The sequence below is a fragment of the Octopus sinensis genome, linkage group LG25 (genome assembly GCF_006345805.1).
Source record: "Octopus sinensis linkage group LG25, ASM634580v1, whole genome shotgun sequence".
In the NCBI taxonomy this organism is placed as follows: Eukaryota; Metazoa; Mollusca; class Cephalopoda; order Octopoda; family Octopodidae; genus Octopus; species Octopus sinensis.
The window spans coordinates 3383204-3455292 of record NC_043021.1 but is presented as its reverse complement, the minus strand read 5'-3'; the positions used below and the strand labels follow the sequence as shown (position 1 = coordinate 3455292).

Here is a 72089-nt window from a genome sequence, read left to right as displayed (position 1 = left end):
ATATATATGTGTGTGTGTATATATATATATATATAAATAGATGAGTGTATTTTTCCCTTGTTAACAATTAACACGGAAAAAATAGATATTTGTATGTATATATATATGTATATGTATATTTGTCTGTATATATGTATGTATATATATATGTATATTTGTCTGTATATATGTATGTATATGTATATATATGTTTATATGTATGTATGTATATGTGGATTTATATGTGTGTGTATGTATGTATATATATATATCTCACCGTGATCACTGTGACCGACCAGGCTAACAGATGTTGCTACACATCGCTGGTCACAATGCGCTTCGCATTGTTTTAGCCTTCAAATGACGCCACACCGCTGGCTAAGCGAGCAGGCTAACAGAAGAGTGAGAGAAAGTTGTGGTGAAAGAGTACAGCAGGGATCGCCACCCCCCACCCCCTGCCGGAGCCTCGTGGAGCTTTAGGTGTTTTCGCTCAATAAACACTCACAACGCCCAGTTTGTGAATCAAAACCCCGAGTCTGCTGTCCTAACCACTGGGCCATTGCACCTCCACCATATATATATTTATATATTATACTGTGTTATATTTAAGTATCAAGTATGAGGGATTTCACATTAAGCAAAATGAAATCACACTTTGAATTAAGCTTCAATTTTGCGATGAGTTGTGAAAATTTGAATTTCCTGTACTCTTAATCTTGTCTTGAGTTTTTTCATTTTAAACCAAAACTTCCATGTGTCCAGTCTTCTCTACATTATGCTTGAACCAATAGCCCATACAACTAGCACAATTTTATAATATTATAAATCATAACATAAATAGTATACTAGCAATGTTTTTATCATTTTGCTAAGATTAGTAATTTGCAATCAATTACTTTCTTTTAGAATTAGTTATTTAATTAGTGTATAGGCGCAGGAGTGGCTGTGTGGTAAGTAGCTTGTTAACCAGCCACATGGTTCTGGGTTCAGTCCCACTGCGTGGCATCTTGGGCAAGTGTCTTCTGCTATAGCCTCGGGCCGACCAAAGCATTGTGAGTGGATTTGGTAGACGGAAACTGAAAGAAGCCTGTCGTATATATGTATATATATATATATATGTATATGTGTGTGTGTGTGTGTTTGTCCCTCTAGCATTGCTTGACAACCGATGCTGGTGTGTTTACGTCCCCGTCACTTAGCGGTTCGGCAAAAGAGAACTGATAGAATAAGTACTGGGCTTACAAAGAATAAGTCCCGGGGTCGATTTGCTCGACTAAAGGTGGTGCTCCAGCATGGCCGCAGTCAAATGACTGAAACAAGTAAAAGAGTATGGGAACTAGTAATCGGTAGTATTGTTAGTAACAGATGTTAGATTGGTAAGTAGCAAGTTTTTTAAACTTGATATAAGAGATCAAACTATCTTGAAGTTCATGTGTAAAGTACTAGTTTTATTTTTAATTTTCTTTCATTGGAATGTTTATATCCTTCATCGGTGTACATTGGTGAAAGATCCACACACACACATATTAATTATGTATTATACAAAATATAAAACACATCACAGTCCTTATAAAAACCAAACATACAGGATCAGTGTTTAATTGTAGAAAAAAGTTTTTATAAGGTTGTCCCAAAAGTTCGTAGAAAGTCTTGGAAAATAATGGTCTTTATTTTGAGGAATAATTTTTGTTGTTTTTGTTAGTACTTGGCGAGGAAAAATTCAATTTTCGCAAGTGTTTACGAACTTTTGGGACAACCTAATAATATATGTTTTATATATACACCCAGAAATTTTGAATACCTTATTCAAAATTTGATTTATTGACTCATCATTATCATTTTAACATTTAATGTTCTATGTCTGCATGATTCAGATGAAACTTTTTGAGGCAGATTTTCATATGCCTAGCTGCTCTTTGCATTTTATTTTCTTTTGAGAATGTTTTCTTGCAATCGCTGGACTGACTCCTGTGCAGGTGGCAAGTAAAGAAACACCGTTTCGACCCTGTGCTTGAGGAGATCCACTGAGTCAAGTACACCAACATCAAAAATCAATGGAAACTGCAGTTGTGATCACTGAGCCGGTGGCACATAAAAAGCACCGCCTGAACGTGGCCGATGCCAGTGCCGCCTTGACTGTGTCCGTGCTGGTGGCACGTAAAAAGCACCAATCCAATCATGGATGTTGCCAGTCCCCCCTGGCACCTGTGCCAGCGGCACGTAAAAAGCACCCACTACACCCACGGAGTGGTTGGCGTTAGGAAGGGCATCCAGCTGTAGAAATACTGCCAGATCAGACTGGAGCCTGGTGCAGCCTTCTGGCTTCCCAGATCCCCGGTCGAACCGTCCAACCCATGCTAGCATGGAGAACGGACATTAAACTATGATGATGATGATGATGAAGATTAAATGGTTTATCAGATGCAAAACCAAATTTCCTAAATAGAATCATATAAAAGATCTAATTACAGTGAATTTTTTCAGAAACTGTTAAGTGGGTGTATATAGGCTGAAGGACAACGACTATGAGTTAAGGTGACAGGCATAAGATTGCATGGTTGTAAGTTCAAACCATTACAACTATAGCTGGTGTGTCCATGGGACAACATACTTGTTTCATTTTCGCCTGATTTACAAAGCAATTGGTTCCACTCTTGAGTACTTAGCACCTGAGTGGTTGTCAGTAGGAAGCTTATCAAGTATTTAACCCTTTAGCTCCCAGATTATTCTATCAAATGAAATGCTTATTTATTCACATTGTTTTGAATTAATTATCTTGTAGCATTGAGATTTCAATGAGGTGGCTGTTAAATTTTTACATTGACATTGAGAGGCTGAATCTGACCAGTTTGAACATAAAACGAGTAGAATATTTGGGCCTGATTTGGCCAGTTTCAATGCTTTATAAAAACTGTTCCATCGTCCCCCAATTTTTTTTAACTCACCTATTTTCTTCACAACCTTCTTCTGCCACATGTACCTAACATTTTTTAAACCAAACAGATATTGTCCATTCACATTACATGTCCATACTTTACAAAGCTCAAGTGAGACTCTCAATACTGCACTGATCTACACCTGAAACAATGCTACTACTTATCACACACACATCCTAGAACACTTCCAGGAAAGGGTCACTCGACTGATTGGCATTAAATCACTAACAATCATGCTCCAGCCTCCCTCTGGCTCACAGGTCTGCTGTCCTCAACCTCTGTATATTCTATCACCTGTAATTGAGCACTGATCTCATTTCTGGAACAATGCTTATTGCTAATCACACACACACACACATTCTGGACCCCATCCAGTGAAGGACCACTCAACTGATTGGCATTAAATCACTAACACATACTCCAGCCTCCCTCTGGCCCACAGGTCTGCTGTCATCTATTTGTATTTTCCATCACTATTATAATGGCCTCTGTTCCTCAGAGAGGGTTGGTCTTGCATCTAGTCCTGATCTACTTGCCACCACTCTTGTTAGCATCCAAACCCCAGGCCCACCACAGTAACCACTGTTCCCAATCCTTTCTCACCAGAACACTAGCCTTCTGGAACCTTATCTTGACCATGTTTTTCCAGCAACAGGAAATGGCACACAAACGACATCAGGTTCACCGGTCTTAAAGGGCCTGCAAAGATCATGGGCACTGCCTTTTCCTGAGCCAACAATTAATTAAAAAAAAAAAAGGAAAACATTTGGCCATCAGATGCATATAACACTCTGCTTATTTTGCAGTTTCGCATGCACCCCTACCTTTCATGCAAATAAACACAGCACATGCACAGCCATTAGACCTTATTTTGTTTCATTCCACTCTCATGAGATCTTTCACATTAAATACCTGCATTTTATTATCCATTACTGGCCTTGGACTACCTTCACACACATCATTTGCTCTGCATGCATCACAGAGTTTACAGCTCTCCAAATATCTTCAACTCCTTTTACCTTAATCACTGTACTTTTACTACCATTTCCAAAATAGATAAGGGCTCCATATCATCATCATCATTTTAATGCCCACTTTTCCATATTTGCATGGGTATGTAATTACCTAAAATTCTGTTAACCCTTTTGTTACCAACCCGGCTGAAACCGTCTCTGGCTCTGGGGTACAAATGTCTTGTTTTCACAACTTTTAAATTAAAATCTTCCACCAGACTTTAATCACAATTTATGTTCCTTAATGATAACTAAGTTATTTTACTAAATTCTTCGTTATATTTAAAGTAATTGAAAGAAACACGGAGCATCTCAAAATAAATACAGTAACGAAAGGGTTAAATCACAATATAATTTGGAGGAAGGAATCTTAGAAATTAATGAGACATAAAAAAAAAATAAAAAGGAGTTGTGGGACATGTGGGTACTGGAAAAAGGAGTTGTGGGACATTGGTTTAAGGTTTCATAACTAATAACACATGCCTCTCGTTTAAAAAGGAAGCTGGTCCTTAATTGTAAAACATTAAAAAAATGCTTGGATAAAACTGATCTTTAACGATAGGCGCAGGAGTGGCTGTGTGTCAAGTAGCTTGCTTACCAACCACATGGTTCCGGGTTCAGTCCCACTGCGTAGCACCTTGGGCAAGTGTCTTCTACTATAGCCTCGGGCCGACCAAAGCCTTGTGAGTGGATTTGGTAGACGGAAACTCAAAGAAGCCTGTCGTATATATGTATATATATATATATATATATGTGTGTGTGTGTGTGTGTGTGTGTCCCCACAACTGCTTGATAACCGATGCTGGTGTGTTTACATCCCCGTAACTTAGCAGTTCGGCAAAAGAGAGCCGATAGAATAAGTACCAGGCTTACAAAGAATAAGTTCTGGGGGTCGATGTGCTTGACTAAAGGCGGTGCTCCAGCATGGCCGCAGTCAAATGACTGAAACAAGTGAAAGAGTAAAAGAGTAATATGCAAAATTGAACGAGGATGGAAATGAAGATCTTTTTAGAATATTTTATAAAAATTTAATATTTCTCTGTCTTATATGTTTATATGTGATCTGGTGCTGGCAATGCATTCTGTTTCAACTGTCTGTCTTTCTTCTTGAAGTCTTTCAAAATCCTCATCATTTCAAATTTAGCTTCATCTTTTAAATCTTCATTGGAAATAGATTTTAGTTCTATAGCCATCATATCACAATAAAAATCTTCAGCATCCCTCCTCTCATTCAACTGAACTGTTCTACTGTCCATTCTGTTTCGCAGCTGATCTACCATAAGAGTGCAATGATTGAATGCAGTTTTTTTCGCACGGTTTTCCAAACTGTTTGATACCTCTTCGCTTAAACTAAAACGCTCCCCACCAGATGCTAAACCGTCATTTCTCACCAAACTATAATCTCGCCATCCATTTGTTTGGCTTTCTTGTTTTATACTTCGATTCCTTACCTCCTGAGGTTCAGTCAGGAGAGTTTGGATGTTTTCAGGTTCCATATAAATATTTTGTATCACCTCTGGTTCAATACAGATTGTCTGCATGTCTTCAGGTTTCATGCAGCTACTTCTAGCACTCTCGGTCCTCATGAACCTTTCTTTTGCTTCCCCACACTCCATAGATCCATCATGGCTGTCGTCAATTCTTTCAAAGGATGGACCAGGTGACCCATCTTCAATGCTATGGGACTCTACAGCACGCTATCGAAAAAAGAAAAAAAAAGGCAAGATAATATTAGTAAGAAGTATTAAAATCATATAATAATATTTACAAGGGTGACTGAAAAGTTCATTGACTGACACAAATATATACATAGGCGCAGGAGTGGCTGTGTGGTAAGTAGCTTGCTAATCAACCACATGGTTCCGGGTTTAGTCCCACTGCGTGGCATCTTGGGCAAGTGTCTTCTGCTATAGCCCCGGGCCGACCAATGCCTTGTGAGTGGATTTGGTAGATGGAAACTGAAAGAAGCCTGTCGTATATGTGTATATATATATGTATGTGTATGTGTTTGTGTGCCTGTGTTTGTCCCCCTAGCATTGCTTGACAACCGATGCTGGTGTGTTTACGTCCCCGTTACTTATCGGTTCGGCAAAAGAGACCGATAGAATAAGTACTGGCTTACAAAGAATAAGTCCCGGGGTCGAGTTGCTCGATTAAGGCGGTGCTCCAGCATGGCCGCAGTCAAATGACTGAAACAAGTAAAAGAATAAAAGAATGGGATTCAAGCACTGCAACACCAATGGAAGAAGTGTGCGAACTGCAATGGGGAACTATGTTGAAAAATAAATGTTATTTGGCCACATTCCATAGGAGTATGTTGCTCAGACCATGAACTTTTCAGCCAACCTTCATACATCATACAAATATAGAAACACCAAGAGACATGAAATAAATTGGAGGGTGGTGATTCTGTCTTGAATAAATAAAGATGCAATCATTAATGATACAAGCACTGGTGCCTTAGTGGATGCAAACATCAATCTTGTAACATTATAAGAATTTTAAAATTTTGGAAGAATTGAAGTATGCTATTTTTTTACAGTGGAACTTGAAGTAGACTAAACTATAAATAATAGCATGTAGAGTATTGGGTCAAGGGTCCCCATGGCTTCCATCCAAGTTTAAACAAAATTGGAAGTAGTTGTAACAAAGCCATAGTTAATTGTGTAAGGAAGAACTTGAAGATTTTAAATGTTAAGAGCAAATAGTAGGGTAGGTGTGAGGGGCTGGACCTGGCCAGTTTGAACACAAAACAGGTAAAATATTTGGACTGGATATGGCCAGTTTAAATACTAAAGGGTTAACCCCAATGATAACTTTCTCTAAAACACCATGCCGGCGGCACGTAAGAAGCACCATCCGATTGTGGCCGTTGCCAGCCTCGCCTGGCACCCGTGCCGGTGGCACGTAAAAAGCACCATCCGCCTGTGGCCGTTTGCCAGCTCCGTCTGGCACCTGTGCGGGTGGCACGTAAAAAGCACCCACTACATTCACGGAGTGGTTGGCGTTAGGAAGGGCATCCAGCCGTAGAAACACTGCCAGATCAGACTGGGCCTGATGCAGCTTTCTGGCTTCCCAGACCCCAGTTGAACCATCCAACCCATGCTAGCATAGAAAGCGGACGCGAAATGATGATGATGATGATGACCGCTAAAAGTAGAATGCAAAATAGTTTGTACCTTCCGTGAGAGGGCATGTGGTCTGAGGAACCGGTCCAAGTTCTGGAAAAGCCACCATTGTGGGGCATAAACATCTGAGCTAATTCTAGATAATTCAATCAGTCTCTTTAGTTCTCGGTTGTATGCAGACTTCAGGACATTCCATTTCTTTTTCACCAGGTCCTCTGCAAAATAGAAGTTGTAAGCTCAACATTACAGGCCGCCAACGAGAATACGTCAGATAAAGAAAAAGAATAAGAAATCCAAAAGTAAAGTAATACATTAAATATGTGAGATGATAGAAATGATAGAATGTAAGGAAAAAATGGATTATTTGTTATTGATAATAATAAAACATTGTGTACAGTGCACTACAACTCATCTAAAGTGTATGTATAATCAGGTGTAGTTTCGGCGGATTTCGGAAAGCATGAGGGCCTTAAAGAATGCAGTGTCATGGCAGTCAACAACTGACGCAGGCAGTTTGTTCCATGCTTCAGCAACTCTGAGCGTGAAAAAATGTTTCTGAAAGTCATGGGAGCTGTGCTGTTTTCTGACTTTGTAGGCATGTCCACGTGTGTTGGACACATGGAGATCAAAAAGGTGTTCAGTGTTGTTGTTGTTGTTGGTGAGGTGGTTGATAACTTTGTGGGTGTTTACCAAGTCCATCGCCAGACTCCGGAGCTTCAGTGAATCCATGCCCAGGGAAACAAGGTGCTCAGAGTATGGTAGGTGTCTGATGGAGAGTATGCATTTGGTTGCATGTCTCTGAACAGATTCCAGGAGGTCAATGTTCTGAGCAAGATAGGGGTTCCAAACTGATGATGCGAATTCCAAGTGTGGTTGTACCATAGCTTATTGTTGCTTGCTTGGGACAAATCTGAGGTTTAATATTTGAAGTGACATGGGTTTGGAATATTTAATATTTCTTCTTTGTAAAAAGCTGTTTTCACATTCTGACCCGACATAACTTTTATTTTTACAATACAAAACTTTCAAGAGAGTTTTATCTCTTATAGTCGTTTCAGTCATTGGACCACGGCCATGTTGGAGCACTGCCTTGGAGAGTTTAGTTGAATAAACCAACCCCAGTTGTCAAACAGTGGTGGTGGTGGTGGTGGGAAATACAAAGACTCACTCATATACATGCATGCACACACACACACAGAGTGGGCTTCATTCAGTTTCTGTCTACCAAATCCATTCATTAGGCTTATATCAGCATGAAGCTCTAGGAGAAGACACCTGCCCAAGGTACCATGCAGTGGGATTGAACCTTCTTAACCACACAGCCATACCTGTGCCAATCAGTTTTATCTATTTACTGCTAAGTCAAGAAAGAGCAGCACCCAAGGCCCTCAGTTTTTTTTCTCAAAATGTCAAAGACTGATGGGAAGGTGAGGAGGAAAGAATTTAATCCTCAAATCAGTGACTTGGCTCAAATGCTTGGTAACAATGTAAACTCCACTCAAGGCACATATCCATGTGTTTCGGGTCCAGTTCCATTGCAGAGCACATCAAGAAAGTGCCTTCTAATATAGTTCCAGGCTGGACAGTACATTGTAAGTGAATTTGAGAGACAGAATCTGGAGGCTCATCATGTGTGTGTGAGTGTGTATATATCATCATCATCATCATCATTTAACGTCCGGTTTAACGTCCAATGGGTTGGACGGTTTAACTGGGGTCTGGGAAGCCAGAAGGCTGCACCAGGCCCAGTCTGATCTGGCAGTGTTTCTACAGCTGGATGCCCTTCCTAATGCCAACCACTCCGTGAGTGTAGTGGGTGCTTTTTACGTGCCACCGGCACGGAGACCAGACAAAGCTGGCAAAGACCACGATCGGATGGTGCTTTTTACGTGCCACCGGCACGGAGGCCAGTCAGGGTGGCGCTGGCTACGGCCACGATCGGATGGTTCTCTTACGTGCCACCTGCACTGGTATCACAACTACAAATTCCATTATATATATATACAGAGAGAGAGATACACATACATACATTAACATACACGTGTGTGTAAATGTATATCTGTCATTGCTTGACAGCTGGCTTTAAACATCCTAGGTTGGATCTGTATTTGCTCCCTCTAAGCAAATTTCGTTTCCGCACTTAAAGTAGATTATGTACCTAAGCAATGATCTCCAGTACAGAACAGAAGGGACTGCATAGAAATGGCATGCTACAATCATCCAATTTACAAATAAATCATAATTTACATGAGTGACAATTAAGATTAATTAAACTGAGTTTATGGTATATTTTATAGACATAAAACATCATACGTTAGAATTTTTGCTTAATATTAAGTTTAACACCCAGGGCCACCAAAACAAAAAAGTCTGATAGGGGTAAAAAAAAATGTGGTTAATGTGTGTAGGCGCAGGAGTGGCTGTGTGGTAAGTAGCTTGCTAACCAGCCACATAGTTCCGGGTTCAGTACCACTGCATGGCATCTTGGGCAAGTGTCTTCTGCTATAGCCCCAGACCGACCAATGCCTTGTGAGTGGATTTGGTAGACGGAAACTGAAAGAAGCCTGTCGTATATATGTATATATATATGTGTGTCTGTGTTTGTCCCCCTAGCATTGCTTGACAACCGGTGCTGGTGTGTTTACGTCCCCGTCACTTAGCGGTTCGGCAAAAGAGACCGATAGAATAAGTACTGGGCTTACAAAGAATAAGTCCCGGGGTCGATTTGCTCAACTAAAGGCGGTGCTCCAGCATGGCCACAGTCAAATGACTGAAACAAGTAAAAGAGTAAAGAGAGTGTATTAAAGGAATTTGGAAACCAAAATTTGCGCCAACTAACCGATTGATTATTCGGCAGAGGAAAAGTCATCTTGGATGAGGATAAAGTGTTGCAGTCTCCAATAGAGATGCGGGTGGAGTTAGTAGTTTTTGGATACATATTTCCTTATAATATTCGTACCACTGGACGGTTGTGTCTCCACTAATATTGTTAATGAACTTTGTTATTGGATAAAGGTATTAATTCCATTGTGAAGAGCAAGATTTTTTTTTTAATAGAAAAACAGTGGAAAGTTTGGAAATTGGGGGGGGGGGGTATTTCTAAAAAAAAAAAACATTTTTTATTTTTTGGATAATCGTATCAATTCCGTTATGCAGAAGACGGAATCGAAACACTTTTGTGAAAATTTGTAGAAATGAAAAAGTTATGAGCGGTTTTAGTACATAGGCGCAGGAGTGGCTGTGTGGTAAGTAGCTTGCTAACCAACCACATGGTTCCGGGTTCAGTCCCACTGCGTGGCATCTTGGGCAAGTGTCTTCTGCTTTAGCCCCGGGCCGACCAATGCCTTGTGAGTGGATTTGGTAGACGGAAACTGAAAGAAGCCTGTCGTATATATGTATATGTATATATATATGTATGTATGTGTGTGTTTGTGTGCCTGTGTTTGTCCCTCTAGCATTGCTTGACAACCGATGCTGGTGTGTTTACGTCCCCGTCACTTAGCGGTTCGGCAAAAAGAGACCGATAGAATAAGTACTGGGCTTACAAAAAGAATAAGTCCCGGGGTCGATATGCTCGATTAAAAAAGGCGGTGCTCCAGCATGGCCGCAGTCAAATGACTGAAACAAGTAAAAGAGTAAAAGAGAGTATGCTTCGATCAGAACTCTGCCCGCATTTGTCTTTGGAAGCTGCGACACTTTATCCGGGTCCAGGATGATTCTTCCTCTGCCGAGTAATCGGTTCCTTGGCGCAAATTTTGGTTTTCATATTCCTCTAATACACATTTTTTTTTGGTACCCCTAATAGACGTTGTGTTTTGTTTTGGTGGCCGGGTGTAAAACTTAATATTAACCGAATTTTTGTATACATTCCAGGACTATAATATCTACAGTAGAAATCATTTCATGAACTGTGTTTACGAAGACTAATCAAATTGACTTATACCGTTTTATAATATATTTTTATAAACAATGAAACAAATATACCTTAAAATTTTAGTAGATATTCAGGGATTCCAGCATGATACTTCATTGTAGTCCCTTCTGTTTTGTAGAGGAGGTCGTCGTTCGCGTCGACCGTATCGATCCCCCAGGACTTATTCCATCCAGCCTGGTACTTATTTCATCGTTTTCTAGTTGTTGTTAATGTGCTAGGTTACAGGACACAACATAAGCAACACACGAGTATTACACATACACACTATTAATCTAATTGAAAACAACTGATTACCAATTATAAAAATCTCTCGCTATTTTAACACTCTGAACGTGTTAACATCTATTGTTTTGGAAACGTATTTATGTAATTATTTTCCTGTTTTTTTTTTTTAATGTAACGTAACGTATATATATACATTCCTAAAATATTCACAATACAAAGCTCAGCTACAACTGACCTGTCCATCCAACACCCATTTTTTCTGCAATTTCGCGTAGAGCCATTGCTCGGGCGGGTCTGTATGTGTAGTTTTCGTGGTCAGGGTTCCAAAGCAGTTCCCGTTCTCTGTACAACTCAATTAATAATTCGATCTGACTCGATGTCATCGTCAGGTCCACCCTTTCCATCGACGCCATTTTTCTGTTGTCGAGACAAATTTGCAAATCAATGATCGAACGAATTACATTCGATCGCAGTTTAGGACACACAACGTCGATTGGCAAAACACTGGGTCTCGCTTTATATATGAACTAGAACAACCAATAAGGGAACGTCTTACATCGTTTCGACAGCTTGTTGCTAGTTTATTAGCCAATCAAAACAGATCTTACTGAAGGCACACATGTGTACGACATGGCAAACGACAAAAGCACAACATGGTCTCTCGTCTAAGGAACGGGTTTTGTGATTAAATAAAACAACGTTTTATGGTCTATTTAATTTTAAATAATTGGTTTGAGAATCGTTACTAGTTTTCTTCAACTTGAAATAAAATAAATAAAGATTCGCGTTTATATAAACAAATACAGTTATGAATTATGATTGATAATCTCTTCCACTCTTTGCATTTGGCAATTCACTTTCAATTTGATGGTAACATTCACCACCCGTAAGCTTCGATCAACGTCAGTCAGTCTATCCATAGAAATGTGTGTGGTCTCGTTCCGACTCTCGCTTATTGTATCGGTTGTAAGCAGAAGAGGAAAATATTTCACGTTTTACTAATTCCTTATGTGGCGGTTCTCGGAGAGTTTGCTCCCCTATACTGGTTATTTCACCCTGTACACATTAACAGTTGGTTTCATTAAGGAGCCTTAACTTCATGTCATATGCAATTATATACTAATATCAGATGAATTATATATATATATATATATATATATATATATATATATTTATTTAAAGGGCTAAAAACCACTATGTGGACAGCCATATGCTAGAAGTAGATCACCTACGATCAAACTACAATGAAAGAATGTTCTCTAGAGAAAAATTCAGTGGACACCAGAACAATATGCAGGCATATTGTTTTATATATATATATATATATATATATATATATATATATATATATATATAAGATAATATATATATATGTGTGTGTGTATTTTTTCAATGTGTACAAATAACACGGAAAAAATAAATAAATAAAAAGTTACCAGGGTAGCAAATATACACGAAAGTGCCAAGGATATTACAGCCTACTTATAAAGGTAGAAGTTCCAGGGTTTAGCGAAATGTTTTTTTATAACATAGATAAAGAAATATGTTAACACACCAGGCAAAATGCTTTGTGGCATTTCATCTGTCTTTACGTTCTGAGTTTAAATTCCACTGAGGTTGACTTTACCTTTCATCATTTCAGGTTGATAAATTAAGTACCAGTGGAACACTGGGGTTGATATAATCGACTAGTCCCCTCTCCCAAAATTTCAGGCCTTGTGCCTTTAGTAGAAAGAGTTATTATTATTATTATTATTACTATTACTACGTATGTGTAGAGAGATATGGCCAAATATTTAAGTTCACTTCATAATTAGGGGGCTTCTGGATTAAAATTCCACTATCATGCATCTTTTCCAACTTCCTTAACCCTTTAGCATTTAAACCGGCCATATCCGGCCAAAAGTATTCTGCCTGTTCTATGTTCAAAATGGCCAGATCTGGTCCCTCACACCAACCCTACAATATCGTTTTAAAAATTAACAGCTACCTTATCAAAATCTCAAAGCTACAAGATAATGCCTGATTAGTTCAAGGCAATGTGGATGAAGAAGCATCAATTTGGGTAGAATAATGTGAACACTAAAGGGTTAGTAGTCTATATCACAGAATCTTGGCATCAATCATATTAACTGATGTTGTTATACATTGCTGATCACAATGTACTTCCTCACATTGTTGTAGCTTTTGAATGAGGCCACCCCACTGGCGAGGTGGGCAGGCTAACATTACCCCCTGAATGAAACCCCAATATGTTGCAGAGATACCCATTTACAGCTAAGTGAACTGGAGCTATGTGTAATGAAGTGTTTTGCTCAAGAACCCAACACATCACCAGCCTGGGATTTGAAACCGTAATTTCAACGTTTGAGCATCATCATCACCATTGTTTCAAGTTTGTTTCCGCTGTTAGCATGGGTTGACTGGTCATTATGGATTGACACAGCAACCCGAGACAAACAGTGTTGTTTAGCTTGTCCATGTAGCATGTGCACGAAAATGAATGTAATAAACTTTAACCTCAAGACCTACATCTGTTTCTTTATTACCCACAAGGGACTAAACATAGAGGGGACAAACAAGGACAGACAAATGGATAAAGTCGATTACATCGACCCCTGTGCATAACTGGTACTTAATTTATCGACCCCGAAAGGATGAAAGGCAAAGTCAACCTCGACAGAATTTGAACTCAGAACGTAACCGCAGACGAAATACCTATTTCTTTACTACCCACAAGGGGCTAAACATAGAGGGGACAAACAAGAACAGACAAACAGATAAAGTCGATTACATCGACCCCAGTGCGTAACTGGTACTTAATTTATCGACCCCGAAAGGATGAAAGGCAAAGTCGACCTCGGCGGAATTTGAACTCAGAACGTAATGGCAGACGAAATATGGCGACGCATTTCGCCCGGCGTGCTAACATTTCTACCAGCTCGCTCGCCTCAAGACCTACATCACGTAGTTATGTCTCTTAACTTCACACCTCGTCAGTATGCATCATCATCATCATCATCATCATCATTTAGCGTCCACTTTCCATGCTAGCATGGGTTGGACGGTTCAACTGGGTCTGGAAAGCCAGAAGGCTGCACCAGGCTTCAGTCTGATCTGGCAGTGTTTCTACGGTTGGATGCCCTTCCTAACGCCAACCACTCTGTGAGTGTAGTGGGTGCTTTTTATGTGCCACCCGCACAGGTGCCAGACAGAGCTGGCAAACGGCCACGGACGGATGATGCTTTTTACGTGCCAGGTGAGGCTGGCAACGGCCACGAACGGATGGTGCTTTTTATGTGCCACCGGCACACGGCCAGTCGGGGCGGCGCTGGCAACAGCCACGAACGGATGGTGCCTTTTATGTGCCACCGGCACGAGGCCAGTCGGGGCGGCGCTGGCAACGGCCACGAACGGATGGTGCTTTTTATGCGCCACCAGCACAAGGCCTGTCGGGGCGGCTTGACCTTTTATGATCAAAGGTATCCATTAATAAAGGATAAGTACAATTGAGGATTTGGTGAGTACAGGGAAGTTATTTTATAACAGAAAAGATGAATTAGCAATCAAACTGGAACCAAAACTAGGTTAGTTTGTTTCGTTTAATATCTGTTAAAAGCACAGGTGTGCTTCCCAACAAGTGTATGTGTGTGTGTATATAACACTGACTTTTCTTTTAAGTAATACTAGCAGTATCGCCCGGCGTTGCTCGGGTTTGTAAGGGAAATAACTATATAAGCATTTTTAGAGAGTTATAGCCAAAAAGTAGCAAAAAAATGCATTAAAAATGGAAAAAAAATTATGGTAAATTTTTTTTTAAATCGTTGACTCATCGTAGACATTTTTAGAGAGTTACTTCCCTTATATAATAGCGAAAAAATGCATTAAAATGGAAAAAAAATGATGGTAAATTTTTTTTTAAATCGTTGACTCATCGTAGACATTTTTAGAGTTACTTCCCTTATATAATAGCGAAAAAATGCATTAAAATGGAAAAAAATGATGGTAAATTTTTTTTTAAATCGTAGACTCATGCTAATACCCAGAAGGGCTCAATATGAATCACGACTATAAGATACCCGGTTTTGGTTAAACTACACCGCAAAATGTGGGAGTAGTTAGGAATCTAAATCGTAGGAGACAGACACACAACTTCACTTTTATATATAAAGATTTGGTTTGTTCTTCCTTCCTTCACCCCAACTATTTATACTAATCCTAATTAGTAACTAAATGTAGTGTGATGGATGAAGAGGACAACAGAAGGAGAAGCAACGAGAGAAAGAAAATACAAAAAGGCCTTACCTCGGCGAAGATCAGAAGTCACTTACGAATTCGACATGTCCTGTCGCTTCCTCATCTATGCTCGAACTGCCTGCTTCCTCGATGACCACACGTGCGTCCCGCTTGACCGCTTCCGCTTCCTGCCGCACATGCGCCCTCCAGTCTTCTGCCGGCCCCTGCAAGCCCTACTTCCACCCACCTCATCTGTCATCCTCTCCACCGGCACCACAAGCTCATCACATCCCATAACACCGACTGCCAACACCACACTAAATATAAATGATTCAGTGAAAGCACATGGCTCAGTGGTTAGAGCATCAAGCTTACAATCATGTGGTAGTGAGTTCGATTCCTGGACCAGGCTGTGTGTTGTGTTCTTGAGCAAGACACTTTATTTCACTTTGCTCTGATGTCACTGGTGCCAAGCTGTATCAGCCTTTACCTTTCCCTTGGATAACATTAGTGGTGTGGAGAGAGGAGTCTGGTATGCATGCGTGACTGCAGGTTTTCCATAAACCTTGCCTGGATTTGTGCCTCGGAGGGTAACTTTCTAGGTACAAATCCCATGGTCATGAATGACCAAAGGGGATCTTAGCCCCTTTTATAAATGATTCATCCAAATGTAAAAGGTGTTTAATTTAATTTCTCTGTCTGAAGAATTTCTAATAGGAAATTTCTTACATGTAAAATTCTGTAATTCCTATAAGCAAATGAAACAAGTGTAATGAGGAATAAAAAATACCAATAATTTTCCAAACTTCCTGTTTTGTTTTATATATATATATATCATCATCATCATCATTTAGCGTCTGCTTTCCATGCTGGCATGGGTTGGACAGTTCAACTGGGGTCTGGGAAGCCAGAAGGTTGCACCAGGCCCAGTCTGATCTGACAATGTTTCTATGGCTGGATGCCCTTCCTAACACCAACACCAACTACTCTGTGAGTGTAGTGGGTGCTTTTTACGTGCCACCAGCACAGGTGCCAGACGAGGCTGGCAAACGGCCACGGTCGGATGGTGCTTGTTACATGCCACCGGCACGGGGGCCAGGCGAGCCTGGCAATGGCCACGTTCGGATGGTTCGCTTATATATATATATATATATATATATATTGATAGATAGATATATATAGATAGGTAGGTATTTTATTTGTTTCAGTCATTTGACTGTAGCCATGCTGGAGCACTACTTTGAAGGATCTATAGTCAAACAAATCAACTCCAGGACTTATTTTTTAAGCCTCTTACTTATTCTATCAGTCTCTTTTGTGAAACTGCCAAGTTACGGGGACATAAACATACCAACACCAGTTGTGATGGAGGAGGGGACAAATACACACACACAGGTATATATATGTATACACAGACATAACAGAAGTAAATAGACACCCCATAAAACATCATTTTATGTTTATTCTAACTTGTAAAAGTTTCTATTCTTTATTAATTGATATTTTTATGTTTCAGGTTCTATATGTGACTGTTTAATTATGCCATGTACAAAAGAAGCCTTGGAACTATTTAAATTTCAAAGAGGCTGTATTGTGGGTCATTCTGAAGGTGGGCATAGTGTAAAATTGCAGAAAACCTTGGGATCCGGCTTTCTACAGTTAATAGAGTGACTGTACAAGTCACAAGAGAGGGGAAGGAGCCCACATCACCTTGCCCAGATCGACAAAGATCCTCTGACAGGACCCTTCGCTTTGTTAAGAGAAGTGTAGAGGTTAATCCTCAGACAAAGCAGAGCAAGTTGATGTCAGTCCCAGCTGTCAGATGTCTCCACAAACTTGGTTAATATGGCAGAGCAGCAGGAAGGAGACCACTTCTTCGACCAGCCAACATCAAGTGGAGAAAAGATTGGGCCAGTGAAATGGTGGAGAGACCGCTAGCATTTTGGGACGCTGTCATATTCTCTGATGAGTTCACAGTTGCCGTATTATCTGACAGTGGAGGCGCAATGGCCCAGTGGTTAGGGCAGCGGACTCGCGGTCATAGGATCGCGGTTTCGATTCCCAGACCGGGCGTTGTGAGTGTTTATTGAGCGAAAACACCTAAAGCACCACGAGGCTCCGGCAGGGGATGGTGGTGATCCCTGCTGTACCCTTTCACCACAACTTACTCTTACTTCCTGTTTCTGTTGTACCTGTATTTCAAAGGGCCGGCCTTGTCACTCTCTGTGTCACGCTGAATATCCCCGAGAACTACATTAAGGGTAAACGTGTCTGTGGAGTGCTCAGCCACTTACACGTTAATTTCACGAGCAGGCTGTTCCGTTGATTCGGATCAACCAGAACCCTCGTCGTCGTAACCGACGGAGTGCTCCCACCATTATCTGACAGTGGTCGAGTGTAGGTCTCTGATCAAGAATTTGATATGAAAAGATTGCAGCTATTCTGTGATGGTCTGGAGATCAATTTGGAGCAATGATCGATCAGAGCTAGTGGAGTGAGAGGAAACGATAAACTCAAATAAATGTGTCCATATTGCAGAAAGGACTCTTTCCAATCTTATCCAGTGGTGAAATGATTAAAGAAGACTTTTTATATTTGAAAGATGGAGTTCTTTGTCACACGGCTAAAATGACCCAAGATTTGTTGGATGAAAATGGCATTAAAAAGCTTTCATGGCCAAGCCAGTCACCAGATATGAACTCTATTGGACACCTCTGGGACATAATGGACAGGACACTTCCTAAAAAGAACAAGAAAGCATCTTCGAAGCCAGATCTTTTGAGATTACTTGCATGAAACTTGGCAAGAAATTCCACAAGAGAATATTCATCTGATCGGTAACATGCCTAATGGGGTCCTTGCATTGAAAAATGCAAAGGGCATGTCAACTAAATATTCACATTATAATTTTGAATGTATAATTCCAGATTTAAAGAAATTTTAATGATTATAAGAGTGTCTGTTTACTTCTGTCGTGTCTGTGTATATATAAGTGATGGGTTTCTTTCAGTTTCCGTCTACCAAATCTACTCACAAGGCTTTGGTCGGCCCGAGGCTATAGTAGCAGACACTTGCCCAAGGTGTTACACAGTGGGACTGAACCCGGAACCATGTGGTTGGTAAGCAAGCTACTTACCACACAGCCTATTTAATTTTAAATACATAAAACATATATTTTTTTTTAGAATTCTACAAAATGCTTTCTAGGTATAAAAAAGAATCTAACTGTAAAAAAAAAAAAAAAAAATTAAATAAAATTGAAAATCAACATGAAAAAAAACTATAAAAAAATCAGCCTTAATAAAACCCTCTTTACTGAATTTTGGATAAGTAAGGTTCATATTGATTTGCCTTTCCCCATATGATTTTAATTTTTGTGATGAAAATATTTTGTCAATGCCAAATTTCAGCATAAAAAAAAAAAAAAAAAAAAAAATGGAATTGACATATTTCTTTCAGTTGAAATTGAATATCAACAAATAACAGCAGTGGAATGGTAACAGTAAATAACAACCCCCTGCTTTGTTTGTTCTGCGAGCAGCTTCAGTGAGCAGCTTCCGCTCTTTGTTTTATATGAAATTTGTGGCATATACTCATGATTTCCAGTTTAAGTTCAGACTTCAGAATGTCACTTCTGATTTTTTTAAGCTCAAAGCCTATTAGCTTAGCGAATATGTCATCGGGGTCCTCTTCAATAGCCGGTGTGAGTGATCCTTGCAGTTCTTGAAGCAATCTGTTGCTGTTTGTAATTGTCTCTAGGCTGTTGTGTTCCATACGATGCAGGTTTTTTAACTTGTTGCGCCGAATGGGCAACGTTGACTTGTGACTGGTTGTAGCAGCTGTTTGAGCATTTTGCTCCACTGTAAACATGGTGTGAGTGTCTTGTGCAAGGCAATCGGCATTGCCAGTGTTGTAGGAAAGTTTGTCAGCATTTAGATTTATTATGAAGTTTTTTGTGTCCTCTTCCTGAGACCAGTTGTATTCATTTTCCGCCATGATATTTTGGTTTGATACTTGTTGGATGGTATTCTAGGAGTAGAGAGAACAAAGCGTTAACAACTTGATCTAAATACATTACAAAGGCTTTTATTTATATTTCACTAGCAGTATCGCCCGGCGTTGCTCGGGTTTGTAAGGGAAATAACTATATAAGCATTTTTAGAGAGTTATAGCCAAAAAATAGCAAAAAATGCATTAAAAATGGAAAACAAATGATGGTAAATTTTTTTTTAAATCGTTGACTCATCGTAGACATTTTTAGAGAGTTACTTCCCTTATATAATAGCGAAAAAATGCATTAAAATGGAAAAAAATGATGGTAAATTTTTTTTTAAATTGTAGACTCATCGTAGACGCACGCTAATACCCAGAAGGGCTCGATATGAATCACGACTATAAGATACCCGGTTTTGGTTAAACTGCACCGCAAAATGTGGGAGTAGTTAGGAATCTAAATCGCAGGAGACAGACACACAACTTCTTTTATATATAAAGATTACTGTTAAGTGAATGTCACAAATACAGCTGTATCACTGACTACAAATTCTTCTTTTTATCTTCTCAAGTCATACCGACTCATAAGGGCTGGATTCTTGGTTTTCATGGCATAAAAATTCCCCACCTGGACAGGACACTGGTCCATCACAGAATTACTCATTTTTGCGAGCTGAGTGAACTGGAGCAACAAGAAATGAAGTGTATTGCTCAAGAACACAATGCGTCACCCAGTCCAGGAATTGAAACCACAATGTTATGATCAAGAGTCCAACACCCAAACCACTAAGCCATATGGCCTCCACTAGCTACAACTATGGGTCATGAACCTGAATTAATGAGAGTCTCTTTGTGTTTACACAATCTGTGGAAAATAGCAACCAAATCTCCCTCTAATTACTTTCATGGCCAAGCCAGTCACCAGATATGTTTGGAGGACTTTGTTATACAATCTGTCCAATCATGCCTCTCCAAGACAAAAGGGTGTGGTTTGAGGGAGATTTGGCTACTATTTCTAGCAGGCTGAGTAACCACAAGGAAGCAAGAGGAAGGACCTTCTTAATGTATCATCAACAACCACAACATTCACAGCTGCTTTCCATGCTGGTACAGACTGGACAGATCAACATGGTTCACATCAGTTCATGTTTGAATTACTGCAGACCTAGAAGGATCAAGGGATCACACGAAAGCTATCTTGGAGCTACTACAGCAATCATCAAGTTCTAGAGGATCCATAAAGCTCATGTACATTAATCAAATTTTCGGAGACAAATGCACTGGTGTAGATTCCCTGGCCAATTCTCCAGGTCCATAGCAGCGTGTTAACTCAGCTCTGTAAGCTAAAAAAACTAATCCTTAATTATAGTGATTTGCTTCTTAAAGTGACCAAGTGAACTTATCCTATAAAACCCATTTACAATTTAAGTGTCTTAGAGATGTACTTAGTGTTGTACTTGTGATTAGATATAGATTACTAGCAGTATCGCCCGGCGTTGCTCGGGTTTGTAAGGGAAATAACTATATAAGCATTTTTAGAGAGTTATAGCCAAAAAATAGCAAAAAAATGCATTAAAAATGGAAAAAAATTATGGTAAATTTTTTTTTTAATCATTGACTCAGCGTAGACATTTTTAGAGAGTTACTTCCCTCATATAATAGCGAAAAAAAAACGCATTAAAAATGGAAAAAAATGATGGTAAATTTTTTTTTTTAAATCGTTGACTCGATATGAATCATGACTATAAGATACCCGGTTTTGGTTAAACTGCACCGCAAAATGTGGGAGTAGTTAGGAATCTAAATCGTAGGAGACAGACACACAACTTCACTTTTATATATAAAGATTAACCCTGATAGTCCAGCAGCAGCAGCAGATAGATATCGTCATCTTGGCTATCGTAACCTTTGCCTCCAACTGGGATGCAGGCAATCAACAATAAGTGCATATAAGCAATAACTGCCGTATTCTGACTGAGTCTATCTTGCCCATCTCCATAGTTACGGCTATCAGAATCTACAAATGTACAGAGCCAATGAAGGAATATAGCCTGCTCAACCTGTTAGACATAGCGACAAAAAAATCTCTCTCAAATAGCACCTGGCCATCTTAACCCTTTCATTACTGTATTTATTTATTTTGAGATTCTCTGTTTTTCTCTCAATTATTTTAAATATAACAAAGAATTTAGTAAAATAACTTGGTTGTCATTCAGCTAGTTTTAGGAACATTAATTGTGACTAAGGTTTGGTGAAAGATTTTAATTCAAAACTTATGAAAACAAGACATTTGTACTACAGAGCCAGAGCCGGTTTCAGCCGGGTTAGTAACGAAAGGGTTAAAAAAGAAGAGGATACACGTCCATCTATCATATCTGAAGTCTTAATTCAGTCAATCTTCCTGAGATTCCACCACACCATTTGTGCATCCACTGCTTTCACTGAATATGCAGAATTGAGTTCCTGTGCCTACACATTGAATAAGACCATTTCTCAGATGGCCCTGCGATAAAATAGAACTTTCTTCTTTGACATGTTGACATCTAACTCTTTGTTCTACGTTAATGTAATCCTACAGATCCTTAATAACACGAGTGGCTGTGTGGTAAGTAGCTTGCTAACCAACCACATGGTACCGGGTTCAGTCCCACTGTGTGGCATCTTGGACAAGTGTCTTCTACTATAGCCCCGGGCCGACCAATGCCTTGTGAGTGGATTTGGTAGACAGAAATGAAAGAAGCCTGTCGTGTATATATATATATATATATATAATATATATATATATATATATATAATATATATATATATATATCATCATCATCATCATCATCATTTAGCGTCCGTTTTCCATGCTAGCATGGGTTGGACGGTTCAACTGGGGTCTGGGGAGCCCGAAGGCTGCACCAGGCCAGTCAGATCTGGCAGTGTTTCTACAGCTGGATGCCCTTCCTAACGCCAACCACTCCGAGAGTGTAGTGGGTGATTTTATGTGCCACCGACACAGGTGCCAGACGAGGCTGGCGAACGGCCACGCTCGGATGTGTTTTTTATGTGCCACCGACACAGGTGCAGACGAGGCTGGCAGACGGCCACGCTCGGATGGTGTTTTATGTGCCACCGACACAGGTGCCAGACGAGGCTGGCAGACGGCCACGCTCGGATGGTGTTTTTATGTGCCACCGACACAGGTGCCAGATGAGGCTGGCAGGTGCCAGACGAGGCTGGCAGACGGCCACGCTCGGATGGTGTTTTTATGTGCCACCGACACAGGTGCCAGATGAGGCTGGCGGACGGCCACGATCGGATGGTGTTTGTTACGTCCCCAAAGCACGGAGGCCAGTCTATGCGGTACTGGCTACGGCCACGTTCGGATGATTTTCTTGTGTGCCACCGGCACTGGTACCACAAAGATACAAATTCCATTTATGCTCATCTATTTTGATTTGTTTTGATTTGATTTGATTTTCACTTGCCTCAACAGGTCTTCACAAGTGTCACAAGAAGGAAGGTATGCACAGGTGGACTGTCTACGTCGCCGGGTCTTCGGATGGTGTCTTTATGTGCCACCGACACAGGTGCCAGATGTGGCTGGCGAACGGCCACGATCGGATGGTTTTCTTGTGTGCCACCGGTACTGGAACCACAAAGATACAAATTCCATTGATGTTCATCTATTTTGATTTGGTTTGATTTTCACTTGCCTCAACAGGTCTTCACAAGTGTCACGCGTGTCACACACTTGCCTCAACAGGTCTCCACAAGTGTCACACACTTGCCTCTGCCTCAACAGGTCTTCACAAAGTGTCACACACTTGCCTCTGCCTCAACAGGTCTTCACAAGTGTCATAAGAGGGAAGGTATGCACAGGTGGACTGACTACGTCGCCGGGTCTTGGATGGTGTGTTTTTATGTGCCACCGACACAGGTGCCAGGTGAGGCTGGCGAACGGCCACGATCAGATGGTGTTTGTTGTGCCCACAGCACGGAGGCCAGTCGATGCGGTACCAGCTACGGCCACTTCGGATGGTTTTCTTGTGTGCCACCGGTACTGGAACCACAAAGATACAAATTCCATTGATATTCATCTATTTTGATTTGGTTTGATTTTCACTTGCCTCAACAGGTCTTCACAAGTGTCACACACTTGCCTCAACAGGTCTTCACAAGTGTCATAAGAGGGAAGGTATGCACAGGTGGACTGACTACGTCGCCGGGTCTTCGGATGGTGTCTTTATGTGCCACCGGCACAGGTGCCAGATGAGGCTGGCGAACGGCCACGATCGGATGGTGTTTGTTGTGCCCACAGCACGGAGGCCAGTCGATGCGGTACTGGTTACGGCCACGTTTGGGTGGTTTTCTTGTGTGCCACCGGCACTGGTACCACAAAGAATACAATTCCACTGATGTTCATCTATTTTGATTTGTTTTGATTTGATTTGATTTTCACTTGCCTCAACAGGTCTTCATAAGTGTCACAAGAAGGAAGGTATGCACAGGACTGACTACGTCCCAGGTCGGGGCACGGGTTATGGCCTGACTAGTCTTGCCGGGTCTTCTCATGCACAGCATACTTCCATAGGTCTCGGTCTCTAGACATTTCCTTAGTGAGACCTAAAGTTCGAAGGTCGTGCTTCACCACCTCGTCCCAGGTTTTCCTGGGTCTACCTCTTCCACAGGTTCCCTCCACTGCTAGGGTGTAGCACTTTTGCACACAACTATCTTCAGCCTTTCTTGTCACATGACCATACCAGCGCAGCCGTCTCTCTTGCACGCCACAACTGACGCTTCTTAGGTTCAGCTTTTCTCTCAAGGAACTTACACTCTGACGATTATGAACACTGACATTACACATCCATCGGAGCATACTGGCTTCATTTCTTGCGAGCTTACGCATATCCTCAGCAGTCACGGCCCATGTTTCACTACCATGTAGCATGGCTGTACGTACACATGCATCATACAGTCTGCCTTTTACTCTGAGCGAGAGGCCTTTTGTCACCAGCAGGGGTAAGAGCTCTCTAAACTTTGCCCAGGCTATTCTTACTCTAGCAGTTACACTTTCAGCACACCCACCCCCGCTACTGACTTGGTCTCCTAGGTAGCGGAAGCTATCAACTACTTCTAGTTTGTCTCCCTGGAACGTGGCAGAAGTTGGTCTCTGCATATTTCCAGTGTTTATTGCTCCTGAGCATTTGCCACAGACAAAAACTATTTTCCTAGTTAGCCTTCCTTTGACATTGCTGCACCTCTTATGTGTCCATAGCTTACACTTGGTGCATCTTATAGAGTTTCTACCTACACCTTTTTTACAGATCGAGCAGGGCCATCTACCTGAAGGCGTTTGTGATTGATCTACCTTCCTACTTATTAGAACTTTGGTTTTGGCTAGGTTGATTCTAAGGCCCTTCGATTCTAATCCTTGTTTCCACACCTGGAACTTCTCCTCCAGTTCTGATAGTGACTCAGCAATTAGAGCAAGGTCATCAGCATAGAGGAGCTCCCAGGGGCAACCTGTCTTGAATTCCTCCGTTATTGCCTGGAGGACTATGATAAATAGGAGGGGACTGAGGACTGAACCTTGGTGGACCCCAACCTCTACCCGGAATTCTTCACTGTACTCGTTGCCCACCCTCACCTTACTAGCAGCGTCTCTGTACATGGCTTGCACAGCTCTCACCAACCATTCTTCTATCCCTAGTTTCCTCATTGACCACCAGATAAGGGACCGGGGGACCCTGTCAAAGGCTTTCTCCAAGTCAACAAAAGCCAGGTACAAGGGCTTATCTTTGGCTAGGTATTTCTCCTGCAGCTGTCTTACCAGGAATATAGCATCAGTAGTACTTTTCCCTGGCACGAACCCAAACTGCATATCATCTAAGGTAACTCTCTCTCTAATTAGTTCGGCTACAACCCTCTCCGTAACCTTCATTACCTGATCCAGCAGCTTGATGCCCCTGTAGTTATTTGTCTCTAGGGCGTCGCCTTTACCTTTGTAGCAGTTGACTATTATGCTGCTACACCAGTCATTGGGTATGACCCCCTCGTGTATCACCTGGTTAACTATACGGGTGACTAAGCTATAGCCGACACCACCAGATATTTTGAGCATCTCTGCAGTAATTCCTGATGGGCCTGGGGCTTTCCCTGTTTTCATGCTTCTAATTGCCTTATCTACTAAGGAACTGTTAACTCGGATTGCTGGTCCCTCTGTTGGGTCGACATTCGGCAGACTCTCTTTATCCCATTCATTTTCTTCATTCAGCAACCTATCATAGTGGCGTCTCCAAGTCTCTCTCTTTGCACCCTCATTAAGTGCAAGTGAACCGTCCTCCTTGCGAACACATTTCTCTCCTACCACGTCACGATTCTCTCTCACACACTGTCTTGCAACACGAAATACCTCAAGTCTTTCATCCTCACGACGCAGGACATTGGCAAATTTTTCCTTCTCTGCTTCCCCTCTGGCTAGATAGACCTGTCTCCTGGCTTCCCTTCTGGCAGACTGATACACTTCCCTGCTACCACCGTTCTTCCAGGCCTTCCAAGCCTGTTTCTTTTGTCTAATAGCCCTGTCAACAATATTGTTCCACCACCACGTTATTTTGGGTCTTAAGGGGACTTTGCACCAGCCACAGATCTGGTCAGCGGCTTTCAGCAGGTTGTCCCTCAGAAGCGTCCAGTTGTCTTCTACCCCATGCGTAGCTATACTCCCTTCCATTTCGTCTAAAGCTTCAAATAACATATCTCTAAATCTCTGTCCATTCGCAGGGTCTTTAAGCTTCCAGACCCTTCTTCTCCATGTTGGTCGTCTTCTAGTCGCCCTCTTAGTCCTGATCCTAAAGTCACTAACTACCAGTCTATGTTGTGGGGTGCATTCTTCACTTGGGAAGGTTTTGGCATTTATAAGCAGCCATCTTTCCCTTTTTCTGGCAAGGATGTAGTCGATTTGGCTAGTATGCCGGCCCGATCGGTAGGTGACCAGGTGGCTTGTCGGTTTCCTGAAGTTAGTGTTGCAAATCATAAGACTATTCGCATCGCAGAACTCCAGCAGCCTGGTTCCCTCCTCGTTGCGGGAACCATAACCGTAGCCTCCATGCACGCCATGGAAGCCCCCAGCACGTCGTCCAACATGCCCATTGAAGTCACCAGCCACAAAGAGAAGGTCCCTGTCGTTCGTCAATGATGTGGTCTGCAGTAGGGTGTCATAGAAACAGTCTTTCTGTCCATCAGGTAGCCCTGGCTGAGGGGCATAGGCCGATATAATAGTTGCTAAACTATGGTGGAGCACTAATCTAATCTTAATTATTCTGTCACTTACTCTGACTACCTCGATTACCTTATCTACCCATTTTTCGGCGATAAGCATGCCCACACCCCCGACTCCGTCAGTATTCCCAGCCCAGAAAATCTTGTACCTCTGTCCTTTGCCTGTGAGGAACCTAGCAGAACCTCCTCTCCACCTCACTTCTTGAATGCAGCATATATCAACCCACCTCCGTTCAAGCAATTCAACTATCTCGCCAGATCTGCCTTTCAGTGTGCCGACGTTGAGGGTGCCAACCCTGAGGCTGTGGGTGGGGGTGGAAGTGGTATTGGTCCTAATAGCGTCATGTACCTGAAAAGAAAACTCGCGTTTGGCAGTATTCATAGACAAACAATGGAACTTAAGTTCAAACCTCGTATACAACACTAAACATATCTTGCAATGACTGAACACTACCTTTTATGGAAGGAGGTGGGGGTGGCGTAAGACTTTGAGTGTATAAGGGAGACAAGGATGAGAAAAATTTAGGACTTCCTGTACCGGTGGTGGGGGGGGGGGGGGGGGGGGGTGCACCGCGAAAACCGGGCTAGTAGCTATAAATAAATACCTAAATTTTGCCTAACCTATGGGAGAAGCGTGGACGATAAGGAGCTATAAATTATAAATACATTTATTCTATATCTACGAGGCGTGAGACTGATCGATAAAATAAAATAAAATTAGGGGCAAGCTTTAAGATTAAATATATATTTAACACAAGACATGAGACAACGATATATAATTAAGATGAACTATAGAATTAGAATAATGTACATATAAAAAAGACACAAGGCGTGAGGCTAAATTTCACAAGTCATAACAATAATACTAATAGAGATAAAACAGGGCTAACTAAAAGATCAGATCAGTTGCAGATAGTTAAGTAGGTACACGGGTTGAAATTAAATATAGATTGCTTAGCTTGGATTCATATTTCGTATTTCGTATTTTCGTAGGGAGTCGGATACCAGTCTGAATTCAAGTGAGGCCGTTGAAATCAGTCGCTGGTTTATATGCATATAGGGTGGCGGAGAGGGGCGGAGAAAAGGGGGCGAATGGCGATCGAAAGAAATATAAGACAATTGAAGAGGAACGGGGGGGTCGTGGCCCACCAAGAATCGGCCGGCAGCCATTTTCCTTCCTTGGGAGAGAAATAGTTATTAGTAGCTATAAATAAATACCTAAATTTTGCCTAACCTATGGGAGAAGCGTGGACGATAAGGAGCTATAAATTATAAATACATTTATTCTATATCTACGAGGCGTGAGACTGATCGATAAAATAAAATAAAATTAGGGGCAAGCTTTAAGATTAAATATATATTTAACACAAGACATGAGACAACGATATATAATTAAGATGAACTATAGAATTAGAATTATATGTACATATAAAAAGACACAAGGCGTGAGGCTAAATTTCACAAGTCATAACAATAATACTAATAGAGATAAAACAGGGCTAACTAAAAGATCAGATCAGTTGCAGATAGTTAAGTAGGTACACGGGTTGAAATTAAATATAGATTGCTTAGCTTGGATTCATATTTCGTATTTCGTATTTTCGTAGGGAGTCGGATACCAGTCTGAATTCAAGTGAGGCCGTTGAAATCAGTCGCTGGTTTATATGCATATAGGGTGGCGGAGAAAGGGGGGGGGCGAATGGCGATCGAAAGAAATATAAGACAATTGAAGAGGAACGGGGGGGTCGTGGCCCACCAAGAATCGGCCGGCAGCCATTTCTTCCCTTGGGAGAGAAATAGTTATTAGTAGCTATAAATAAATACCTAAATTTTGCCTAACCTATGGGAGAAGCGTGGACGATAAGGAGCTATAAATTATAAATACATTTATTCTATATCTACGAGGCGTGAGACTGATCGATAAAATAAAATAAAATTAGGGGCAAGCTTTAAGATTAAATATATATTTAACACAAGACATGAGACAACGATATATAATTAAGATGAACTATAGAATTAGAATTATATGTACATATAAAAAAGACACAAGGCGTGAGGCTAAATTTCACAAGTCATAACAATAATACTAATAGAGATAAAACAGGGCTAACTAAAAGATCAGATCAGTTGCAGATAGTTAAGTAGGTACACGGGTTGAAATTAAATATAGATTGCTTAGCTTGGATTCATATTTCGTATTTCGTATTTTCGTAGGGAGTCGGATACCAGTCTGAATTCAAGTGAGGCCGTTGAAATCAGTCGCTGGTTTATATGCATATAGGGTGGCGGAGAAAGGGGGGGGGCGAATGGCGATCGAAAGAAATATAAGACAATTGAAGAGGAAGGAACGGGGGGGTCGTGTGGCCCACCAAGAATCGGCCGGCAGCCATTTCTTCCTTCCTTGGGAGAGAAATAGTTATTAGTAGCTATAAATAAATACCTAAATTTTGCCTAACCTATGGGAGAAGCGTGGACGATAAGGAGCTATAAATTATAAATACATTTATTCTATATCTACGAGGCGTGAGACTGATCGATAAAATAAAATAAAATTAGGGGCAAGCTTTAAGATAAATATATATTTAACACAAGACATGAGACAACGATATATAATTAAGATGAACTATAGAATTAGAATTATATGTACATATAAAAAAGACACAAGGCGTGAGGCTAAATTTCACAAGTCATAACAATAATACTAATAGAGATAAAACAGGGCTAACTAAAAGATCAGATCAGTTGCAGATAGTTAAGTAGGTACACGGGTTGAAATTAAATATAGATTGCTTAGCTTGGATTCATATTTCGTATTTCGTATTTTCGTAGGGAGTCGGATACCAGTCTGAATGAATCAAGTGAGGCCGTTGAAATCAGTCGCTGGTTTATATGCATATAGGGTGGCGGAGAAAAGGGGGGGGGGGCGATGGCGATCGAAAGAAATATAAGACAATTGAAGAGGAAGGGGGGGTCGTGGCCCACCAAGAATCGGCCGGCAGCCATTTCTTCCTTCCTTGGGAGAGAAATAGTTATTAGTAGCTATAAATAAATACCTAAATTTTGCCTAACCTATGGGAGAAGCGTGGACGATAAGGAGCTATAAATTATAAATACATTTATTCTATATCTACGAGGCGTGAGACTGATCGATAAAAAAAATAAAATTAGGGGCAAGCTTTAAGATTAAATATATATTTAACACAAGACATGAGACAACGATATATAATTAAGATGAACTATAGAATTATATGTACATATAAAAAAGACACAAGGCGTGAGGCTAAATTTCACAAGTCATAACAATAATACTAATAGAGATAAAACAGGGCTAACTAAAAGATCAGATCAGTTGCAGATAGTTAAGTAGGTACACGGGTTGAAATTAAATATAGATTGCTTAGCTTGGATTCATATTTCGTATTTCGTATTTTCGTAGGGAGTCGGATACCAGTCTGAATTCAAGTGAGGCCGTTGAAATCAGTCGCTGGTTTATATGCATATAGGGTGGCGGAGAAAGGGGGGGGGGCGAATGGCGATCGAAAGAGATATAAGACAATTGAAGAGGAACGGGGGGGTCGTGGCCCACCAAGAATCGGCCGGCAGCCATTTCTTCCTTCCTTGGGAGAGAAATAGTTATTAGTAGCTATAAATAAATACCTAAATTTTGCCTAACCTATGGGAGAGAAGCGTGGACGATAAGGAGCTATAAATTATAAATACATTTATTCTATATCTACGAGGCGTGAGACTGATCGATAAAATAAAATAAAATTAGGGGCAAGCTTTAAGATTAAATATATATTTAACACAAGACATGAGACAACGATATATAATTAAGATGAACTATAGAATTAGAATTATATGTACATAAAAAAAGACACAAGGCGTGAGGCTAAATTTCACAAGTCATAACAATAATACTAATAGAGATAAAACAGGGCTAACTAAAAGATCAGATCAGTTGCAGATAGTTAAGTAGGTACACGGGTTGAAATTAAATATAGATTGCTTAGCTTGGATTCATATTTCGTATTTCGTATTTTCGTAGGGAGTCGGATACCAGTCTGAATTCAAGTGAGGCCGTTGAAATCAGTCGCTGGTTTATATGCATATAGGGTGGCGGAGAAAAGGGGGGGGGGGCGAATGGCGATCGAAAGAAATATAAGACAATTGAAGAGGAACGGGGGGGTCGTGGCCCACCAAGAATCGGCCGGCAGCCATTTCTTCCTTCCTTGGAGAGAAATAGTTATTAGTAGCTATAAATAAATACCTAAATTTTGCCTAACCTATGGGAGAAGCGTGGACGATAAGGAGCTATAAATTATAAATACATTTATTCTATATCTACGAGGCGTGAGACTGATCGATAAAATAAAATAAAATTAGGGGCAAGCTTTAAGATTAAATATATATTTAACACAAGACATGAGACAACGATATATAATTAAGATGAACTATAGAATTAGAATTATATGTACATATAAAAAGACACAAGGCGTGAGGCTAAATTTCACAAGTCATAACAATAATACTAATAGAGATAAAACAGGGCTAACTAAAAGATCAGATCAGTTGCAGATAGTTAAGTAGGTACACGGGTTGAAATTAAATATAGATTGCTTAGCTTGGATTCATATTTCGTATTTCGTATTTTCGTAGGGAGTCGGATACCAGTCTGAATTCAAGTGAGGCCGTTGAAATCAGTCGCTGGTTTATATGCATATAGGGTGGCGGAGAAAGGGGGGGGGGCGAATGGCGAATGGCGATCGAAAGAAATATAAGACAATTGAAGAGGAACGGGGGGGTCGTGGCCCACCAAGAATCGGCCGGCAGCCATTTCTTCCTTCCTTGGGAGAGAAATAGTTATTAGTAGCTATAAATAAATACCTAAATTTTGCCTAACCTATGGGAGAAGCGTGGACGATAAGGAGCTATAAATTATAAATACATTTATTCTATATCTACGAGGCGTGAGACTGATCGATAAAATAAAATAAAATTAGGGGCAAGCTTTAAGATTAAATATATATTTAACACAAGACATGAGACAACGATATATAATTAAGATGAACTATAGAATTAGAATTATGTACATATAAAAAAGACACAAGGCGTGAGGCTAAATTTCACAAGTCATAACAATAATACTAATAGAGATAAAAAGGGCTAACTAAAAGATCAGATCAGTTGCAGATAGTTAAGTAGGTACACGGGTTGAAATTAAATATAGATTGCTTAGCTTGGATTCATATTTCGTATTTCGTATTTTCGTAGGGAGTCGGATACCAGTCTGAATTCAAGTGAGGCCGTTGAAATCAGTCGCTGGTTTATATGCATATAGGGTGGCGGAGAAAAGGGGGGGGGGCGAATGGCGATCGAAAGAAATATAAGACAATTGAAGAGGAACGGGGGGGTCGTGGCCCACCAAGAATCGGCCGGCAGCCATTTCTTCCTTCCTTGGGAGAGAAATAGTTATTAGTAGCTATAAATAAATACCTAAATTTTGCCTAACCTATGGGAGAAGCGTGGACGATAAGGAGCTATAAATTATAAATACATTTATTCTATATCTACGAGGCGTGAGACTGATCGATAAAATAAAATAAAATTAGGGGCAAGCTTTAAGATTAAATATATATTTAACACAAGACATGAGACAACGATATATAATTAAGATGAACTATAGAATAGAATTATATGTACATATAAAAAAGACACAAGGCGTGAGGCTAAATTTCACAAGTCATAACAATAATACTAATAGAGATAAAACAGGGCTAACTAAAAGATCAGATCAGTTGCAGATAGTTAAGTAGGTACACGGGTTGAAATTAAATATAGATTGCTTAGCTTGGATTCATATTTCGTATTTCGTATTTTCGTAGGGAGTCGGATACCAGTCTGAATTCAAGTGAGGCCGTTGAAATCAGTCGCTGGTTTATATGCATATAGGGTGGCGGAGAAAGGGGCGAGGGGGCGAATGGCGATCGAAAGAAATATAAGACAATGAAGACAATGAAGAGGAACGGGGGGGTCGTGGCCCACCAAGAATCGGCCGGCAGCCATTTCTTCCTTCCTTGGGAGAGAAATAGTTATTAGTAGCTATAAATAAATACCTAAATTTTGCCTAACCTATGGGAGAAGCGTGGACGATAAGGAGCTATAAATTATAAATACATTTATTCTATATCTACGAGGCGTGAGACTGATCGATAAAATAAAATAAAATTAGGGGCAAGCTTTAAGATTAAATATATATTTAACACAAGACATGAGACAACGATATATAATTAAGATGAACTATAGAATAGAATTATATGTACATATAAAAAAGACACAAGGCGTGAGGCTAAATTTCACAAGTCATAACAATAATACTAATAGAGATAAAACAGGGCTAACTAAAAGATCAGATCAGTTGCAGATAGTTAAGTAGGTACACGGGTTGAAATTAAATATAGATTGCTTAGCTTGGATTCATTTCGTATTTCGTATTTTCGTAGGGAGTCGGATACCAGTCTGAATTCAAGTGAGGCCGTTGAAATCAGTCGCTGGTTTATATGCATATAGGGTGGCGGAGAAAGGGGGGGGGGGCGAATGGCGATCGAAAGAAATATAAGACAATTGAAGAGGAACGGGGGGGTCGTGGCCCACCAAGAATCGGCCGGCAGCCATTTCTTCCTTCCTTGGGAGAGAAATAGTTATTAGTAGCTATAAATAAATACCTAAATTTTGCCTAACCTATGGGAGAAGCGTGGACGATAAGGAGCTATAAATTATAAATACATTTATTCTATATCTACGAGGCGTGAGACTGATCGATAAAATAATAAAATTAGGGGCAAGCTTTAAGATTAAATATATATTAACACAAGACATGAGACAACGATATATAATTAAGATGAACTATAGAATTAGAATTATATGTACATAAAAAAAGACACAAGGCGTGAGGCTAAATTTCACAAGTCATAACAATAATACTAATAGAGATAAAACAGGGCTAACTAAAAGATCAGATCAGTTGCAGATAGTTAAGTAGGTACACGGGTTGAAATTAAATATAGATTGCTTAGCTTGGATTCATATTTCGTATTTCGTATTTTCGTAGGGAGTCGGATACCAGTCTGAATTCAAGTGAGGCCGTTGAAATCAGTCGCTGGTTTATATGCATATAGGGTGGCGGAGAAAGGGGGGGGGGCGAATGGCGATCGAAAGAAATATAAGACAATTGAAGAGGAACGGGGGGGTCGTGGCCACCAAGAATCGGCCGGCAGCCATTTCTTCCTTCCTTGGGAGAGAAATAGTTATTAGTAGCTATAAATAAATACCTAAATTTTGCCTAACCTATGGGAGAAGCGTGGACGATAAGGAGCTATAAATTATAAATACATTTATTCTATATCTACGAGGCGTGAGACTGATCGATAAAATAAAATAAAATTAGGGGCAAGCTTTAAGATTAAATATATATTTAACACAAGACATGAGACAACGATATATAATTAAGATGAACTATAGAATTAGAATATATGTACATATAAAAAAGACACAAGGCGTGAGGCTAAATTTCACAAGTCATAACAATAATACTAATAGAGATAAAACAGGGCTAACTAAAAGATCAGATCAGTTGCAGATAGTTAAGTAGGTACACGGGTTGAAATTAAATATAGATTGCTTAGCTTGGATTCATATTTCGTATTTCGTATATTTCGTAGGGAGTCGGATACCAGTCTGAATTCAAGTGAGGCCGTTGAAATCAGTCGCTGGTTTATATGCATATAGGGTGGCGAGAAAGGAGAAAAGGGGGGGCGAATGGCGATCGAAAGAGATATAAGACAATTGAAGAGGAACGGGGGGGTCGTGGCCCACCAAGAATCGGCCGGCAGCCATTTCTTCCTTCCTTGGGAGAGAAATAGTTATTAGTAGCTATAAATAAATACCTAAATTTTGCCTAACCTATGGGAGAAGCGTGGACGATAAGGAGCTATAAATTATAAATACATTTATTCTATATCTACGAGGCGTGAGACTGATCGATAAAATAAAATAAAATTAGGGGCAAGCTTTAAGATTAAATATATATTTAACACAAGACATGAGACAACGATATATAATTAAGATGAACTATAGAATTAGAATTATATGTACATATAAAAAAGACACAAGGCGTGAGGCTAAATTTCACAAGTCATAACAATAATACTAATAGAGATAAAACAGGGCTAACTAAAAGATCAGATCAGTTGCAGATAGTTAAGTAGGTACACGGGTTGAAATTAAATATAGATTGCTTAGCTTGGATTCATATTTCGTATTTCGTATTTTCGTAGGGAGTCGGATACCAGTCTGAATTCAAGTGAGGCCGTTGAAATCAGTCGCTGGTTTATATGCATATAGGGTGGCGGAGAGAAAGGGGGGGGGCGAATGGCGATCGAAAGAAATATAAGACAATTGAAGAGGAACGGGGGGGTCGTGGCCCACCAAGAATCGGCCGGCAGCCATTTTTCCTTCCTTGGGAGAGAAATAGTTTTAGTAGCTAAATAAATACCTAAATTTTGCCTAACCTATGGGAGAAGCGTGGACGATAAGGAGCTATAAATTATAAATACATTTATTCTATATCTACGAGGCGTGAGACTGATCGATAAAATAAAATAAAATTAGGGGCAAGCTTTAAGATTAAATATATATTTAACACAAGACATGAGACAACGATATATAATTAAGATGAACTATAGAATTAGAATTATATGTACATATAAAAAAGACACAAGGCGTGAGGCTAATTTCACAAGTCATAACAATAATACTAATAGAGATAAAACAGGGCTAACTAAAAGATCAGATCAGTTGCAGATAGTTAAGTAGGTACACGGGTTGAAATTAAATATAGATTGCTTAGCTTGGATTCATATTTCGTATTTCGTATTTTCGTAGGGAGTCGGATACCAGTCTGAATTCAAGTGAGGCCGTTGAAATCAGTCGCTGGTTTATATGCATATAGGGTGGCGAGAGAAAGGGGGGGGGGCGAATGGCGATCGAAAGAGATATAAGACAATTGAAGAGGAACGGGGGGGTCGTGGCCCACCAAGAATCGGCCGGCAGCCATTCTTCCTTCCTTGGGAGAGAAATAGTTATTAGTAGCTATAAATAAATACCTAAATTTTGCCTAACCTATGGGAGAAGCGTGGACGATAAGGAGCTATAAATTATAAATACATTTATTCTATATCTACGAGGCGTGAGACTGATCGATAAAATAAAATAAAATTAGGGGCAAGCTTTAAGATTAAATATATATTTAACACAAGACATGAGACAACGATATATAATTAAGATGAACTATAGAATTATTAGAATTATATGTACATATAAAAAAGACACAAGGCGTGAGGCTAAATTTCACAAGTCATAACAATAATACTAATAGAGATAAAACAGGGCTAACTAAAAGATCAGATCAGTTGCAGATAGTTAAGTAGGTACACGGTGTTGAAATTAAATATAGATTGCTTAGCTTGGATTCATATTTCGTATTTCGTATTTTCGTAGGGAGTCGGATACCAGTCTGAATTCAAGTGAGGCCGTTGAAATCAGTCGCTGGTTTATATGCATATAGGGTGGCGGAGAAAAGGGGGGGGGCGAATGGCGATCGAAAGAATATAAGACAATTGAAGAGGAACGGGGGGGTCGTGGCCCACCAAGAATCGGCCGGCAGCCATTTCTTCCTTCTTGGGAGAGAAATAGTTATTAGTAGCTATAAATAAATACCTAAATTTTGCCTAACCTATGGGAGAAGCGTGGACGATAAGGAGCTATAAATTATAAATACATTTATTCTAGATCTACGAGGCGTGAGACTGATCGATAAAATAAAATAAAATTAGGGGCAAGCTTTAAGATTAAATATATATTTAACACAAGACATGAGACAACGATATATAATTAAGATGAACTATAGAATTAGAATATGTACATATAAAAAAGACACAAGGCGTGAGGCTAAATTTCACAAGTCATAACAATAATACTAATAGAGATAAAACAGGGCTAACTAAAAGATCAGATCAGTTGCAGATAGTTAAGTAGGTACACGGGTTGAAATTAAATATAGATTGCTTAGCTTGGATTCATATTTCGTATTTCGTATTTTCGTAGGGAGTCGGATACCAGTCTGAATTCAAGTGAGGCCGTTGAAATCAGTCGCTGGTTTATATGCATATAGGGTGGCGGAGAAAAGGGGGGGGGGCGAATGGCGATCGAAAGAAATATAAGACAATTGAAGAGGAACGGGGGGGTCGTGGCCCACCAAGAATCGGCCGGCAGCCATTTCTTCCTTCCTTGGGAGAGAAATAGTTATTAGTAGCTATAAATAATACCTAAATTTTGCCTAACCTATGGGAGAAGCGTGGACGATAAGGAGCTATAAATTATAAATACATTTATTCTAGATCTACGAGGCGTGAGACTGATCGATAAAATAAAATAAAATTAGGGGCAAGCTTTAAGATTAAATATATATTTAACACAAGACATGAGACAACGATATATAATTAAGATGAACTATAGAATTAGAATTATATGTACATATAAAAAAGACACAAGGCGTGAGGCTAAATTTCACAAGTCATAACAATAATACTAATAGAGATAAAACAGGGCTAACTAAAAGATCAGATCAGTTGCAGATAGTTAAGTAGGTACACGGGTTGAAATTAAATATAGATTGCTTAGCTTGGATTCATATTTCGTATTTCGTATTTTCGTAGGGAGTCGGATACCAGTCTGAATTCAAGTGAGGCCGTTGAAATCAGTCGCTGGTTTATATGCATATAGGGTGGCGGAGAAAAGGGGGGGGGGCGAATGGCGATCGAAAGAAATATAAGACAATTGAAGAGGAACGGGGAGGGTCGTGGCCCACCAAGAATCGGCCGGCAGCCATTTCTTCCTTCCTTGGGAGAGAAATAGTTATTAGTAGCTATAAATAAATACCTAAATTTTGCCTAACCTATGGGAGAAGCGTGGACGATAAGGAGCTATAAATTATAAATACATTTATTCTATATCTACGAGGCGTGAGACTGATCGATAAAATAAAATAAAATTAGGGGCAAGCTTTAAGATTAAATATATTTAACACAAGACATGAGACAACGATATATAATTAAGATGAACTATAGAATTAGAATTATATGTACATATAAAAAAGACACAAGGCGTGAGGCTAAATTTCACAAGTCATAACAATAATACTAATAGAGATAAAACAGGGCTAACTAAAAGATCAGATCAGTTGCAGATAGTTAAGTAGGTACACGGGTTGAAATTAAATATAGATTGCTTAGCTTGGATTCATATTTCGTATTTCGTATTTTCGTAGGGAGTCGGATATATATATATATATGTGTGTGTGTGTGTCTGTGTTTGTCCCCCTAGCATTGCTTGACAACCGATGCCGGTGTGTTTACGTCCCCCGTCACTTAGCGGTTCGGCAAAAGATACCGATAGAATAAGTACTGGGCTTACAAAGAATAAGTCCCAGGGTCGATTTGCTTGACTAAAGGCAGTGCTCCAGTCAAATGACAGAAACAAGTAAAAGAGTAAAGAGTAAAAAGAGCAAGGCTGGTTTCAGTTTCCAAGTAAGGTAATGTTCACTCCATGACCAGAAAATTGGAAATTAAGGACAAAGCTCACAATACGGGGAAACTCATTTACAACTATCACACAATGTCAAAGCAAGGAGACAGTAACACATACACACATGCAAATACAGACATATACACAAGAGGGTACTGAAAAGTTCCTGGCTTTAAGGGTATCACAAAAGGCCTTTTTGGGGGCTCAAACTTCTGAGTTGTTTTACAGGGCTTAGAAAAACTGTAGGACCACTGCAATAAGTGTGTGAATCTGTGAGGGGGACTACTCTTTCTTTTACTCTTTTTTACTCTATTTGTTTCTGTCATGTGACTGTGGCCATGCTGGAGCACCGCCTTTAGTCGAGCAAGTCGACCCCAGGACTTATTCTTTGTAAGCCTAGTACTTATTTTATCGGTCTCTCTTGCCGAAACGCCAAGTTACGGGGACGTGAACACACCAGCATCGGTTGTCAAGCGATACTAGGGGGACAAACACAGACACACAAATATATACACACACATACATACATATATACGACAGGCTTCTTTCAGTTTCTGTCTACCAAATCCATCACAAGGCTTTGGTCCGCTTGAGGCTATAGTAGAAGACACTTGCCCAAGGTGCCACGCAGTGGGACTGAACCCAGGACCATGTGGTTAGTAAGCAAGCTACTTACCACACAGCCACTCCTGCGCCTATGTTGAATAAGATCATAATTAACTGATCCTCCTGCATTTTCTTTTACCCAAAGCCAGGAACTTTTCAGCCCCCGCCCCTCGTGTGTGTGTGTGTGGGGGGGTGCATGCTTGTATCCACACACACATGATAGACTTCTTTTAATTTCCATTTACCAAATCCACTCACAAAGCATTAGTCAGTCTGGAGCTACAGTAGAAGACACTTGCCCCAGGTGCCACGCAGTGGAACTGAACCGAAAACTATGTGGTTGGGAAGCAACCTTCTTACCACAAAGCCACACCTGCACCCCTATACTTAAATACCCAGTTTACCTGCGCAAATCTTCATTCGGGTAACATACTCACAACACCCAGAATGTATTTCTTTACTGCCCACAAGGGGCTAAACACAGAGGGGACAAACAACGACAGACAAAGGGATTAAGTCGATTACATCGACCCCAGTGGGAAACTGGTACTTTATTTATCGACCCCCGAAAGGGATGAAAGGCAAAGTCGGAATGGAAGAAATTTAGGTCGAACTTACATTGCTAATCATACTCAAATCTTCATTCAGGTAACATACTCACAACACTCAGAATGTATTTCTTTACTGCCCGCAAGGGGCTAAACATAGAGGGGGACAAACAAGGACAGACAAAGGGATTAAGTCGATTACATCGACCCCCAGAGGGAAACTGGTACTTTATTTATCGACCCCGAAAGGATGAAAGGCAAAGTCGGAATGGAAGAAATTTAGGTCGTACTTACATTGCTAATTATACTGTTCCTCTTTTCCTCATAGATAGGGCCCAGGAAGCTATCCATAAGACCAAACAACCACCAACTGGGAGTAAACTTTTCACTGGTTTCACTTCTGATGCTCTCCCTGCTTTTCCGTTTCTCCCTCATATAGTTTGATTTTAAGTCGTGCCATTTCATCTTTACAAGCTGGGCTAAAAACAACATTGTGGGAGACAAAAGAAAATTGGAAATTATAATAATTTCATAAGATATTCTGAATGAAATACTTAATTATAGAGTGTTAATTCTTGAGTATCATTTTAGTTGTTTTTCTCTCAGTTGACCTGGAACTTAAAAAAAAAGAAAAGAAAAATCATGTTGGGTAGACTGCATGATACTCATGTAGTTGAAAAGATCCATGATCAAATGTATTCCAACCATAACCACCGTTTTTAAGTGTTTGGAGGACTTTGTTATACTATCTGTCCATACATGCCTCTCCAAGACAAAAGGGTGTGGTTTGAGGGAGATTTGGCTACTATTTCTAGCAGGCTGAGTAACCACAAAGAAGCAAGAGGAAGGACCTTCTTAATGTATTTAAAATTTAGAAATGGTGTTAAAAAGGTCCTTCTCCTCTTGTTCTTTATGGTCAGCCAACCTGGTAGAAATAGCAGCCAAATCTCCCTCAAACCATACCTTTTTGCGTTGGAGAGGCATGTACAGACTATTTCTAAATTTCAAACTCATAAGAACCTGTGACAGCTTATCTGTACTGAGAAAAAAACAACTAAAATCTTTATTTTTACTAATTCAAAGCTATCAATGAACATCAATAGCATCATCATCAATATTTTACTGATCTTTTCACTTTGACCGGCAGATTTTTAAAATAATTTCTTTGTAACTAAACACTTTTAAACTTCGTATACTGGTAGAATGCGTTACATAAAACATCTTTTTCTCTTGGCTTTCTTGAGAAAATTCTGTAGCTTGTAAGCTATTTGTTGTTAAATTTCTTGCATTTCGGCAATTTCAACCAATCAATGACGTCTATTGAGGTGAATACGATTTCTGCTGTTGTTTGTCAACAAGTTCAACAAGAACTTCCGGCGGTGTAGCTGTCACTTATAAACCCACGTGGGTTTATTTACATTTCTGAAGAAAAAAGAAACCCTTCCCCTCACCCCTAAATTTAACCCTAACTCCACAATCTTTTATTCATACGAACGTGACTGATATGAAATATATCATAAATAACAGTGACAAACTAAACAGAGACCGCAGGAAGTTGTTGTTGACAAACAACAGCAGAAATTATATGAAACAAGCCATCGACGATTTTCCCTCTTAGTTTTGGACTGCCTTTTCTGTTGAGTGAAACAGTTTGATCCCTGCTTGAATTTTGGGTTGATCGAATCAATCCCATCACTTTTTCTAAAGCCTGGTACTTAGTCTTTTGGTGTCTTTTGCCGAATCGCTAACTGGACGGGGGCATAAACACACTAACACAGGTTATCAAGCAGTGGTGGTGGATATACACAAAGACACATATACATATATATATATGCTCACAAGGCTCTGATCGGCCCGAGGTTATAGTAGAAAACATTTATCCAAGGTGCCATGCAATGGAACTGAACCCGGAACCATGTGGTTGAGAAGCGAGTTTCTTACAACATAGCTAAGCTTGAAAAATAAAAACTTTTTGGATGATTATTCCAAACTTTTCTTCTGGAATTTGTGAAACGAATACTTTTTGATGAAATAAAATTTTCTTGTCATAGCGGCATAATTTGAAAAAAAAAAGTTTTGTGTGGTAGGGCCAGGCCTAATGCAGTTTCGCATCTCTCTTTGAAAAATGCATTTTTTTTGAAAAAATGTTTTTCAGATCCCTGTTTTAGATATCGAAGATTACAAATATGCAAAAAAAAAAAGAAGAAAAAAATTACCCCCACCCCTAAAATTTTGAACTTTTCCGAAATTTTTTTCCCTATGGCGCAGGAATGGCTGTGTGGTAAGTAGCTTGCTAACCAACCACATGGTGCCGGGTTCAGTCCCACTGCGTGGCATCTTGGGCAAGTGCCTTCTGCTATAGCCCCGGGCCGACCAATGCCTTGTGAGTGGATTTGGTACACGGAAAACTGAAAGAAGCCCGTCGTATATATGTATATATATATATATATATATATATGTGTGTGTGTGTGTGTGTGTTTGTCCCCCTAGCATTGCTTGACAACCGATGCTGGCGTGTTTATGTCCCCGTCACTTAGCGGTTCGGCAAAAGAGAACCGATAGAATAAGTACTGGGCTTACAAAGAATAAGTCCCGGGATCGAGTTGCTCGATTAAAAAGGCGATGCTCCAGCATGGCCGCAGTCAAATGACTGAAACAAGTAAAAGAGTATGTTTTAGATGTCGGAGATTCCAAATATGCAAGAAACCACGTTTTCAAAATTTTAATTTCAATAAGCTTATAGATATGTGGGTAAAGATAGATAGATAGATAGACAGATATGACTGTCTTCCTGGGGCTAAAAACAACAGTAACGTCGTCTTCTATAGGACCGCCACATTCTGTTGACAAATATATTTTATGGATAAACGGACAGGGATAAATAGACAGATAAATAAATAAATGGACGAAAAAGTTCAAAGGCGATCTTTCGTCTCTAGTAGACCTTTCCGTCGATTTCCGTAAAAAATTTTTTTTTTTTTACATATGGGCTTGCGGGAACTTTTGAAGTAATATACATACATATACACATACACTCCCTCTAAAAAATTTCAGTTATCACTTTCTTTCACACATTACTTTCTCTGTCTCTTCACACACACTAACAGAAGCACTTCACTTACACAACATACTGTCTGTCTCCCACACCCCATCAAACATACACACACACACACATGTACATCAATGCTTCCCCTGGACGGTAACTTCAAAAGAACTTTCCTCGTCATACAATCGCTTTCTCTTAGTCTCTTTCGCTCTCATTACTTCAAAAGTTCCCGCAAGCCCATATATAAAAAAAAAAATTTTTTTACGGAAATCGACGGAAAGGTCTACTAGAGACGAAAGATTGCCAGTTCAAAATTTAAAATTGGGGGAGGAGCGAAACTTGAGCCCCTAATTAAACTTTATAACATTAATTATTATTTACGATTATTTAAGGCAAAGTGGGACGCAGATTATTTTCACTTTAATGCTTTTTTGTTTATATTTAATTCCGATCTGCATAAAGTTTGTCAATTCGCCACGATCTCTTTAAAGTAAACAAAATAAAAGATTTAAATTGGGCGCGGTTTGGGGAGGGGCTAATTTTTTTTTTTTTTTTTTTTAGACATTCGTAATCTCCGACGTCTAAAACGTGGAAATCCCCCCCCCCAAAAAAAAATTGTTTAAAAAATGCATTTTTCAAGGAGAGGTGCCAAACTGTATTAGCCCCGCAGGGCCTTAGAATACACACCAAACAACTGTGGTAACTTCCTAATGAAGCAGCGTGAACATTCCAGTTCCTTTTTATTTTCATATTTTAGGGCTTAAAATACCACCACTGGCTCCTATTTCCGATCAAACCACGCTTATCTAAAACTAGAGGGATTTGACTGCTACTTCTAGCATACTGAAAGACCACGTATAGATGGGCTACTTTTGAGTTTGTTGGAAAGAGAGATTAAGACTGCGATTTTATATATATATATATATATATCTCGTTTATAATAAACAAATCCGAAAGTAGAAGCACACTCTAAAATGTAGAGCAGTGTATATATATATACGTTCCGAGTTCAAGTTCCGCCGAGGTCGACTTTGCCTTTCATCCTTTCGGGGTCGATATATTAAGTACCAGTTACGCACTGGAGTCGATGTAATCGACTTAATCTCTTTGTCTGTCCTTGTTTGTCCCCTTGTGGGTAGTAAAGAAATAAATATATATATATATATATATATATATATATATATAGTGTTAGTATTGTACTTGCCTTTCATACAAAATTTTCCTGTAAACATTATATAGAAAGTTACAGAAGTTGAAAGTAAAAAGTGTTCATTTATACCCACCTCCCAATTTCTTTTCTTTATTTTTTTTTTGTTTTTATTCCACATCAGATTCCGACAGAGTCGTAAGTTACACCATCTAAAACGTGTATGTAAAAAAATTTCATTGAAAAATATCAAATTTTCAGAAACTTATGAGTAAATAAATTCGATGGGGCGGAGGCACACAAGTGTAGTTATACGTCAAACTTTTTACGCTTTGAGTTCGAATTCAGCCGTGGTCAGCTTCGCTTTTCATCCCTCCGATGGCCGCTAATTAATTTAAATACCAATCAAGCCTAAACCTTCCGCTTTGAAGACTTGTGCACACATAAACAACTATTATTGATTACTGGCAAATGCCAGTAGGATCTGAATTTATGCAAATCAACTTATAATTTGTTCCCTCTTTCCAAACATATTTAAGGAGTCACGCTCGTACGTTATGTTATAGTGGACATATTTATCTTCAGTTCAAACACGAATGCAAAAAACGTAAATTATCCTACCTGTCCAGCCATCGCCCATTTTACTGGCGATTTCGTGAAGAGCCAGAGTCCTCGCCGACCGCATATTATAACACTGATGACGTGAATTCCAAAGGTGCTCTTGATCGCGGTACAGCCCGATGAAATATTCAATTTGACTCGGATTCATAGCCAAATCGACTCGCTCCATCGCTGTGTGCTACCCCAAGAGTTCATTATATAAATAAACGCGATGGTGATTGGTTAAAAAGCGAGTCAGGAAGCAAGACAGAAAAAAAAAAAAAGAAGAAAAATATATATAAACACTCTACCACGAGTCGGAAGCATGCATTGACTCATTATGTCGACTGCAGTGATATGAATCTTCGGCGAGTCATTCGTCATTAAACAAATAAATATAATTGAGCGACAAAATATATTTTCTAAAAAATATTTTTAATTGCTCGGCAAATATGTATTTGTTGTTTTATTATTGCTTGACTGGTTATTTTTTAAATAATCGAAAATTATTAATTTTTCTAAATAATTTGTGTATAAAAAATTTTGACGGTAATTACGAAAAACAGAGTTATTTCCCTTGGCATTCAATTAATCATTTTTCGTCATGGCGTCCAACGTATTTTTCCTTATTGCTTCTCCTCCTCGGTCGACGAAGTGGGAAAAATCGTTAGCAAGTCGGACGAAATACACAGCGGCATTTCTTTCGGCTTTACGTTCTGAGGTTCAAATTTTGCTGACGTTGATATGTCTTTTCATCCTTTCGATGTCGATTACAATGACTCCAGTTCGAGCACTGGCGTCAATGTAATCGACTGCCCCTCCACCCCCAAAATTTCGGGTCTTGTATCTATATTTCTTTACCACCCACAAGGGGTTAAACACAGAGGGGACAAACAAGGACAGACAAAGGGATTAAGTCGATTACATCGACCCCAGTGCGTAACTGGTACTTAATTTATCGACCCCGAAAGGATGAAAGCAAAGTCGACCTTGGCGGAATTTGAACTCAGAACGTAACGACAGACGAAATACGGCTACGCATTTCGCCCGGTGTGCTAACGATTCTGCCAGCTTGCCGCCTTCAGGTCTTGTATCTATAATATGAAGGGGTATTACCTCCTTTCCTATAAAGCGTTGATTTGTAAACACGGCAGTCAAAAGGCTTAGTGTCATTTCTTCCAGCTCTTCACGTCCTGGGTTCAAATTCCGCCAGAGACAACCTCGCCTTTCATCTTTTCGGGTATCAGTTGAGCTCCGCAGTCGATGTAATCGATTAGCCCATTCTTAAAATTTTTGAATCTGAAATTGGTAATTTCTTACATGACGTTCGTAAAATTAAATTTATTTTAGTTTCAACTTTGTTTCAATTCGATTAGCATGGCTCATGGACAGCTCTACTGTTCCTCGTTTTATTGGTAAATCTCAACGAAATACTTTCAGATCAGCAGATAATCAATGCAATGCATACAATTACTGGCTCCATCTTTTGTCAGATTCAACGACTTGTATTACTTAGTGTGCCCGTCTAGGGCGAAGCTCTATTTAAAATAAATCTAACATTTTCCCCACGTTTTACTCGCTGTTCGTAGTGTGTATCAGTTATAATTACGAGTAGCTCTCCAGGACCTCTGAGACTGATGTTCAGAAATGGGAAGCTTGGTTGAAATGTTTGCAACAAGAGGCGAATCCGCTAAAGAAAAATAACCAGATTGAGCGCCTTGTTTCCCTGGGCATGGATTCACTGAAGCTCCGGCGTCTGGCGACGGACTTGGTAAACACCCACAAAGTTATCAACCACCTCACCAACAATAACAACACTGAACACCTTTTTGATCTCCATGTGTCCAACACATGTGGACATGCCTACAAAGTCAGAAAACAGCACAGCTCCCATGGCTTTCGGAAACATTTTTTCACGCTCAGAGTTGCTGAAGCATGGAACAAACTGCCTGCGTCAGTTGTTGACTGCCATGACACTGCATCCTTTAAGGCCCTCATGCTTTCCGAAATCCGCCGAAACTACACCTGAGCACTGTACACAATTATTATTATTATATTATTATTTAAACAGGGTGACGTTCTAAGTTCACCATCCAAGTGGGCCATCATAGTAGGCTTTGCAATCTGAATGCAATTTAAATTATTTGTATTGGCGCAAGGCGTGGTTGCGTGGTAAAAAGTTTGCTTCTCGACCAATGGTTCCAGGTTCAGTCACGCTGCATGATACGTTATAAATGGATTTGGTAGGTGGAAACTAATAGAAGCCCATCGTGTGCCTGCGTGTGTGTGTTGGGGTGGGTGAGTGGGTGCATGGTCTAGTGGGTAAGGTGTTGCGCTCGTGATTGCAAGTCGTGGTTTCAATTCCTAGACCGGGTTGTGCATTGTGTTCTTGAGCAAAACGCTTCATCTCGCGTCGTTCTGCGATCACTTCGACACCTGACGTGTTGTACACTCGTGCGCTTGTTCAGGTAACGACGATTTGATAAAAGGAGTGAGGTAATGTACGGCACAAACATTTGATCACTATAAACAAATCGTTTGTGCAAGTCGTTCAGCTTTTGCTTTTGCTCATGCGTCGTCTTCGACTGGAGAGTCCATTATATATAACCCGCACACCCCTTCCCCGCAGGGACACTACATTAATAATACACACTTTCCCACTTCAAGATAACTTGCCAGCTTCATCCCATGGACCCCTTTTCATTTCACCACTTTTTCATAGCAGCTGCTGACCGGTTGTACTAATCCACCTCCAACAACAGAAAGCAGTCGCCTTATTCTCTTCGATATCGGCTATCTCTGATGAGCGTAGAGTTATATAATTGGATTGTTACCTCATACTACATTGTATTTTTTTACACGAAACCAATTGGTAAGACTAATCGTGATGGATACTTAATATTATAAAATTCGGATAATATATATATATATATATATAAATATATATATATATATATCTAATGTAGGATAAAATTTTTTTCGAAAAAAATTCTTTTCGGAAAAAATTTTATCAATGGCCAGCATATTAAAAAATACCATTAAATGTTAAATTTAAATGTAAGTATCTCATTTATCTCTTTTGCCACATGTATCACTGACGAAGGGAGGGCTGTTATGAACTAACCCTGAAATCGGTCCGATATGGTAATAATGGAATTTTTTAGAAATTTCTGTCGACCTTTTTTCGAGTAGCGTGCGTATTGTGAAAAAAAATAAAAGGTTAATGGACAATATGTCCAATTTTTCGGCATATTTGGCATTAGAAATTTTTTCGTTTGCCCTTATTTATGAATTGTATATATATATGACGGGCTTCTTTCAGTTTCTGTCAACCAAATCCAATTACAAGGCTTTGGTCAGCCCGAGGCTATAGTAGGAGACACTTGCCCAAGGTGTCATACGAGTTTAAAAAAGAAAAAGAAAAATGGGTGTTAGATTGAAGTTTTCGTGACTACAGTCTTGGACCAGCTGCAGCGTTTGGGACAAAACAATAATAACAAACAAATTTAAGAACTTTGGCGAAAACAAAATGGATTTTTCTAGTAGTAAAGCTTAGCAGAAATTATTGTTTTTGAATTCTAGACGATGCGTTTTCTCTTTTACTTGTTTCAAGCATTGAATTGCAGCCATGCTTGGGCACCGCCCCGAAGGAATTCGACCTCTGTACTTATTTTTAAAGCTGTTACTTATTCTATCGGTAATTTTTGCCGAACCGCTAGTAAACAAACCAACACCGGTTTCCAAGCCGTGATAACGTGCAACGGCCTTCTTTTCAGATTCCATCTACGAAACCTTCTCTTCAGTCTTTTGTCAGCCTGAGACTTATAGTAGAAGACGCTTGCCGAAAATGCTGTACAGTGGGACTGAACCCGAAACCATGTTGTTAGGAAGCAAACTTCTTTCCATACAGCCACGAGTATTCTTATAAGTCAGTCACAAATGAAAATTGAGAAAACAATGGAATCTCCCGGTAGTCGCTCTCTCTCTTTCTTTCTCTCTTTCCCCACCACTCACACACTCTCTCTCTCTTTCTTCTCACAGAGCAAACTTCAGTCTCTCTTGGAGAAAGGAAACACATTGAATGAAGTAGTTTTTGATATACACTGTTTCAATAACAGATGATATTGTCATAGCAGGATGTGTCTTTTGTCACAAGGCTGACCGGAGACCATACTAACAATGGCAGATGAAAACAGCATATCTAAAATCTTGATTACTTATTCCCATATTTTTTATTGTTTTAAAGAAATGTTTCTGTAGTATATATTAGTCATCCAAAACGGACGGTTCATATTTATTTTCTGTAGCAGACAGGTGTATAGTTACGGAGCAACGGGTTTATATATATGTATGTGTGTGTATGTGTGTTTAACGACTGTTATCTTGCAGGAGACAGATGCAGAAATAAATATATAGTGGTTTTTGTTTAATAAAACAATTAATGTAGTATAATTTCGATAGTTATGTTTGTTGAATTTTTTCTTTTACAAAATCATTTCATAGAAATTTAATTTATTAACCAATAAGAGATATGCTTAGTATTTACTGCAGCGGGCGGGGAAATAATGGCCGCGAAAGAGAGAGTAGACTTAGAGATGACTCCTCGTCAAATTGAATATTTCATTAAACTGTATCGGGAACACGAATTTTTATGGAATCCCCGTCATGAAAACTATAATCTGCGGTCAGTGAGAGCCATGGCTCTGAAGGAAATCGCTAGCCAAATGGGGACTGGATGGACTGGTAAGTGTTGTTTATTCGCATCTGCAAAAACGATGAATGCAAATCGATTCCTTTCGGAGACACAAAAAAAACCTCGAATTTGTTTGGGAGAATAAATGCGATCAGATTAAAATGATGTCCAAGCCTTTTCTCGGAATGCACGAGTGAGCCAAAGCGAAATGATCGCTGCAGTATGATACAATCTGGGGGCATAGCTACACAAGTGTGCCACCCCCGACTTTGTTTCCTCATAACTTCTTTTAAAAAATGAGTATTTTTAAATGAAAATTTTCTCCAAATACACTTCGGATGATGTAAGTTCCGATTATATCGGAATCTGTCGTGCAAAAAATTTTTTTTAGCGGGTTGGGAGAGGAGTTTCCGAAAATTCATACGAGTCGGCTTTGTTTCCCTATAACTTTCAGGAAAATGGATTCGATTTTATGGAATTTTCTACAAATACCTTTCAGAGTTTGTAAATTACGATTGTATCGGAATTTAATATTAAAAAAAAAAAGAAATGCCGAACACGCACACACACATACATACTGTCACAATTTCCGAAATTTCAAGTTTCATTTTGTAGATAAATACGATTATGTTAGAATGCATCTGTACGGTTCCTTCAGTTTTGTTTTTCGTGGAAGATAGTTGTTGAAATTTTCATTGAAATTACAAATTTTTTTTGAAAGCTTTGGGGGTAAACAAAACTGACTCGTGTGTGAATTTTCCGAAACCCCTTCTCTTCACACACGAAAAAAAATTTTGTTTCCTAATAAATACCGATATAATCGGAATCTGCACCATCTGAAACATTTGTTCAAAATTTCATTGCAAAAATATACCCCTCCCCCCCTTTTTTTTAATAATAAAGAAACAAAATCGGTGTTGGTGGGAGTCCAATGTGGAATCGAAACAAAGCTGTGAGTTGCTTATTCCCGGATCTTCATCCTTACATTTCCCCGAGTTGCAGAATTAGGAGAAAGAGTGCGTTATTATGACTTCTGCTTTTCTAAGGATAAAAGCATCGCAAATAAGTTTTAAGTTATTGCCACTAGGAATCGAAACCTGGCTGCAAGGGTTGGTTTGACTTGGCCTTGTCTAGCAGATTCTCCTGCCATGCACTCGCCATTGTATACCAAATCAATCAATCAATCGCTAGGCCAATATTTGTATGGGAAGAATTTAGTCGGCACACAAATGACTCCACTTCGTTTCCCTGTGTTTGTTTTTTTCGAATCCCTTAGTTCGGGAGGATACCTGATCGACTGCGGCAGTTTTTCTAAAAGGACAAAAATCAGAGCACTAATGTATTCGATCCGGTGCTCTACTGGCCTAGCTACTTCATATCACTTTTATATCCATCATATATCGATTCGTTATCATGTCTTTTCGAGACGGAATTGAATGCGAGGTAAGAGAGGAATCGATGTTGAGACATCGTTTGCACATTCATTAGCTTGTTTATATTAAGCGAGGGTGGTGGGTGGTGGTTAATAACATGCTTTGTTTTGTCTGTCAGCGTATATATAAGGTACGAAACAGTAGCATTTATGTGGTGCTCTTTTACTTGTTTCAGTCATTTGACTGCGGCCATGCTGGAGCACCGCCTTTAGTCGAGCAACTCGACCCCGGGACTTATTCTTTTTGTAAGCCCAGTACTTATTCTATCGGACTCTTTTCGCCGAACCGCTAGGTAACGGGGACGTAAACACACCAGCATCGGTTGTCAAGCAATGCTAGGGGAACAAACACAGACATACAAACATATACACACACACAAATATATATATATATACATATATACGACAGGCTTCTTTCAGTTTCCGTCTACCAAATCCACTCACAAGGCATTGGTCGGCCCGGGGCTATAGTAGAAGACACTTGCCCAAGATGCCACGCAGTGGGACTGAACCCGGAACCATGTGTATATTTTCGTTAAAGTGTCAGTGAAGCTAATTTGCACACAAGAAATATTACTTTTAACTTCTTGTGATATTTGAGCAACTTTTTTCTTGTGTTTCATTCCGTTTGAATCAGCAGCCTCATTCGTGTCGGGTAAACAAAGTCAACAAAACGTGTTAATGTGGTTGGAAGGGGGGATGCCTTCAAATACGATGCATTTGGTAGAATTATCCACTAGCTGTGTTGATCAGTTAATCTTCAAAAATTAATAAAAAAAAAATAACATAGGTGCCCCAGCATGGCCACAGCTCATGAGCTGAAACTGGAAAAATCAAAATCAAAATCATAGGTGCAGGAGTGGCTGTGTGGTAAGTAGCTTGTTTACCAACCACATGGCATCTTGGGCAAGTGTCTTCTACTATAGCCCCGGGCCGACCAATGCCTTGTGAGTGGATTTGGTAGACGGAAACTGAAAGAAGCCCGTCGTATATATGTGTATATATATATATATATATATATATATATGTGTGTGTGTGTGCATGTTTGTTTGTCTGTGTTTGTCCCTCTAGCATTGCTTGACAACCAATGCTGGTGTGTTTATGTCCCCGTCAATTAGCGGTTTGGCAAAAGAGACCGATAGAATAAGTACTGGGCTTACAAAGAATAAGTCCCGGGGTGGAGGTGCTCGATTAAAGGTGGTGCTCCAGCATGGCCGCAGTCAAATGACTGAAACAAATAAAAAAAAAGAGTAAACAAAAAAAAGGAGTATTTCATTTCAGCGCCGCCTCGACTGGCTTCCGTGCCGGTGGCACATAAAATACACCAATCCGACCGTGGCCGTTGCCAGCCTCGCCTGGCACCTGTGCAGGTGGCACGTAAAAAGCACCCACTACACTCACGGAGTGGTTGGCGTTAGGAAGGGCATCCAGCTGTAGAAACACTGCCAGATAAGACCGGAGCCTGGGGCAGCCTCCTGGCTTCCGAGATCCCCGGTCGAACCGTCCAACCCATGCTAGCATGGAGAACGGACGTTAAACGATGATGATGATGATGATGATTGTTATTTAAGGATTTCAGTTTCATTAATCCATATCTTGGTCTGCGTTAGATCGTGGGTGCACGGCCAGTAACAACCAACATTCTTCTTTCTCGGTTGTCAACTAACCTCATGTTATCTACCATTTTCCTCCCTATCCATTCTTTGGTGTGGATCACCTCCTCCCTTTGCGGTCTTTCTGGAGGTTTGTTCATGCATGACAACTGTATTCACTCGATGTAAGGGCTGCCGTAGATATTTGTGTTCAGGCACTTTGAACAGTTAAATAAATGTGTGATCTGGCACTTGTTACGCTTTAATTCTTTATCTTCAAAAGTTTCTTAGTATGAATTAGGTTTTCTTTGATTCTACATCTATGTAGTTTTTTTTTTATTTGTTGTCTTGCAAGTGCTTGGGGACCCTGTCAGTGCAGGTGCCACTTAAAAGCACCCAGTCCTCACTGTAAAGTGGGTGGCATTTAGAAGGGCGCCCTGCTGTAAAAACCTTGCCAAAACTGACCTCGCCTGTGCTTGTGCCATGTAAAGAGCCCTAAGTTCACTCTGCTGAGTGGTTTCAGTTAGGAAGGGCATCCAGCTGTAAAAATCCTGCCAAAAGTTACAAAAGTCTGGTGCAGGCTTGTGCCTGGCCAGCTCTTGTCAAACCGTCCCACCCATGCCAGCATGGAAGGCAGATGTTAAGTGATGAGGATATTGATTGGAATGGATGACAAATGACTAGGATTTCTGGTGATGTGAGATTTTCAAAAGGACTTGTCCTCCTCAGCAAAACTGAGTTCTGGAAGTGTTGTTTTGTACTTGCCACCCATGTTACAGTAACTCGCACTCTCCTTTCATGCATTGTGCCTGCTTCTTCTTCCCTCCCACCTCAGTTCTTTCAGACTACCCAATCATGCCATCCCTCTCTCTCTCCTTGTCTTCTTCCTTGGCAACTGTATCACCTTTACTACTCCTGCTGCTCTTCCTTACTCTCTTTTGCATCCATCTGTCTTCCTCCAGCCCATGGTCCTTTGCTCATCCCCTCTTCAACCCTACCCATTTTGGCAGTTTGCTTCCCCATCATTCTTTTTCCCATACAGTCTTGCAAACTGCCCACCCACCAACTTTTACTCACTTTGCACCTTGTGGGGTCACCTGGGCTCTTCATTGCCATTATCTATCTCTTGCAGTTTCTATTCATCTTTTTCCCTTTTCTCTCCCTTATTAGAGGTAGGTAGCCACATAGATCCCTCAAAAGAGAAAAAAACTTTACTAAATTAACAGAATATGTCTACCACTCTACCCCTCCCAGTAACAGCTCTGTATATACAATGTCATTGTACCATGAAATGTCAAACCCATTTGGAAATATTTAAAGTTTCATGTCAGTATCTATTAGTGTTGTTGTATTGCTTCTATTTTCAAAATTCACTATTTGGATATTTGTTTTCTTTTTCTCTCAACTTCCAGGTGAGTTAGTCCAAAAACGGTGGAATACCCTGAAATCAAACTATGCTCGGGAGACAAGAAAAATCCAAGAGAGTATCCGAAGTGGTGCCAGTGTCGATGAAATCTACACCCCAACTTGGTGGTTATTTAAGCCTTTAAATGACTTTCTACAAGGTACCTACCACCCAAGGCACCCAAGGATTAAAATGGTTAGTGTTACCCTGTTTTGTTATGTTCTGTTCTTTTAGGTCTAGGATAATAAATAGTATCTCTCTCATTGTCATGTGTGTGTGAGTTTGGGTGTATGTACACATAAGTTAGTTAAGTTAAGTTAATTTTTTGGCTCAAAAACAAGGCCATGTAGGGGGACATGGAGTTATGTACAAGGTGGTGTTCATGCAAAGAGTTCGGGCTATTTGTGGTCAAGGGAGACTTTGAACCGAGCAGTCGTCGGCATCTTCACTATCTCGTCCGGCAGCTTATTCCACGGATCCGCACCCCGGACGGAGAAAGCCCCTCTCCTTCGATTGAGATGAAATCGTCGCAGATAGATCTTTTCAGAGTGACCCCGCAGCCGACACTCTGGAGCAGGAGTGAAGAACAGCTCTTTCGAGAGGTTACACTTTCCGCTTATGATGTGAGCAAGAATGAGATCACTACAGTGTCGTCGTTTTTCTAGAGAATAAAGGTCGAGTGTCTTCAGCCTTTCTTCATAAGACAAATGCTTGAGACCAAGAACCATGCGGGTAGTCAGCTTCTGGACTCTTTGAGTATATACCATCATTTAGCATCTGCTTTTCCATGCTTGCATATCTGTGAATGTGTGTGTGTATGTATCTATGTATGGTGTTCACAGAGTACTGAGCAGCAGTCATGATGTTGGCATTTTAATACCCAGCATCAATCATCATGACATAGGTACCTCTTTTCTAATATTTAGATGGTTTCCAGTCCACCATGTCAGTTAACTTTTTCTCAACTACAACTTAAATCTTTATGCTCTCCAATGCTGTCGACTGTTCACCAATATATCAAGTTGTTCCTGAAAAAAGGAGAAAAAGAAAAAAAATAATCATATTTAGCCTGAACTCCCTGTATGCTTGTATACATCACTCATCATCTTACATCCATTTACCATGCTGGCATGTGTTGAAAAGGTCATCAAAGTCTGAGTCCTTGTTTGGGTTGCTGCCCTCCTACGTGTGACCTGGGACCATGCCTCTTTTGTCTATTTTCATTTGGCATGGTTGCTACATTCTATGGCTGGATGCCTTTTACTAATGTCAACCACTCTACAGAGTGTACAGGGTGCATTTTGTCATCACACATCGGCACTAGAGAGGTGTTAGTGTTCTTGACAAGAAAACACCAAAGCATACTCCTGAACCCTACATTCTCTGTACGTTCATTAGCCATTGTAGAGCGTACTGGGCAAATATTCTTTCCATAGCACCAGTGCTGGAGAGGCTATTGTATCCCTGCCAAAAAGTACTCTCAACTCTATGGTGTCTCCCTTCATTTATCCACCACTTCACAAAATGCATTGGATGCACTTTTATCATAACAACTATTGTTAGGCTTTTCCACTTTGCTGTTGTGATTTTTCTATTAACTGTAAGATACTGGAGGCACGTGGCTTAATGATTACGGTATTCGATCATAAGGTTGTCAGTTCGATTCCTGGTGGCGCGTTGTGTCCTTGAGCAAGACACTTTATTTCATGTTACTCCAGTCCACTCAGCTGGCAAAAATGAGTAGTACCTGTATTTCAAAGGGTCAGCCTTGTCACATTCAATATGTATGCTGAATCTCCTTGAGAACTGCCCTTTAAGGGTACGTGTGTCTGTGGAGTGCTCTGCCACTTGCACGTTAATTTCACGAGCAGGCTATTCCATTAATTGAATCAACTGGAATACTCATTATTGTAACTGAAGGAGAACCAGGAAGCAGGGCTGAGGTCAAGTTCAGTTATTTTGTTTATTTGCTTTACATCTACTCCTCTGTGCTAATAACATGGCTTAGAAGAAATACATGTTATTGAAGTATTGTTTTTACTGCTGGATGCCCTGGTATGATTTTCAAGTACTCTTACTCTTTTTACTCTTTTACTTGTTTCAGTCATTTGACTGTGGCCCGAGCAAATCGACCCCCGGGACTTATTCTTTGTAAGCCCAGTACTTATTCTATCGGTCTCTTTTGCCGAACCGCTAAGTGACAGGGACATAAACACGCCAGCATCGGTTGTCAAGCAATGCTAGGGGGACAAACACAGACACACAAACACACACACACATATATATATACATATATACGACGGGCTTCTTTCAGTTTTCCGTCTACCAAATCCACTCACAAGGCATTGGTTGGCCCGGGGCTATAGTAGAAGACACTTGCCCAAGGTGCCACGCAGTGGGACTGAACCCTGAACCATGTGGTTGGTTAGCAAGCTACTTACCACACAGCCACTCCTGCACCTAGTAAGGGATTTTCATTCCACTAATATTTGAAAAGGCAGAGTTAGTGGACGATTTTGTTGACAAACAAGGTTGTCTATATAGCTCAGTGCTTTTTTCATGTACAATCCGCAATATAAACATTCACAGACACCACACACACAATGAAATATCCCCTTGCATGGAAACAAGTAACTGTTGGCAAGAGGCCAGGCATCCAACTTCAAAAAAAAAAATCTGTTTCAACAAATTTTGTCTGACCCATACAAACATGGAAAAATAAACATTAACCCTTTAGCATTTAAACTGGCTATGTCCGGCCCAAATATGCTTCATGTTTTATGTTCTAACCATCCAGATCAAGTCTATCATACCTACCCTTCAATGCCATTATAAAATATGCAGTCACGTCATCAAAATTTCAAAGCTGCAAAATAATGCAGGATTAATTAAAAACAGTTTGAATGAAAAAGTGTTACCTTTGACAGAATAATCTGAATGCTAATCATCATTATTGTTCGACCGTGGTCGAGACAATGGAATTTACTATGTTACGCCAGACTTCACGGTCCATCATAGCATTACGGAGGTCCTGTTGCTGGATGCCTGTATCCCTGGAGATTACATCAGGGTAGGAGAGTGTACGCCCTCTGGTATTGCGAGTAGATGGCTTCCAGAGGAGAAGAGTAGAAATTACCTCGTTTTCAGCTCTACAACAATGTCCAGCAAACTGGACTCTCCTACCTTTCACAAGAGATGACACAGGTGGTAGTTTCCCATATATTTGCATTTTGGTTGGATGGCGCCTCCACGAGAGATTTTGAGCTCTCATAAGGAGGCGAGTGTAGGTTCCATCCAACCGCCTCCCAAGCTTCTTTGATAACGTCCAGGTTTCTGAATGCTAAAGGGTTAAATGATGAAGCCGAAGATGACAAGGCATTGCCTGTGACAAAGGTCTGAGTTTTGTCATTTTTCTCCTCCCCAGTCTTCACCTTACTGACTCTTATATTCTCTTGTTTTTAACATTCCAGGCGAATATTCCGGCACATGTTGTGAATCCTTTGGACCAAGGAGAAATGGATGAATCTGTCACCAGCTGGCCTGATGAACACAGCTACCTCCAAAACAGAGATTCTGACTGTTGGAATGGAGATGCTTCCAATGTGAGTCAGGACTCACCACGTCTTACGCATGAAGCACAACCGAACCCAAACATTGATGACTTTTCGTTAATGCCACACACACTCTTCATTAAGCGGTCGCTGTCACCGACGAACAGTGACAAACCCAAAAAGTCCAAGTCAGCCAACCACATTGAAACTCGTAGCGTACAAGTTCTCAACACGTGCGACGATATATTTAATGAGTTCAAAGATCCCACGCCATCGTCTGTCCAGGTCGACGTCGATGAAATGTTTGGCAAAATTGTAGGGGAAGAGTTGAGGCAGATAAAAAATGAGTCGGACAAATATGAACTGAAGATTCAAATACTGAGTCTGTGTCGTAATTTTAAATTAAAGCGGGTGAACAAAGTGATTCAGACTGAGCAGATATCAACAGATGTTTGGCAATATCCATCTTAGGGGGCCATTGAGGCGGGTGCTCTACCTCTTGTATGTTTTTACCTCTCGTGTTGTCTATCTTTATCTCCTTCATCATACCCCACTCCCTTCATTTGCTGACACTCTCTTCTGTGACAGACATAAGTCATTCTGGGTCTTTTTTTTTTTTTTTTCTTGATCATTAGTTGTTTATTGGCTGCCTTGGTGATTTTGGAAGATATATTCCGAGCCACCAATCGCTGCCTCAAAATACAAAAACAACAACTCCTCACCCACTCAAGTATTTTACAACTTAAATAATAACACAACAACAACATCTTTAAAAAATGAATAAATTTTTATGGGAATCCAATTGTAAATTAAAAGTTTTGATTTTTTTTTTTTTTTAACCTTTCTATCATTTGCCCAAAAATTTCAGTAGAGAAGGACAAATGATATAATACCAGATTATTTAGTTGGTTCATCTATATTTTCTAATCTAAATCACTCTCAGTTTGATAAACATGTATTGAAGTCATTTCACTGAGTATATCATCATCATCATCATCATCAGCATCATCTTCATCTGCTTTCCATGCTGGCATGGGTTAGATAGTTTGACTGAAACTGGTAAGCTGGAGAGCTGCACCAGGTTCCAATCTGATTTGGCATAGTTTCTACAGCTGGATGCCTTTCCTAATGCCAACCACTCCAAGAGTGTAATGGGTGCATGCCTTTCATGTGCCATCAGCACAGGTGCCTGTTACATGACACCAGCATCAGCCATGGCTATGATTTCCCTTGACTTGGTGGGTGTTCTCAAGTGCAGCATATTGCCTGAGGTTTTGGTCACTTATCACCTCTGCGAGGCCCAAAATTCGAAGGGTGCTTTTTTTATGTGCCACTGGCACAGGTGCCTGTTACGTAACACTGGTATCGGCCACGACTACAGTTTCACTTGGCTTGGTGGGTCATTACTTAGCAGCATTTCATCCGTCTTGGCATTCCCTCTCTCTCTTTCAGAGAGGCACAAGCACCTACACACACGGCAGTAACTTCCGCCTGCCGAATTCAATCACAAAGCTTCGGTCGGCTCGGGGCTATAGCAGAAGACACCTACCCAAAGTGACACGCAGTTTCTGAGTTCCAATTCTGCCAGGGTTGATAAAATAAGCACCAGTGGCGATGCAGTTGACTTATCCCTTCTGTCAAACTTGCTGGGCCCGTGCCAAAATTTGAAACCAATATACGTTTCATCTTGCAGCTTACACATGCCCAGCCCGTTCCATCTTTCTAATTTGGTTTATGTTGTCATGACTACAGCTTCACTTGTCTTGGTGGGTCCTTACCATAAAAATTTGGCACAGTGTTGCTGCAGTTAAGAAGATTACTTCCCAACCACATTGTTCTGGGTTCAATTCCTCTGCATTGCATCTTGGTCAAATGTCTTCTCTTGTAGTTTTGAGTTGACTAAAGCCATGTGAGTGTATTTGGTAAATGGAAACTAAAAGAAACCTATTGGATGTATTTGTGTTTCACTAACCCTAACCCTAATCGCTACTTAACAAAAACTCACAGCTACCCAACTTGGTAAGGGACCTATCTAATCTTTTTATCTTTTACTTATTTCAGACTGCTGCCATGCTGGGGCACTGCCTTGAAGGGTTTAGTCCAGTGTTTCTCAACCATTTTTCACCTATGGACCCCTTTTATGCCTATTTTACTCAGGTCTTCACCATTTGGACCCTTCCTTCAGGCATGTGGGCTAGTATTTTAGGTGTTGCACTCACAATCATCAGATCATGGGTTCAATTCCTGGACCAGGCAGCTTGTATTCTTGAGCAAAACAGTTCATTTCATGTTGCTCTTGTATTGTGCCAGGAATTGCCATGCCAAAGAATAGACTCCACATTTCCTCTGAGTGTTGTAAAAGGCAACTAAAATAGGCTTCAGGTATGATTTACACTCCAACCTAGTAAAACCCCTCGTCAGCAATGACCATCCAATTAGATCAGTGGGCCGAAGGGTTGTTATAAATACTCTAAAGCACTTTGTTCTACTCCTCTAATAACTCAGCTAATTCAGTACCTAAAATATCATCATCCACTAGGAGTAGGGTATCACCAACAAATGGTGGATGCGGTGATGTGCTGTTATAAGTGGCATAGCTAATAGGGGACATTTTGCAAAATTGGTGAAATTTCAATAATTTTCTTCAAATTCTTAATTCACTTGTCCGATAAAAGTTGAATCTATTTTTTTTAATCACATAGCCTTGGAAGGACATTCGGGAGTCGTTACTTTATTTGACCAACCTCCCATGTTTTTGAACTGTCTGTTCCATTGTCTTGTGATGTGTTGATGGCTGACTGTCTAAAGAACTAGAACAAACCTTGACACCATAACCTCTTGACACCATGACCTCTTGACACCATGACCTCTTGACACTGATTGCTTCCGTGGAGGTTCGTCTTTTTCATGTCACATCTGTTTCTCTAGTTGTAAGTTTCACACATAATAAACATTGTTACTGAAACATGAAATTCATAACTAATGAAATATTTTGAATATGATGTAGGTCTGGCCCCCGTGTTGGTGGCACGTAAAAGCACCATCCGTTCGTGTCCATTGCCAGCCTCGCCTGGCCCCCGTGCCGGTGACACGTAAAAGCACCATCCGTTCGTGGCCGTTTGCCAGCTCCATCTGGCACCTGTGCGGGTGGCACGTAAAAAGTACCCACTACACTCACGGAGTGGTTGGTGTTAGGAAGGGCATCCAGCCGTAGAAACACTGCCAGATCTGACTGGGCCTGATGAAGCCTTCCAGCTTCACAGACCCCAGTTGAACCGTCCAACCCATGCTAGCATGGAAAGCGGACGCTAAATGATGATGATGATGTAGGCATGGCTACGTGGTCAGAAGTTTGCTTCCCAACCACATGGTTGGGCCCCAGGCCAACCAAAACCTTGTCAGTGAATTTGGTTGATGGAAACTGAAAGAAGCCTGTTGTGTGTGTTTATTTATGTATGTATCTTTTTGTCTGTTTGTCCACCACCACTGCTTGACAACCAGTGTTGGTGTGTTTACATCCCCATAACTCAGCAGTTCAGCAATAGAGACTTATAGAATAAATACCTAGCTTTAAAAAAATCAAAATAAGTATTAGGGTTGATTTATTTGACTAAAATTTCTTCAAGGTGATGCCCCAGCATGGCCGCAGTCTGAAACAAGTAAAATATTTTTAAATGTGTTTAGAATATAAATACTAAATCAAGCTTAAATATTTTATTTCTAAGAAAAACCACAACCTCTCTAAACACCTGGCACCCTCTTAAGAGTTCACAACAAAAGGACCATTTGAAGGTTAAACAGTAATAAAGCCACGAAACAACATAAAGGTGTTTTAAGGAAAAACAGATTGGCATTCAAGAGAAAAGTTTTATTATAAACCATTTTTAAGAAGTTAGAACTGATTTCAACAAAGAAGAATTTCATGCCATCATTTCTCGTTTGACTTGATATTCATTCTCCCTTTGTTTCAGATTTATCTTTCCATATCACTTTCTGATTTCTTCTTTGATAAACAATGGAAATATCTTCTCTCTTCAAAATCAATGACTTTAAATAATGATTAGAACTTATTTCCATCTTTTTGGTCTTTGTTTTTTTTTCCCACTCACTAGTTCTGACATTACACTCTTTTTATAATCATTCCACATTTGTTGACTTTCCAGTTTGACGTCAAGGTCAGTTTTATTAGGATAGCTATTTGCTTGTTTGCGTACCTGCCATTTCACTAGTTCAGAAGCATGTTTTATGAAGAATTTCTTTGACAGCAACACTATTTCTGCCCCACCACTGACTAGGCTAACACTATCAGTGGCTGGAAGTATGAAATATTCGTCGAAAACCAATGTGTCCAGACCAAAAACATCTCTACGTTTAAGCAAATCAATTTGCACATTTACATAATTGTTATCGTTATATACCTGCTTCGTTTTGTTGCATAATCTATCAGTTGAAGGAATGCTTGAAGCTATTTTAGGAAAAACCACACTGTCTGCAACATCTATGCTATGTAAAACCCTGGCATTTGTATATGATTTTCTCAGTGGTAATTTAAAGTTTTGTTCAGAATTGGTATTTGTGAAGAATTTCAGTCTATTATTGGCAATATTAACACGTTGTGTTTGTGGTTTTTTTAATCTTTTGACGACCCTACATATACCCTTTTTCATTATATAAATCCAATCTGTATTGTGACTGTCTTCAAGTACCACTACATCTCTTTTAAAAAAATATACAAAACAGTGCTCCAAATTGTTTCCTAAATGGTCGACTGGCCAGAATTGCAAAAATTTACAATGTGCAAGGAATTTAATATGGTTTGGTACTTGTTTGTCAACTTTATAACTTATGAATCCCCTTAGCATATCTTCCCGTTCAACGGTGAGTAACTGAACTGTGTTGACACTGATAGCACTAAATCTTCGAAGTGTGTGGTTTACCATATCTTGTTCTCCAAAACTTGTCCCTGGCTGTAAGATCGTTGTCTTTTCTGTTTCTGTCCCATCTATTTTATAATCTTTCTCTGAGAGCATCACTCGACCTCCAATAATGAAGTAGAAGTGTTCAGCACGTATTCCTTGCCGAATGATTACACGTTTAGGTGTCACCACCATATAGCCTGCTATTTTGGCAATCATCTTCTGAATTTCATCTGGGTAGTTGCAGAAACAGGCAAGGCCAGCATTCTGAAGACAGTTGATAACTATTTTTACATCTTCAGGAGTTCTTCTCTCTGGAATGTGTCTCAGAATATTTTGAGCTTCTTCGCTTAGTATTGTTGTCTCTCTATCTACTTTGAAAAAACTAGGATTGAAAGAGAGATCTTCAGTAGTTGATCCTACACTTTCTGTAAACAGTGTGTCTCCTTTAATCTTTTCCATAAGTGCTGCAATATTCATTGCTGCATGCCACTGATTCTGAGCATCGTGTATTTCACCTTCATCTGACCGAACCCTTCTCTTTTCAAATAGTAGTGTGGAACTTTCTCCTTTCTGTTTGCGTAGAAATGGCATCTCAGGAAAGGACCCTTTGGTTACTTTTTTTTTATGAAAAAGACAATAAAAAGCCACTAACACTTGTGCTAATCGTTTGAAAAGCGTTTTACTAAAAGGCTTCTCTCTTTTAGTTGTCATATCCTTATATTCTGGTAGTTTTGGGAAAAGTTCTGTATATCTTTTCTTCAGACTCAAACTATTATTATTTATTCGTTTCTTTAATGTATACTGTTCAATTTTTCCTTGACGTTCCATTTTCGAAATAAGAGCTTTCACTATAAATGGATTCACAGTTGTTCCTACACATTCCATACTGTCCTCTTGTTTGCCAAGTGCAGCAATAAGTTTCTGTGAAGGCCCTAACTCATAATTGTTTGTCAGTTGACCCATGGTTGGTTCAATTCAGAATTTCAAATTTTCTAAACTTTTGTAATTAGTAGTTTATTGGTTTTCTTAATCTGTGAAAAAGAAAGAAAAATAGACTAAATATATGTTTCTCCCCATAAAAGTATGGGGTTGATTTATTCGACTAAACCCTTCAAGGTGATGCCCAAGCAAAGCCGTGGTTCAATGAATGAAATAAATAAAAGATGAAAGATTATTTTTTTGTAGAAATTACAGCTTCTGAGGGCAGAATATTTGCAAAGACTTGAGAGAAATTAAATGAGCATGCTCTGCTGAAGTATGCATAAAAGATGGAATTTACACGAGATGAAAAAAACTGGATAGAAGGGCAATGAAGCAGAGTGTACAAGTTGAGGCCTAACGTTGATGGCCCCTGTACTACATCTGTGGTCACTGCTACCAAGGCAGAGATGGCTATCCACAAGTGAGTGCCCTGTGAGTCAGAGTGACTTTTTTTGCACATCTCCCTTTCCATCCTCTGGGGCAACACCTTTTCCATTTTGGCAAGTCTCTTTAGCTACAGTTGTTGCATCACATAGAAATTTTTTTTTTTTAAATAAGGCATTTTATTTTCCGTGATAGTAATTGGTAGATGAGAGGAAAAGAATGAGTTAATGAGTGATGTTGAATGCTTAGGGTGGGGGGGAATCATTCAGGAATGATTAGTCATTGATCTTTTCAAAATTTCTTTGAAAAAAAAAAATACCTGAAGTATTATTAAAAATATATGTGATACATAACAAGGACATATGGAGTTAGATAGATTATCGTATAGGCACATAACCTCTCTAAACACCTAGCACCCACTTAAGAGTTCACAACAAAAGGACCATTTGAAGGTTAAACAGTAATAAAGCCACGAAACAACATAAAGGTGTTTTAAGGAAAAACAGATTGGCATTCAAGAGAAAAGTTTTATTATAAACCATTTTTAAGAAGTTAGAACTGATTTCAACAAAGAAGAATTTCATGCCATCATTTCTCGTTTGACTTGATATTCATTCTCCCTTTGTTTCAGATTTATCTTTCCATATCACTTTCTGATTTCTTCTTTGATAAACAATGGAAATATCTTCTCTCTTCAGAATTAATTTCTTGTTCCTCTCATTCAAAATTAATGACTTTAAATAATGATTAGAACTTATTTCCATCTTTTTGGTCTTTGTTTTAATTTTCCACTCACTAGTTCTGACATTACACTCTTTTTATAATCATTCCACATTTGTTGACTTTCTAGTTTGACAACAAGGTCATTGTTACTAGGATAGCTATTTGCTTGTTTGCGTACCTGCCATTTCACTAGTTCAGAAGCATTTTTTATGAAGAATTTCTTTGACAGCAACACTATTTCTGCCCCACCACTGACTAGGCTAACACTATCAGTGGCTGGAAGTATGTAATATTCATCAAAAACCAATGTGTCCAGACCAAAAACATCTCTACATTTAAGCAAATCAATTTGCACATTTACATAATTGTTATCGTTATTTACCTGCTTCGTTTTGTTGCATAATCTATCAGTTGAAGGAATGCTTGAAACTATTTTAGAAAACTCTCCATCGTCTGCAAATGGATCAATAACTTCTATGTTATCTAAAACCCTGGCATTTGTATATGCTTTTTTTAGTGGTAATTTAAATATTTGTTCAAAATTGGGATTTGAGACGAATTTCAGTCTATTATTGGCAATATTAACACGTTGTGTTTGTGGTTTTTTTAATCTTTTGACGACCTTACATATACCCTTTTTCATTATATAAATCCAATCTGTATTGTGACTATCTTCAAGTACCAATTCATCTCTTTTAAAAAAATATACAAAACAGTGCTCCAAATTGTTTCTTAAACGCTCGACTGGCCAGAATTGCAAAAATTTACAATGTGCAAGGAATTTAATATGGTCTGGTACTTGTTTGTCAACTTTATAAGTTGTGAACTCCATTAGCATATCTTCCCGTTCAATGGTGAGTAACTGAACTGTGTTGACACTGATAGCACTAAATCTTCGAAGTGTGTGGTTTACCATATCTTGTTCTCCAAAACTTGAACCTGGCTGTAAGAATGTTGTCTTTTCTGTTTCTGTCCCATCTATTTTATAATCTTTCTCTGAGAGCATCACTCGACCTCCAATAATGAAGTAGAAGTGTTCAGCACGTATTCCTTGCCGAATGATTACACGTTTAGGTGTCACCACCATATAGCCTGCTATTTTGGCAATCATCTTCTGAATTTCATCTGGGTAGTTGCAGAAACAGGCAAGGCCAGCATTCTGAAGACAGTTGATAACTATTTTTACATCTTCAGGAGTTCTTCTCTCTGGAATGCGTCTCAGAATATTTTGAGCTTCTTCGCTTAGTATTGTTGTCTCTCTATCTACTTTGAAAAACCCAGGATTGAAAGAGAGATCTTCAGTAGTTGATGCTACACTTTCTGTAAGCAGTGTGTCTCCTCTCATCTTGGCCATAAGAGCTGCAATATTCATTGCTGCATGCCACTGATTCTGAGCATCATGTATTTCACTTTCTATAGAACGAGGCTTTTTCTTTTCAAATAGTTGCATGGAAAATTCTCTTGTCAGTTTGCGTGGAAATGGCATCTCGGAAAAGGACACTTTGGTTACTTTTTTTTTATGAAGAAGATGATAAAAAGCCACTAACACTTGTGCTAATCGTTTGAAAAGTGTTTTACTAAAAGGCTTCTGTCTTTCAGTTGTCATATCCTTATATTCTGGTAGTTTTGGGAAAAGTTCTGTATATCTTTTCTCCAGACTCAAACTATTATTATTTATTCGTTTCTTTAATGTATACTGTTCAATTTTTCCTTGACGTTCCATTTTGGAAATAAGAGCTTTCACTATAAATGGATTCACAGTTCTTCCTCCACATGCTTTAGAGTCCTTACGTTTGCCAATTGCAGCAGTAAGTTTCTGTGAAGGCCCTACCTGATAATGGTTTGCCAGTTGACCCATGGTTGGTTCAATTCAGAATTTCAAATTTTCTAAACTTTTGTAATTAGTAGTTTATTGGTTTTCTTAATCTGTGAAAAAGAAAGAAAAATAGACTAAATATATGTTTCTCCCCATAAAAGTATGGGGTTGATTTATTCGACTAAACCCTTCAAGGTGATGCCCAAGCAAAGCCGTGGTTCAATGAATGAAATAAATAAAAGATGAAAGATTATTTTTTTGTAGAAATTACAGCTTCTGAGGCAGAATATTTGCAAAGACTTGAGAGAAATTAAATGAGCATGCTCTGCTGAAGTATGCATAAAAGATGGAATTTACACGAGATGAGAAAAACTGGATAGAAGGGCAATGAAGCAGAGTGTACAAGTGGAGGCCTAACGTTGATGGCCCCTGTACTACATCTGTGGTCACTGCTACCAAGGCAGAGATGGCTATCCACAAGTGAGTGCCCTGTGAGTCAGAGTGACTGTTTTTGCACATCTCCCTTGCCATCCTCTGGGGCAACACCTTTTCCATTTTGTGGGCCGGGACCATGAGGCGGACTGGCAAGTCTCTTTAGCTACAGTTGTTGCATCACTTAGAAATTTTTTTTTTTAAAATAAGGCATTTTATTTTCCGTGATAGTAATTGGTAGATGAGAGGAAAAGAATGAGTTAATGAGTGATGTTGAATGCTTTGGAGGGTGAGGGGGTCATTCAGGAATGATTAGTCATTGATCTTTTCAAAATTTCTTTGAAAAAAAAAAATACCTGAAGTATTATTAAAAATATATGTGATACATAAATAGGACCCAAATGGGGTTAGAGAGAGCATCGTATAGGCCCGTGATGTTTATGAAGGTCGGGAGCTGTACAAGAAATGCTGAATGTTTGAAAGTGAATTGATGCTGTAGAAGGGGTAAATCTAGGAAGACAGAAAAAGGAAGTGCTGAAGACAGATCTCAGGATGCTGAGTCACATGAAGAGAATGTCAAAGGAGTCGGTTGATTGGTGATAGTCCTGGAGAAAAAAGCCAGTGCAAGTATGGCGAAACAAATGTTAAAATGTTGCTACAGCTAGATATCTTTATATATAAAAGTGAGGTTGTGTGCTGTCTGTCTCCTACGATTTAGATTCCTAACTACTCCCACATTTTGCGGTGCAGTTTAACCAAAACCGGGTATCTTATAGTCGTGATTCATATCGAGCCCGTCTGGGTATTAGCATGAGTCTACGATTTTAAAAATAATTTAACATCATTTTTTTATTCCATTTTAATGCATAAATTTTCGTGTGTCGATGGCGGCGGAGTTGGCGTCCATGGTCACACCTGCACCTGTTTGCTTCTCCCCCTTCTTCCCTCCCTCGTGAAGCTGTGGGGAAGGGAGTGTAAGGAAATCAACATCGTAAAGCGTTGTCAAGGAGACCAGCGTTCTTTTAGAACAACGACTCCATGGCTTGAAGACACCAAAACAGAAATGGCTAAGAAAGCCCGAATTGACATCTATAAGGGAAGTAACTCTCTAAAAATGCTTATATAGTTATTTCCCTTACAAACCCGAGCAACGCCGGGCGATACTGCTAGTCTTTATATATAAAAGTAAGGTTGTGTGTCTGTCTACTCTGATTTAGATTCCTAACTACTCCCACATTTTGCGGTGTAGTTTAACCAAAACCGGGTATCTTATAGTCGTGATTCATATCGAGCCCTTCTGGGTATTAGCGCACGTCTACGATGAGTCTACGATTTAAAAAAAAATTTACCATCATTTTTTTCCATTTTAATGTATATTTTTTTTAATATAAGGGAAGTAATTCTCTAAAAATGTCTACGATGAGTCAACGATTTAAAAAAAATTCACCATCATATTTTTTCCATTTTTAATGCATTTTTTTGCTATTTTTTGGCTATAACTCTCTAAAAATGCTTTATAGTTATTTCCCTTACAAACCCGAGCAACGCCGGGCGATACTGCTAGTATAACATAGTTCTACAGTTTCTATCTCTTATTATTATTATTTTCCTTGTTGAGTGTTCATATGCTTCCCCTTCTCTTCTCTCTTCGATGTCCTCTCATCTTTTTCACCTGTGCCCCTATTCACTGTACTACACCACTTGTGTAATGAGGGGTGACACAGGATCGATCGTTATTCAGTCCCCCTCTCATATCACCTTCCTTATCATTCTAGCTCTCTCTTTCTCCCATCATGATGCCTGTGTAATGAGGGATTGCATCAGATCTATTCATATCCAATCATCAGCATTTTGGGGCTACTTGCCTTCACTCCTTCTGTTCCATCATCATCATCATTGTCTTTTAATGTGGAGGCGCAATGGCCCAGTGGTTAGGGCAGCGGACTCGCGGTCATAGGATCGCGGTTTCGATTCCCAGACCGGGCGTTGTGAGTGTTTATTGAGTGAAAACACCTAAAGCTCCACGAGTCTCCGGCAGGGGATGGTGGTGATCCCTGCTGTACTCTTTCACCACAACTTTCTCTCACTCTTACTTCCTGTTTCTGTTGTACCTGTATTTCAAAGGGCCGGCCTTGTCACTCTCTGTCACGCTGAATATCCCCGAGAACTACATTAAGGGTACACGTGTCTGTGGAGTGCTCAGCCACTTACACGTTAATTTCACGAGCAGGCTGTTCCGTTGATTCGGATCAACCGGAACCCTCGTCGTCGTAACCGACGGAGTTCTTCCAATTGTCTTTTAATGTCCTCCTTCCATGTTAGCATGGGTTGGATGGTTTGACAGGAACTGGAAAATCAGAAGATTGTGCCAAACGCTTCAGTGTCTGCTCTGGCAGGGTTTCTGTGACCAGATGCCTTTCCTCTCTCTCTTTCGGAGAGGCACTGAGCAGCTATACACATACATACACACACGGCAGTAACTTCCACCTACCGAATTCAATCACAAAGCTCCGGTCGGCTCGGGGCTATAGCAGAAGACACCTACCCAAAGTGCCACGCAGTGGGACTGAACCCGAAACCATGTAGCTAGGAAGCAAGCTCCCTAACCACACAGCCAACTCCAGTTATTTCTCTGAGTATACTGGGTGCTTTTTACATTGCAGCAGCAGCAGCAGCAAGACAAAACCCCTCTGAGTAGAAGTAGTATTGAGGGAGGTGGTTTTGTGCCAGATGATGAGAGGTTAAATTATGAATAGACAGACAGAAACAGATGCCTCGGTGTGGAGGAGATACATGACTACCCACATCAGTTGTTATTGAAATCCATCACTCGTAATATCTCTCATCACTACTCTTCCTTCTTTTCCTATTTGCTGTCTCCTCTTCCACTAATCTGTCCTCTCAGTTGTCACATATCTTCCTCCTGTACAATCTTCTCATCCAAATCAGTTTCCTGCTCCCCCCACACCATCATACTGTGGTTTCTTCTACCCTAACCCATCTTATGTCACCCCCTTAGTGAGGGCTTTTCAGTTTTGCTGGGTGGCAATCTTATTTGTGCTTGTACCACAAAAAATGTGTCTGCAAAGTGATTGGTGGACAAGTAAATACAAAATATGCTTGAGAGGTTTCTAGAGTGTTGCTGAGGAGACAACATATCTAGTTCTGATAAATCCCTAAATATCCTGAATCCACAGCATCTAAGCAGTATTTGTTGAATATTTCATTAAAAAGTATCCATTTTTCTGGAAGTTATGAGGCAACAAAGTTGGGGGGAGTACACATCTGTAGCTATGCATATGTAGCTATGCACGTAAAAAGCACCCACTACACTCATGGAGTGGTTGGCATTAGAAAGGGCATCCAGCCGTAGAAACATTGCCAGATCAAACTGGGCCTGGTGCAGCCTTCTGGCTTCCCAGACCCCAGTTGAACCATCCAACCCATGCTAGCATGGAAGGCGGACGCTAAACGATGATGATGATGATGATATATATATATATATATATATATATACTTATTAAAAAATTTTTTTTATTATTTCATTTAGTTTCAGCTCACGAGCTGTGGCCATTCTGGGGCACCGCCATTTATATATGTATAAATTTAGAGAATATGTTAACCTCATGAAGGGATGGTTATATCCAAGGAAATACTGGTTCAATACCTAGTATTGTTGGGGAATGAAATTCCCTTAGAACAGTAGGTATATAGTAAGCATATAGTTTATATCCAGTTAAAAGAAGAAAAAATGGCAATAAGGAAGTTAACAATTATATATTATTAGCAAATTGATCATCTTCATTTCTTAAGCCATTTCAATTAATACTCAATAATTTAATTAAAAATTTGTGCATTAAATTTGCATTTATGTGACATGAGCATAATTTCATCAGAGGAAAAGAGAAAAAATGAGGTACCTTGAGATGTTATATGCTGACCTATGAATTCATTTCAGCAGACTAAATATTACAGTTTATAAACCGTAATTTGTATTATTATATGCTCAGGTAAAGGGTTTACCAATTGATTAGAATATGATTAAGAATAAAGTAAAATAAATGAAGTAAAAATAGAGATGATTGAGGAAAGATAGTGATACAAATTATAAGCAGTAATATTTAGTCTACAGGAAAAGGTACATTTTTTTTTTTGTCCTCTGATGAAATTATGCTCCTGTCACATAAACGCAAATTTAATGTAGAAATTTGTAATTGAATTGTTGAGTATTGATTGAAACAGCTGTAAGAAATGAAGATGACCAATTTGTAAATCATAATAATGGTTAAATTCTTCATCTCCATTTTTTTTTTCTTTTAACTGATATATATATATAGTGGAGGCGCAATGGCCCAGTGGTTAGGGCAGCGGACTTGCGGTCGTAGGATCGCAGTTTCGATTCCCAGACCGGGCGTTGTGAGTGTTTATTGAGCGAAAACACCTAAAAACTCCACGAGGCTCCGGCAGGGGATGGTGGTGATCCCTGCTGTACTCTTTCACCACAACTTTCTCTCACTCTTTCTTCCTGTTTCTGTTGTACCTGTATTTCAAAAGGCCGGCTTTGTCACTCTCTGTGTCATGTTGAATATCCCCGAAGAACTACGTTAAGGGTGCACGTGTCTGTGGAGTGCTCAGCCACTTACACGTTAATTTCACGAGCAGGCTGTTCCGTTGGTCAGATCAACCGGAACCCTCATCGTCGTAACCGACGGAGTGCTTCCATTCCATATATATATACAAGGTGTGTAAGATATTTGAGGACAGATTTATATTTATAAAAAAACCTATAACTTTATCAAAAAATTCTATGAGAATAAAAATAAACCTTCTTTTCTATAATGTTATTCAATAAGGCAACCTTCAGCGTCAACAATTGCTTCTGTATGAGATCTAAATCATCTACATGCTCAATTCAAGTGGTCCTGGTTCATTTTGGACATCACTCTGACTATGGCAGCTTTCAAAGAATCTTTGGTATTATGAGCATGTTCATTGACCTCTCTCTCTCAACGCCGCTCCACATGTAATAGTCCAATGGATTGAGAGCAGGGGAATTAGGAGGCCAAATGTTAAGGGTTATGTAATCATGGAAATTTTCAGCCATCCATTCTTGTGTTACTAGAGCCATGTGTGATAGTGCAGTCTTAGTGAAACACATATGGCCTTCCATTAAATATACTGTCTATTCAGGGCTTAACAATTGTTACCAGGACCTCAATGTAGGTAGCAGATTTAAGTCTAAGGCCTTGTGGAAAGAAGTAAGGAGGCATCACATGTCCTTCACTGCTGACAACCCCTAAAACCATGACAGTTGCAAGAAATTTTGTATGCATAACACTTGGAATTCAGTAGGGTCTGTACATAACCATCTGTCATTTCTTCTGTTAACTTTTTGATCTTGGTTGAAATTTTTCTCGTTTGAGAAAAACCAAATCATATCTTCTGTTGGATTTTTCAGATCTAAAAATCTGACATTATGTAGTGATTTTCTTTTGCTTTTTCTGACAAACTGATCTTCCCTTATCATATGAGATTTGTATCTGATGTCTTCATGAACAACATTTCTGACTGTTCCTTCTGACACATGGAAATCTTTTGCAGTTGACCTCATGGACTTTCTGGGATTGTAATCAATGGTCTGTTGAACTTGTTGGATAAATTCCGGTGTTCTGATGATTTCAGAGTGTTTAGAATGCTTTTTATGTTTTGATACTGGTGATACATTTCCATCTTCAGTCTCTAGCTCCTTACAAATTAGGTAGACAAAGGATCTGACAACTTTTGAAAATCAAGATATATATATCTTGATTTGGTAGACGGAAACTAAAAGAAGCCTGTTGTATATATGCATGTATATATAT

The 72089-nt window shown here is 39.7% G+C and overlaps 4 protein-coding genes across 4 annotated transcripts; 1 reads left to right on the top strand and 3 right to left on the bottom strand.

The window, feature by feature from the left end:
* Window positions 1-4931: 4931 nt before the first annotated feature.
* LOC115224555 lies at window positions 4932-12227 on the bottom strand. The gene is made up of 3 exons (XM_029795466.2): window positions 11451-12227; window positions 7108-7271; window positions 4932-5625 (listed from the first exon to the last, which is right to left on the bottom strand). Exons 1-3 carry the CDS (start codon window positions 11626-11628, stop codon window positions 4981-4983), a joined length of 987 nt encoding a protein of 328 aa, XP_029651326.1. The 5' UTR covers window positions 11629-12227; the 3' UTR covers window positions 4932-4980.
* A 6520-nt stretch (window positions 12228-18747) lies between these two features.
* On the bottom strand, window positions 18748-44703 carry LOC115224414. Its single transcript, XM_029795312.2, has 3 exons — window positions 44322-44703; window positions 39802-39986; window positions 18748-19480 (listed from the first exon to the last, which is right to left on the bottom strand). Exons 1-3 carry the CDS (start codon window positions 44488-44490, stop codon window positions 18995-18997), a joined length of 840 nt encoding a protein of 279 aa, XP_029651172.1. The 5' UTR covers window positions 44491-44703; the 3' UTR covers window positions 18748-18994.
* Window positions 44704-48837: 4134 nt separating this feature from the next.
* LOC115224357 lies at window positions 48838-57782 on the top strand. Its single transcript, XM_029795233.2, has 3 exons — window positions 48838-49043; window positions 53430-53617; window positions 56893-57782. The coding sequence occupies exons 1-3, from the start codon at window positions 48866-48868 to the stop codon at window positions 57442-57444; spliced, it is 918 nt and encodes a 305-aa protein (XP_029651093.1). The 5' UTR covers window positions 48838-48865; the 3' UTR covers window positions 57445-57782.
* A 3044-nt stretch (window positions 57783-60826) lies between these two features.
* On the bottom strand, window positions 60827-65398 carry LOC118767946. Its single transcript, XM_036513427.1, has 2 exons — window positions 64020-65398; window positions 60827-62740 (listed from the first exon to the last, which is right to left on the bottom strand). Exons 1-2 carry the CDS (start codon window positions 65350-65352, stop codon window positions 61041-61043), a joined length of 3033 nt encoding a protein of 1010 aa, XP_036369320.1. The 5' UTR covers window positions 65353-65398; the 3' UTR covers window positions 60827-61040.
* Window positions 65399-72089: the final 6691 nt, after the last annotated feature.

Coding starts and splice junctions, on each gene's coding strand:
- LOC115224357 (XM_029795233.2), top strand. CDS start 48,866: ATGGCCGCGAAAGAGAGAGTAGACTTAGAGATGACTCCTCGTCAAATT. Junction 49,044..53,429: donor AATGGGGACTGGATGGACTG/GTAAGTGTTGTT, acceptor CTCAACTTCCAG/GTGAGTTAGTCCAAAAACGG. Junction 53,618..56,892: donor GGCACCCAAGGATTAAAATG/GTTAGTGTTACC, acceptor TTAACATTCCAG/GCGAATATTCCGGCACATGT.
- LOC118767946 (XM_036513427.1), bottom strand. CDS start 65,352: ATGAATATTGCAGCTCTTATGGCCAAGATGAGAGGAGACACACTGCTT. Junction 62,741..64,019: donor AAAACAAAGACCAAAAAGAT/GGAAATAAGTTC, acceptor ATCCATTTATAG/TGAAAGCTCTTATTTCGAAA.
- LOC115224555 (XM_029795466.2), bottom strand. CDS start 11,628: ATGGCGTCGATGGAAAGGGTGGACCTGACGATGACATCGAGTCAGATC. Junction 7,272..11,450: donor AATGGGTGTTGGATGGACAG/GTCAGTTGTAGC, acceptor TCTATTTTGCAG/AGGACCTGGTGAAAAAGAAA. Junction 5,626..7,107: donor CACATGCCCTCTCACGGAAG/GTACAAACTATT, acceptor TTTTTTCGATAG/CGTGCTGTAGAGTCCCATAG.
- LOC115224414 (XM_029795312.2), bottom strand. CDS start 44,490: ATGGAGCGAGTCGATTTGGCTATGAATCCGAGTCAAATTGAATATTTC. Junction 39,987..44,321: donor AATGGGCGATGGCTGGACAG/GTAGGATAATTT, acceptor TGTTGTTTTTAG/CCCAGCTTGTAAAGATGAAA. Junction 19,481..39,801: donor GGAACAGTATAATTAGCAAT/GTAAGTACGACC, acceptor CTCTACTCCTAG/AATACCATCCAACAAGTATC.